This window comes from Hibiscus syriacus, unplaced genomic scaffold, assembly GCF_006381635.1.
Source record: "Hibiscus syriacus cultivar Baekdansim isolate YM2019G1 unplaced genomic scaffold, ASM638163v2 tig00116965_pilon, whole genome shotgun sequence".
NCBI classification, from domain to species: Eukaryota; Viridiplantae; Streptophyta; class Magnoliopsida; order Malvales; family Malvaceae; genus Hibiscus; species Hibiscus syriacus.
This window is the reverse complement of record NW_024063490.1, coordinates 4,066,629-4,138,717: the sequence shown is the minus strand read 5'-3', so window position 1 is coordinate 4,138,717 and position 72,089 is coordinate 4,066,629. Positions and strand designations below refer to the sequence as shown.

Genomic DNA, 72,089 nt, shown 5'->3' with positions numbered 1-72,089 from the left:
ATTATTACCTGTGTAAGCTGTACTAGAATTGAAGGCAGTTAAATCATTGGTAACATGATGTGTAGAAAGCATCTGGTGAAGATGACACCGAGGAGCCAAATGGGTTCTTTCCAGCAGAAGAACTAAAAGATGGATCACTCGAGGCTACACTCGTATAAGGCATTCCTACTGGATACGTAACCTGAGGAGTGAACAAGTGACCATTTTGATAGTATGGTACTGAACCAAGCGGTTGCATGCCAGGAAAGACTAAGTTAACACCTAGATGACACAAGAACACAGGAGTCTGAGCAAAACCAGAATTTACCAAATGATTATACGCTTGCATGCTAACAACAGGCTGTTGTTTATCACCCAAAAAGGCACGCGACTGTTTCTAGCCTTCATTTACCGATGTAGTAGAGTCAGGGACCCCAGAATAGTCTCGATCAAACCTATGGTAACACTTCTGTACAACATGGCCAAACTTTCCACACAGTTTACACTGAGGTCGATTAGAACCGTTGAAACGACCACGACCTCTGCCTCGGAAATTATCATTTTGTTGAACCCTTATGGAGTTTGGTTGTGACTGAGGTGCAGAAGTATTAGTGGGCTTCAATTCATCTTTATCACTAGAATTAACAACCATATTAGCTGAGGCACTTTCATATAGAAAAAGCTTTTATCGAGCTTCACAATCAAGAAGCATCTCAGTTAGAACGTCTAATAATAGGGAATCTCGAGAGGTTATAGCAATTATGGACTCAAACTCCATGGACAGGCCGGCCAAAAGAACACTGACATGTTCTTGCTCAGTCACTAAACTTCCTGTTGCGTTTAGCATATCACAAATGAACTTGACTTTTTCCAGATACTCACTTACTGTTAAACCAGCCTTTCTTTGTTAGTGAAGGCTATGTCTAAGGGCTGATATCTTCGCACTAGACCTTGCGCCAAAAAGTCGTGAAATGGAACTCCAAATAGAAAGAGTTATCGTGAGACCAGTGAGATGAGGGAGAACTTCTGTACTCATAGTGGTTAGGAGCCAAGATGCCAAGAGTTTGTCTTGCTGCCTATATACCACAAAGGTTGGGTTCTCTTCCTCTTACCCTGAGTCATTCGTGACAAACTCACTAGGAGAGGAAGTGTTAGTAGACACATATTTCAACAGACCATATCCATCAATAATCAACATTACTTGATGCTTCCACAAGAGATAAGTACTTTCTGACAACTTTACAATGTCATGTTTAGGAATGTGTTGAACATTCAAACTAACCGAAGAAGACGCCATGGAAATTAGTTAAGCAAGCACACTGATCAAGGAATCAAGAACGACTTTAGTACTACATGACCTTCAAGACTCGTAACTACCTTCAGCACCTAACTGTCACCGCAAATGAACGAACTGCATCGTGAAAGAGAAGCGAATAGCGAACAGCGAAGAAGGACTCCAGGATTTGGCGACTTATACCATGTTATAATATTAAACTAAGGACGATGAGCAGTGTAGAGTAAAAAAGAAAATGGAAAATAGTTGATACACAAACTTTATTCATCTCAACATATCACTCTCAATAATTGAGAGATGTATTTATACAATTGGCTAACATATATCAAGAAGCTTAACAGCTCATAACCACCTCAACTAACCCTTAACCATCCTAACAACATTTAACAGCCTAACAACACGTGAAGGATTAGTTGAAACTAACTCATCTCCGGCTCATACACCAACAAAAACGTGTAAAACATTGCATTCTATTTTTGAACTTTTCTATAGCATTTTAAAATACTTATCAATCTTAAGTTAATTCGTATTCTAATTTTAAGTTAGAGTAATATACTAGTCATACAATCTAACATAATAACATTCAAACTGGACATATTTATGTTGCTACAGTAGAAACTTAAAGTCATGGTTGAAATTTCATAAAATCCAGATCTAGGACAGGTATGACTAGGATTACTAGATCCGACTCAGATCTAAAAGCCGTCCATCAGCCATCACCATCAGAATCTATGCACTTGAGAGCTCGAGATGGATCAAAAGGATTATCAGACAGGGTGCTCAGCTCTTTGGGAAAAAATAGATCTTTTATGTTTTTAATTATATCTTTTAAAATTTTATAAATTTAATTATTAATATAAAATTTTAAAAACTGAATTTTTAATAAACCGGCATTATATGCACCAGACAAGGACAGAAAACATGTTGGACCAAAATAGTGTACGGCCAAGGATATGTGCCATGTACGATCCTACCGAATTAATGCATTCATTTAAATTAGACAAAATATAGAGAAGACAAAATGGTCAGCTTCTGTGATGAAAACAAATTATGGAAACAGATGGAGGGAGGGGGAGGAAATATTGCAGATTGTCCTCACCTCGGCGATGTCGCCTGTGGTGAGGTCGTTAATGGCTTGAGAGAACAAGAATGGTTGGTATTATCAGCTTTTCCGCATGATATTATTTCATCCAAATCAACAATCACTGCGCTTTGATTCAATCCGTTGCCCGATCGCTTGTCACTGCTCTTCACTGATCTATACATCTGCATCAACACGGAACGATTATGACAAGGAAAAAAGTTCAAAGAAATAAAGATTTTCGAACCCTTTGAGCGACCTCAATAGTAAAAGTAAGTATGGTTCTCTTTAGAGATTCTGGATTTGAGCCGCTTTGTTTACAATTTGAAGAGATACTACCTGCAAGTGACTCTTGACGTGAGCTAGGGTTAGATCCTTGACATTCATCAACTCTAACACTGACTTGGGTGTTGCTCCTGCGAAAGTAATTGTCAATGCAATTATACAAAGATGTAGAAACTTGTTATGACTTTGTCCCACAAAAAAGACACTATGTCCTAGGTTTCTTTAGTAGTACTACTTTCATGGCCACCGAGAAGCTGGACTGCATGAACAAAATGAGCATGGAGGGTGGTGGTCCATCTCATTCTTGGAGCTCTCATGCTTCTTTTCACCACTCCATTGATCACTCTTGCATTTCTCTTGCCATTGATTTGATGATGATGATGATGATTAAGATCCAAAACAGCCGTGTCGAACCCTAAGCTCAACGGGGCTGGATTGGTGTAGCCATTTTCATGGCTGAGATTGCTTGCACTGCAACATGAGGAATCAGTGGTGGAGCTCCAATCACTACTGATGGATTTTGACGATAACCCATCGTAGGCAATTCCTTGAGCCGTACGATCCGAAACGGAGGGTGGGAAAATAATCAAGGATAAACCAGGTAAAGGTGTGGTCCTTCTCATTATAGCTTTCGAGCATTAACAAAAGGTCAAGGTCTTAATAGAAAGGAAGGTAAAAGGAAGGGTTTGAGTGCTGTGAATTGTAAATCATGAATACCTCATGATATGCATAGCTGTTGTGGGAGAAGGAGCGAATGAGTAAAAAGAGTTTTTAGTAGAATGTAGGTTTAATGGAAAACATTAAAGGTTAAAAAGATCATTTCCGTCTTAAACCAACAAGAAAATGTTGCAGGAAAAGAGAACGTAACTGAGATTTTCTTTTGTGGTGAAGGAAACAGTTAGGAAAAAGGGCAACTTGTATATTTAAGGGTGCAGGGAAGGATCAGACACATTTTCCCCTTGAGAAAGACAAAGAATAAGAAAGGGTGAGAGAGATAGAGCATTTTCTCTCTTTGCCCATACAGGATGGGAATTAAAAACGTGAATTGATTGTACCATCTTGTACTTTTTGTGATTAAGAGAAATATTATTATTTTTAAAGGTTTTAGGTTCGAGAGAATATAGTATGAAAGGCTATTTGAACATTAATTGTTAAATGATTAAGAGTATTTCAAATAAATATTATTTTATAATCATTACAGATTAATAAAAGAAATTGAAAGGGTTATTTTTAATAGATATTTCGGTTAAACTAAATAGATGGAGTGCTTGTATTTTAGTCATTAAACTTTTAAAACTTGTAATATGGTCATTGTAATTTTAGCTCATTTTCATTACGATCACTATTCATTAAACTTTTAATCCATTAAAGTTATGATCACTAATCAGCTTTGGTTAACAAAATATTGGAGTGACCCATTAAATTATATTTTAATTCATTATTCAGGGAATGTATTGTAAGTTTTAAAATTCACTAACCAAAATGCAAGAACTTTAAAAGTACAATGATCATTTATATGATTTACCCTATATTGTTTTTTTTTTTAAAAATCCAGCTTCATTATTATTATACCGACAATAATATCTTCATTTATTGTCATATTCTCCAACACCAATTGCTTTTGATTACCCATATCCAACATGAATATAGTTTAATAACATATGTCATTTTATTAAAAAAAACATTTTAATATTTAAACTATATCAAATATTTATTAATGAATATCAAGAAAAATAATTTTATTCTTTTCATTGAATTGAGTTTCTAGAGGTAGACTATAAATTTGATTTACGAACAAATCTACTAAGAAGATAAACAATGAGAAACATTTTGGCCTTTCTCTGTTAATTTGATTATGGAATATTTATGTTTTGTGGCTTCCTTCTTGGATCAATGAATTAGTAAGTTTGCAATGGGATAATAATATCCGGTCAACATGTCTTTATGTTATCAAATGCTTTGGGTTATATTCTATATTACATGGGATTATCTAACGAGAACAAGTGAATGTATTTTCTATAATATTTTTTTGAATGATTATTTTTCTATTATATTATCTTGAAGTTTCGAGTATATTAAGCATCCAAAATTCAATGGAAAGGTGGGAAAATAATAGCAAGAGTTGTCGTCGGATATGATGAGTTTAATGCAGTTTGGAATTGAGCCAAAGGAGTGAAAACGAAAAGAGAAGGAGAGGAACCAATGAGACAGAAAGGATGCAACAAAAGAAAATGCCGTACAAGCTATACAAAAAAGTTTGTCTAAGAAACAATGCAGGAAGTGAGGGATGATTGGTTTTCTCATGTTGTAATACTAATAAGGTCATAGGTTCCCAGTTGTAGTAATTTGTTTTTTACTCTCCAGTTTCAACAGCGATATTTACATATTTGATCCTCATTAATTGCACATTTAACCAATTTGATCCTAATTTAAATTTAATTCGATAAATGTAATTCCCACATCAGAGAGTGACATGTGCCACCACTTGATTATAGATTTTTTTTTTAATTTTTAGTTTATTTGATTTAATAAAATTTCACTCCACTATTATGACATGTGTCACCTTATGAATTGAACAAACAATGTAACAACCCGGAAAATTGGAAAAAAAATAATTTGTAATTTAGCGAAATTTGCGGATTAAATTAAAAGTTTTCAAAACTTGTAGCTTATTTTAGAGTTTAAGAAAATTCAAGGACCAATTCTTGAATTTACCTAAATAGTGTCGGCAGGCACTCTATTAAATGTGTTTGAATCAGAATTACGAGGTATTTCATTAAGCAAAATAGCCAAATTTCCTTATCCAACGCCCAACTTCCAAACCCGATTCCGTCGTCGTTCGACCACCGATCGTCGATTTGAAACCACCATCGTGTTCGTCATCGAGCGATGAATAAACCCCTTAAAACAATTGAAGTGAAACGCTGTCAAACGCCGTGAATTTCGAGTCAAAGTATCGACATTTTTTTAGCACCACCGTCGAGAAAATCTTAAATTCATCTTCGATCGTTGCTCCGTTTTTGACACCTCCCGCACCATCGTGTTCCTTGTGCCGTTCCGAGTCTGTTGATGTCCTCCTTGTCTCCGTCGTCACCGGTGCGTGAGGGAGGTGAAGTGATCAAAGTTTCCAACGGGTTGAAATCGAGCTCTCCACCGTTCAAACTTGTGAACCGAGCTTTGTAAGTGCCTCGAAATCGCTTAAAATAATTTTAGGAATTTTTTTCAGAATTTTTAGGGACTCGTAGGGCATCTCATGCACCCCCACGCGTCGTCCCTACGCGCGGGGAAGGCTCTGCCGTGGCTTGAAACCGGTTTGACCTGTTTTGAACCGGTTTGACCAGTCTGACCCGTTGACCCGACCCGTTGACCGTTGACCACCGTTGATCGTTGACGTTTCCGTTGACCGCCATTGACTGTTGACTTTTCTGTCGACTGGCGTTGACCACCTTTGACCAGAACTTTGATCGGCGTTGACTGACCATTAAATGACCTTTGACTTTTTCCGGGTATACCTATTCTGATGTTTTTCGACGTATCAAATCCGTTTTTGGGGTCTGTTTTGCCAAATTCGAACCCGAAAGACTCCAAATCGTCAGTCAAACCTGTTGACTTTAACTTTGACCAAAAAGTCAATTTAAAAAAGTCATATTTTATGTTTTTCGACGTCTTGAATTTGATTCTGAAGTCCTTTTTGCCAAATTCTGACTCGAAATCCCTGAATCGAGCTCGTTAACCCAAAAATGCTTAGTATTTTAGCATTTTTAATTATTTATTTGAGATTTGGTTATGGAATTAATCCAATAAGATAATTTATAAAGGTACTCGTGTTTCACCTGAGTGAGGATCAGTTAGGTCCGGAGTTGTCCGTTTGTCAAATCAGTCCGAACCGCGTACTACGAGAATTACCTGTAGGTTTTCGTAAATTATTTAAACAAAGATTAAGATTTTCATATTAGGATTCAAATATGGATTTTCCGATTCGTAGGATTTAGCGTTGCAGCAGAGCTTGATCGACAGACCCAGTAGTAGGCTTCTCTATCCAATTATTCAAACTGTTACAGGTGTGTTTCCTTACAGTGTTATCTAACTGTTTTAAACTATTATATGAATTGTTTCAAATTGGTGATAATTTTGAATATTGTTACAACATGATACATGATTTCTGAATACTGGTTACCCGATATCTGATTTACCGGACATTACTAATTTGAATTATGATTTCCGCAATTTCTGTATATGATTTTTCAAGTATGAAACATTTTCATGTTTTAATGGATTAATCTTCATTTTCATTCGAATACATACATGTTTATTACTGTCATTGGGGGAATAATGTTAGAGGAAGTATACCTGGAGGCTCCTCTGCTTTGTGCTCAGGGCCCTATTAGACTTGACGGTGGGTGTATGGTTCTGGGGAACCTACACATTTTGGACTTGACGGATGGGGGTAGTGTTCATATTTTTTAAAAAAAACATGTTTGATAAACCGATTTTAACTGGAATATTTTATTAATATGTTTTATTACACTGTATGGAGCACACTGGGCATTTTAGCTCATTTTGAAATTTTTACTCTTTTCAGATAACATCATACTGTAATCTAGCAGATTTGGCATCAAAGGAGATCAACTACTTTTACTTTTGTATGAACTAATAACTCTACATGTTTTTCAGTTGTATTTGGTGACATTTATTTTACTATCGTTTTGTATATAACCATATTATCGATATTTTGTTCCGTATTACCTCTAATGTTTTATAAGTTGTTTTAAATATAAAAAGAATCTCTGAATGGGACATGTGACTGCTTAGGTTTGGGTCTAACGTTCAGGCCAGGTCTAGGGGTTATATTTGATGGTATCAGAGCTTTCGATTTTAAACACTCGAATTGTGGATGAGTCCTAAACTCTGGATTTTTAAGAATTTTGATATTTAAAAAGACACGTGTCACCTTAATTTATGAATTATTTTTATCCGAGATCCCTGATGCTAATTTGACTTATGTTTCAAATTCTTTATGTAGAATCTTATAGATCCAACAATGAGCGTTGCTAAAGGTCGTAGGACAGGAAGTGGCCGTGGTCAAGGGCGAGTCGCTCGACTTTATGTTACGATAGATGATCTGATGTCACCACGTGATCCTCTTATTCTGTATGTAGATCCAACCATTTCTCAGAATGATCCGATTACTCCTGTGAGAGACCCTCCCGTCACTGAAGATGAGGATACTGATATGAACGAAGATGCCATTAATAGAGTTGTCTTTCGTATGTTTCACAGAGTTGATAGAGTCCCTAGTAATATGACTGCAGTAGAGATTTCAAATTCTTTGGTCGCTACTGGTGTAGTTCCATTCGAGGGTATTACTGGTGGACCTCCGACTGATGCTGAGTACTAGTTGGAGGATACAGAGAGAATAATGGATGAGATAAATCTGAGGCCTGAGCAGAAGTTAAAGGGAGCTCTGACTATGCTAAAGAAAGAGAGTTTTAGATGGTGGCAATCAATTTCTGGTAGTATTCCGAGGAACCAGTTAACATGGGATCTTTTTAAGACACATTTCCAGAGTCGCTACATCGGAGAGATATATCTACAGGAGCGACGCCAGGAGTTTCAGAATCTGGAGCAAGGTAATATGACTATTATGGACTACGAGGTTGAGTTCATCCGATTGAGCCGCTATGCCCCTGGACTTGTTGGTATTGAGATAGATCGATGTTTGAGGTTCAAGAATTGACTCATATATGAGATCAAGAGTCGAGTTTCTACCCACAGAGAGAGGAATTTTGATGTCTTGGTTGAGATATCCAAGACTTTTGAGAAAATAGAGCAATTATGTATGGAGCGCAAGAGAGATAGTGATCGAGCTCAAAACCGATTCAGGAGGCCTTCTGGTTCTGTTTATTCTTCTGCACACCCCAACAAGAAAGGAAGGGGTGAGTCTTTTCAGAGAGGCAGTACGAGTGTCAGACCTGTTGCATCTGGTTCTTCAACATGTTATACATGTGGTTCTGGTGACCATCTCTTGAAGGACTGTCCAGAGCGAGATCATTCAGTTCAGACGCCAACTCATACTCCCGCTCATACTCAGAGTATTGTTCAGACTCCAGCAGGGAGTCGTAGTCAGGGAAAAGCACCAGGATCAGCTAGTAGAGGCCGAGCATCTCAGAGTATAGGTCCAGTCAGATCTGATGCCAGACAGCCTGCATTGGTTTACACTGCTAGACTTTGACAAGATCGCGATGGGCCTAATATGATTGCAGGTATTGTTACTATTCATTCAGTTCCCTACTTTGCATTCTTTGATAGTGGTTCTACCAATTTGTATGTATCATATTCCATTTCTGAGGGTCTGAATATTCCTGTTGAGAATACTGAGAATTCGGTAATTGTTCAAAGTCCCTTAGGCAAGTACATAGTGTTGGATCGTATTTTTAGAGAGTGCCCTATAGAGATCAATGGGGAGATTTTTTTGACCGACCTGATGGAGTTATCTTTGGAAGAGTTTGATTTGATTCTTGGCATAGATTGGTTGGATAAACATAGGGTTAATCTCGATTGTGAGACCAAGAAAGCTGTTTTGAAAACCCCAGATAACCGAAAGATTGTAATGATCGGGGAACGTCGTGGATTTCTGATGAATGTTGTGTCTATTTTAGTAGCTGAGAAGATGATCATGAAGGGTTCCGAGGTGTTTCTTGCTTATATTTTAGACACAAGGTGTTCTCAATCTGATATAGAAGGCATTCGGATTGTCAAGGAATTTCTCGATGTTTTTCCTGAGGAGTTGCCTGGATTACCGCCGGACAGAGAAGTTGAGTTTGAGATTGAAGTCTATTATGGTTCCACCCCGGTTTCAATGGATCCTTATCGTATGGCCCCAAATGAGCTTAAGAAACTGAAAGTCCAACTTCAGGAGTTGTTGGATAGGGGATTTATTCGACTTAATGTATCACCTTGGGGAGCTCTAGTTCTCTTTGTCAAGAAGAAAGATGGGACACTGAGACTCTGTATTAATTATAGGAAACTGAACAAGCTCACGGTTAAAAACAAATATCCTTTGCCCAGGATCGATGATCTATTTTACCAATTTCGAGGGGCTTATATCTTTTCAAAGATTGGCTTGAGATCTGGTTATTTCCAACTTAAAGTGAAAGATTATGATATTCCAAAGACTGCTTTTCGTACTCGGTATAGACATTAGGAGTTTCTAGTAATGTCATTCGGGTAACTAATGCCCCTGCTGCTTTTATGTATCTGATGCATCGGGTGTTCCGACTTGGACCAGTTTGTAGTTGTGTTCATCGATGATATACTGGTGTATTCTCGAACTGAAGCAGAATATGAGGATTTAAGGATTGTTTTATAGTCTCTAAGGGAAAATAAGTTATATGCTAAGTTGAGCAAGTGTGAGTTCTGGCTCAGTGAAGTGACTTTTCTTGGACATATCGTTTCTGCTGATGGTATTCGGGTGGATCTGAGAAAAGTTGAGGCTATTCTAAATTGGAAACAACCCAGGAATGTCTCATAGATCCGTAGTTTCTTTAGCTTAGCTGATTATTACCTTCGTTTCGTTGACGAGTTCTCCCTTATTGTAGCTCCTCTAACGAAACTCTTGAGAAAAGATGTTTCATTTGTCTGGTCTGAGAACCAACAAGCTAGCTTTGAGAAACTGAAGATTGTTCTAACTCAAGCCCCAGTGCTGATTCAGCCTGAGTCTGGGAAAGACTTTTGTGTCTATGGTGATGCTTCTCACTCTGGATTAGGATGTGTTTTGATGCAAGATGGGAAAGTTGTCACTTATGCGTCACGTCAGTTAAAGCCGCATGAGCGTAACTATGCTACTCACGATCTAGAGTTAGCTACTGTGGTTTTTGCTTTAAATATCTGGAGACACTACCTCTATGGAGAAAAATGTTATATATGTACTGGCCATAAGAGTCTGAAGTATCTGCTTACTCAGAAAGAATTGAATTTGAGATAACCTCACTGGTTGGAGCTTCTAAAGGACTATGATTTTGAGATAGAATATCATCCAGGGAAGGCTAATGTAGTGGCTGACGCCTTAAGCCATAAGGTGATATCATATCTGAGAGCCTTGTTCGCCAGCTTGAGTTTATTTGATGACAATAATATATTAGCAGAGTTGCACGTTAAACCCACTTTGGCCGAGGAGATTAAGGCCAAACATTTCCTTGATAGCTCATTTCTTCCCATTATTGAACAAGTTAGGCAAGGATCAAGTACAGAGTATACTTTGGATCAAGATGGTATTTTGTGCTTTCATGGTAGTTACTGCGTCCCTAAAGATGATAAGTTGAGGCGGGTTATTCTTCAAGAGGCTCATAGTAGTCCTTATGCTATGCATCCTGGCGGGGACAAAATGTACAATAATCTCAAAGAGCGCTGCTTTTGGACTGGTATGAAAAAGAATATTTCAGATTTTGTGGTGAGGTGTTTGACTTGTCAACAGGTTAAGGCAAAGCACTAGCATCCATCTGGATTATTACAGTTAATTAAGATTCCTAAGTGGAAATGGGAGCGCATTAGGATGGACTTCGTTACTGGTCTTCCTCTGACTCCTTCCAAAACAGATTATGTTTGGGTGATTGTAGCTGGATTATTACAGTTAATTAAGATTCCTAAGTGGAAATGGGAGCGTATTAGGATGGACTTCGTTACTGGTCTTCCTCTGACTCCTTGCAAAACAGATTATGTTTGGGTGATTGTAGATCGACTCACCAAGTCAGCGCACTTTATCCCTATTCGGGTTAATTATTATCTAGACAAACTAGATAGATTTTATATTTCTGAGATCGTTAGACTTCATGGTGTTCCATTGTCTATCATATCTGACTGAGATCCGAGGTTCACTTCCAGGTTCTGGAAGGCTTTGCATGAGGCTCTGGTTACTCGTTTGAATTTCAGTACAACTTTTCATCCTCAGACTGATGGACAGTCTGAGCGAGTTATTCAGGTGTTGGAGGATATGTTACGGGGTTGTGTGATTGATTTATGGGGTATTTGGGAAGATTTCTTACCATTAGCCGAGTTCGCTTACAATAATAGTTATCAGACAAGTATTCACATGGCACCATATGAGGCTCTGTATGGATGTAGATGTCGTACTCATATATGTTGGACAGAGTTACATGATAGAAAAAGTTTGGGTCTAGACTTGGTTCAAGAGACTGAAAATACTGTCAAATTGATCTGAGATCGCTTAAAAGATGCATTTGATAGGCAGAAATCATACGCAGATAAGAGACGGAAAGATATTGAGTTTGAGGTTGGAGATAAGGTTTTTCTCAAGGTATCACCATTGAAGAAAGTATTGAGATTTGGACGTAAGGGTAAACTGAGTCTGAGATTTATTGGGCCATATCGTGTTTTGAAGAAAGTTGGACCTGTTGCTTATCAGGTTGAGTTGCCTCCTCAACTCAGTCGTATTCATGATGTTTTTCATGTGTCTATATTGAGGTGATACCGTCTAGATCTAGATCATATCATTCAGGTTGATGAGGTAGAGCTGAGACCTGATTTGTCATATTAGGATGAGTCTGTTCAAATTTTAGAAAGGGAAGAAAGAGTTCTTCGGAATAGGCGTATTCTAATAGTTAAAGTTCAATGGAGCATCCGTGACCCCTCAGAAGCTACATGGGAGACATTGGAGTCAATGGTGGCTCAATTTCCTCATCTATTTTCATAAGGTAAATTTCGAGGACGAAATTTCTTGTAGAAGGGAGAATTGTAACAACCCAGAAATTTGAAAAAAAATAATTAAGTAATTTGGCGAAATTTGAGGATTAAATTAAAAGTTTCAAAACTTGTAGCCTATTTTAGAGTTTAAGGAAATTCATGGACCAAGCCTTGAATTTACCCAAATAGTTCGGCAGGCACTCTATTAAATGGGTTTGAATCAGAATTACGGGGTATTTCATTAAGCAAAATATCCAAATTTCCTCCTCCAACGCCCAACTTCCAAACCCGATTCCGACGCCGTCCGACCATTGATCGTTGATTTGAAACCACCATCGTGTTTGTCATTGAGCGATGAACAAACCCCTTAAAACAATTGAAGTGAAACGCTGTCAAACGCCGTAAATTTCGAGTCAAAGTCTCGATGTTTTTTTAGTACCACCGTCGAGAAAATCTTAAATTAATCTCCGATCGTTGCTCCGTTTTCGACACCTCCCGCACCATCGTGTTCCTTGTGTCGTTCCGAGTCTGCCAATTTCCTCCTTGTCTCCGTCATCACCGGTGCATGAGGGAGGTGAAGCGGTCAAAGTTTCCAACGTGTCGAAAACGAGCTCTCCACCGTTCAAAATTATGAACCGAGCTTTGTAAGTGCCTCAAAATCGCTTAAAATAATTTTAGGATATTTTTCAAAATTTTTAGGGACTCATAGGGCATCTCACGCGCACCCACACACTGCCCCTACGTGTGGGGAAGGCTTTGCCATGGCTTGAAACCGGTTTGACCGGTCTGAACCAGTCCGACCCGACCCGTTAACCGTTGACCGTCGTTGACCGTTGACTTTTCTGTTGATCGTCGTTGACTGTTGACTTTTTGTTGACTGTCGTTGACCACCTTTGACCAGAACTTTGACCGGCGTTGACCAACCATTAAACGACCGTTGACGTTTTCCGAGTATACCTATTCTGACGTTTTTCGACGTCTTAAATATGGTTTTGGGCTCTGTTTTGCCAAATTCGAACCTGAAAGCCTCCAAATCATCAATCAAACCCGTTGACTTTGACTTTGACCAAAAAGTCAATCTTTTGAAAAGTCATATTTTATGTTTTTCGGTGTCCTGAGTCTGATTCCGAAGTCCTTTTTGCCAAATTATAACTCAAAATCCCTGAATCGAGCTCGTTAACCCAAAAATGCTTAGTATTTTAGCATTTTTTATTATTTATTTGAGATATGGTTATGGAATTAATCCAATAAGATATTTTATAAAGGTACTCGTGTTTTACCTGAGCGAGGATCTGTTAGGTTCGGAGTTGTCAGTTTGTCAGATCAGTCTGAACTGCGTACTACGAGAATTACCCGTAGGTTTCCGTAAATTATTTAAATAAAGATTAATATTATTCATATTAGGATTCAAATATGGATTTTTCCGATTCGTAGGATCTAGCGCTGCAGCAGAGCGTGATCGACAGACCCAGTAGTAGGCTTCCCTATCTGATTACTCAGACTGTTACAGGTGTGTTTCCTAACGGTGTTATCTTACTGTTTTAAACTATTATTTGAATTGTTTCAAATTGGTGATAATTTTGAATATTGTTACGACATGATACCTGATTTCTGAATACTGGTTACCCGATATCTGATTTACCGGATATTACTGATTTGAATTATGGTTTCCGTAATTTCTGTATATGATTTTTCAAGCATGAAACATTTGCATGTTTTAATGGATTAATCTCCATTTTCACCCGAATACATACATGTTTATTATTGTCATTGGGGGAATAATGTTGGAGGAAGAATATCTGGAGGCTCCTCGGCTTTGTGCTCAGGGCCCTACTGGACTTGACGGTGGGTGTATGGTTCTGGGGAACCTACACATTTTGGACTTGACGGATGGGGGTAGTGTTCATAATTTTTTAAAAGGAACATGTTTGATAAACCGATTTTAACTGGAATATTTTATTAATATGTTTTATTACACTGTATGGAGCACATTGGGCTTTTTAGCTCATTTTGAAATTTTTACCCTTTTCAGATAACAACAGACTGTAATCTAGAAGATTTGGCATCAGAGGAGATCAACTATTTTTACTTTTGTATGAACGAATACCTCTACATATTTTTCAGTTGTATTTGGTGACATGTATTTTGCTATCGTTTTGGATATTACCGTATTATCGATATTTTGTTCCGTATTACCTCTAATGTTTTATAAGTTGTTTTAAATATAAAAAGAATATCTGAATGGAACATGCGACTGCTTAGGTTTGGGTCTAACGTTCACGCCGAGTCTAGGGGGTTACAAACAACATATAACATGGCTTGGGCGTGCCTCGACCACTGAGACAAACCCCATGTTTTGATATGTTTTACAATGTAAGTACTATGTTCTATTGTAATCAATTAAAGAAAAATAAGGAAACCAAATTGATTAAAATAGAATTTGAAATCATGAATTAGAAGATGATTTAGAGTGTCATCGCCATTAGACCAATTCTTATTTTTTACTAATTTACTATTACATTTCATATACATTCAATATTAATAATATAAAAAAGTAAAAATGGTTAAGGATACAAACCTAGATTAATTGGAGTATGAAAATATATAAAGTAATAAAATAAATTTATATTTGAATACATTTCATAAAAAATTAAATTAAAATTAAAATAAAATTTAAAATAAAAATGAATTTATTATATTTTTAAACTAAATTTATTATTTTTTCCACATTTATTTTCTCAATGATTATACATATAAAATGAATGGGAAAATGATAATAATTTTAATTTAAAAAATAAAAAAAATATTAAACTCTTCTTTAGTTTGAATATTGGATTAGCTATAGTTTATATTTTATATGAAATGTGTTATGTTTAAATCATTTATTAAATTTATTTTGGCGGTTTATATATTTTCATACCCAGTTAATATAGTTGTCTATGCTCATTTGGCCAGTTTCACATTTTTTATCTCTAACAATAATATCGGATATATATCTGTATATATCGATATATATAGATATATTAAATGTTGTAGTTTAATAGTAAACATAAGAATTGGTCTAATGGTGATGACACTCTAACTTATCTCCTAATTCATGGATTCAAGCTCCCATTTAACAAATTTTGTTTCCTTTTTTTCTTTAATTAATTACAATAGAACATATAAATTACACTGTAATATATATCATGCCATGAGGTTTGTCCCTGTGGCAGAGGGCGACCAAGCCCTGTTGTATGTTGTTTGAACGATTCCCAATTGTTGTAAAACATTTTGATGTATTTTAACCTTCAAAATTTATTAAATCAAATAATTTAAAAATTTTCTCTGACAGATGTCACCGTTTGATATGAGAATTAAATTTATTGAATTAAATTTAAATTAAAATCAAATTGATTGAAATTTTATTAAATTAAATAATTAAAAAATTATCTCTAACACATGTACTATTTGATATGAGAATTAAATTTCAATTAAGATCAATTTGGTTAAAGTGTAATTAATGAGGACCAAATATATAAATATATCAATTTATTTAACTGTCGTGTCATGTTACACCCCAAAATTCTTGGAATAGTTTTAGTAATTTTAATTATTTTTTCGAGGGACTAAATTACGAGAATTTGGAATCTTAGTATCTCTTTTGTGAGCTTCTTGTTAGTTTGAGGACTTGATTGAAATTTACCCTTAGACCTTTGACTTTGGAAAAAAATAAGAGAAGAAAATTTTGAGGTTCATAGGGTTTAAACTCATAACTTCTTGTTAGTCAGACCTAAGCCTTAACCAATAAACTAGGCTACTATAATTGATATTAAAATGATAGAAAATTATGTTAAGTGAATTTAGGTAGGATTTTTTTATAACCCTCTTTCTACCTAAAACACATTTTTCCCATTCGTGAAACACCCAAGCTTCCTGAAAAACTTCCAGTCGTCCGCTGCCCCCGTCGTTCACCGGTCTCTGATCAACGATGATGTATACTGCCACCACCTTCAGCACCGATGACACCCCATAACCTTAACCCCGACCACAGATCACGCAAACCTGTTTTCGTTTGTCATAAAATGGAGAAAAAAGATTCAAAAAACCCATCTTCGAGCACCACTCACTATTAAACAGTAAACATCACGCCCTCACCCGTTGACGTGCCTCCGTTGTCTGATTATAGCCCAACAACCCTCTCGTCGAGCCTTCTTGTCATTCGCCGTGGATAGTCCTCGAAAGCTTCATTAAAAAAACCCTTTTCTCTTCATTGTTTTTTTACGTTTGGGGTAAGTAATGAGTTCCTTGCTCATATCCGATCGAAACCCAAGTGACAGTGTCTCTACACCATCACTCTATCATATGTGTCATACATCCATCGTGTTAAGCATTTTGCTATCTTATTTCATTCGCTTTCTTCGTGTTTCGGCTAGAATTTGGAGTTGCTTTATACTGATTATTGTGTTTGGTTCCATTAGGAGTAATCGATCGCCCAGAAACGCCCTTGTTATCACCGCACACGTGTCTCCACCATGCGTGGGGTTGGTCATCTGATTGAAATTTTGAGAATTAATTCGAATTGGACTGAGTTAACTCCAATCAAACCGAGTTAGGCCGAACTAGCTGAGTTAACTTGAACTGGTCTGACCCATTGATATTGACCGAAATGTTGACTTCGACCTGGTCATTGACTTTAACCAGGATTGACTTTGACTTCGACCAGTATTGACTTTGACCAAAAAGTCAAATTTTCTGAAAAGTCATATTTCATGTTTTTCGACATCTCGATTACGAATCTGAATTATGTTTTTTCAAATTTGAACACGATAAAATTTTTTCAAGCGTTTTTTCGATTTATTTTTCTGATTAAGTTCTGTTTCTAACATAATTTCTTGTGCTAGTATCCGAGATATTTTGGGACATCAAATTCAAGTTTAAGGGCAATCAAATAAAGTTTAAATGATCAATCAGTGTAACTCAAAAATTGAGGTAATACTTTACTACCCTATGCATACTTTACATTACATGTTGGTAATTTATTGATGTATGAATTAAAATGTTTGGTCTAGTAAATTCCAAAGAATATTCTTAAATTCAAACTGAATACAATAGAAGGATATTAAATTGGTTAAGACTCAATCGAATTGTTTAGAAACTGAAATATGGATTAGAAATAATTTCAAGGTTGGTGGATTAAGTGATAAAGGAATTAACCTCAAGATTCAGAAATTCTGATAATTTTCGTTAAAGGTTAAATATCGGAAGCACGTGGATACAAAATTACAAAAATACCCTTGAGATGAAGGACATGGATCTCCCCTAATAGTGGAAATGACCTAGGAATTCATTCTTTACCTAATAGATATATGGATTCACTGATTAAATTCTTATTCTGTTTGGAAAATTCCTAATAAGCAATTTCTAACCTTTGAGAAGGAACAAGACCTAGAATTTTTTTATTCCTAAGCAAACACTCGAAGACTAAATTATCGGAACTACTCTTTACATCTGAATTGTTCGAAATGATAGAATCATATAAAAAGACTGAATCAAATAAAAGGATTTAAATATCTTTGAGTGTTGAAATGATCTAAATATCCTCAAGACCATGAATTAAGTGGATACCATTGGATAAATTCTCGAAACACCAATAAACCTAAGTGTTATATCGCCTCTTAAAGTTTGAAGCACGCCCCAAATATGTCGGTCTTTCTTGTATATTGTTGCAACGTAGAAACAAAATAAATACTGATGAAATACATGTTTGTCTCCTCAAGATGCCTTCAATGACAATCCTAAAGGTGAGCGATTTAACTTTATAGTGTAGTTAATATTAAGAAGTGAATATTCGTGACATATCTCGATCCAAATGAGCATTAAGTATCGCAGTGTTGGGATCTATTTAATATGTTTTATTCAAAATTCTAATAAATTAATATAAATCCTTAGTACTACAAGTCATCATTTTTTTCCTTATTGGATTAAATTACTAAGAGTTCTTCTGGAATCGTATTGTAAAAAAAATCCCCTGATTGCTTGAATAATGGAATCGCTTTTGTTATATCCGAATCTTTTATAATTCTGATGTTAAAGTTCCTCAATACCTTCCTGATGTACTCGAATCCTAAATGGTCCTAAAGTATCAAATTCTAAATGTTTGAATAGATTTGTTAATGAATGAACCCTTTTAATAGGGACCTTGATTCTGAAATCTGACCAATTTACAAAAATTCCACGTTTTCCCTTTCTGATAACTATCAAGTGCCACTGAAAAATGATTGGATCCTCTAGTGTGTTCCTTGTGTGCTATATAACTAATTTATCTATTTTGAAATATGATGGGTTACTTGAATTGATTTATAAATGTTTTATCTTATCAATATCCTAATTTCCTGATTTACCGATTATGAACTATGTTTTCAAGATGCATGCTCTCTAGTTACCTGTTTTTACTAGAAAATATAAATATGCCAGATTTATGGATCATGAAACTACTATTTACTATCTGAATTGTTTTATTGGGATACTGTTTGGGTATGATTTTGGAGTATGGAGGTTTAGCTCTAATCAAGCTGGTAAAACCATACGGACCTAAGGTGATCTTTGGGTAGGCTCTTAGGCCCCAAGGTACAATGCCTTAGGTTGGCTCCTACGCACAATAAGCCTAGGGTAAGAATCCTTATGAATGCAATTCTGGGGGACTGCATTTTGGTGTACGGGTAGAAGGCAATTATGTGATTTAAATAAATTTCTTTGTCACTTTTATGATATTATACTAGATCACTATTCTAATATTATGGTTTACTGCTCAATCTGATTTTATTAAGGTACTTCTTGGGTAGGATCTTGGAGTTACAGAGGTTTAGCTCTGACCAAGCTGGTAATTCCTTATGGACTTAAAGTGACTCTTGGGTAGGCCCACAAGCCCCAAGGCACTCCCCTAGGTTAGCTCCTACGCCCAATGGGCCTAGGGTAAGTCCTTATGGATACAGTTCTGGGGAACTGCTAGGGGTGCTTATCGAGCGAGTCGATCGTGAGTTTGGTAGTGCTCAACTCGTGCTCGTTAAAAAAATTTACTACTCGACTCAACTCGTTGGTCATTCAGCTCATTAAAATTTTTCTTGACTCGTGCTCGTTAAGAAAATTTGTTACTCAACTCGTTGCTCATTAAGCTCGTTGCTCGCCTCATTGCTCATTAAGCTCACTGAATTTTTATTTTATTTCTTTAACTATAAATAAAATCTACTAATACTATATAGAACTTAATATAAACATAAATTAATAAATAACCAAAAATTATCAAAAAAAGTGTATGAAACAAATTCAAAGTCTAGACACCAAAACAGCAATCCATAAATATATTATAATAATAAGGGTTTGATTTTTTGGTGTAGTAAAATAATAATTATTAATTTATTATTTTTAATTATTTATTAAAAAATTAATACACTAGTAATTTATTATCTTTTTTATTGTCAATTAGTAATTTTTTGAATGAAATATTTTTTTAAGATAATTATTGAAATGTTATAAAAAAAATTAATGGGTTAATCACGAACTTATCTAGTCGATTTGGACTTTGCTCGACTCAACTCGTTAAGGAATCGAGTCGAGCTCGAGATTGAGTTGAGTCAACCTGAGTCGAGCTTTTATCGAGTCAAGCTCGAGTTGCTCAACACATTAAGCAACAGGAACTGCATATCAGTGTACGAGTGGAGGGTACATTGTGATTTTCAAAATATGTTTTACTAAAATGGACTTCTACTATTTTTAGACTATTTGTACACTTATTTTATGGTTTTATCATAACACACTAGATTCCCCAAATCAATCTCATGAATCTGTCTATCTGAATGTTTCCACTGAATTGTAAGCTTCCTTTTAATGCTACCTAAAGAATCGTTTAGTGAAATTTCAACTCAGCACTATAACATGTGTAAGCCTGGGTCATCAAGAAAGTTTTATGCTTGCCACATATCTGCTTGTCCTTTAGCATCGTCGGGTAGTTTTGTATTTCTGAGCTTCTCAAAGCTCACTCTGTTACTCACCATTTTAGGTTAAAAGAATTGATCTTGTGTTGTATCAACATCAGCATGGAGTTCATTTGGTGTTGCTTGTAGAGTACGATACTCGTATAATTAGGGGGCATGAAGGTCACATTATTTTTATGTTAAGTATGTAACTTGTAGTAATATTTAACATTATTGAATTATGTTTTAATATATGAATATTTTTCTAAAATTGTACTCTATTTATAATAGTTTCGCGGTTTGAAATGGTTTAAAAAAAAACTTAATTTTTATCATGGATTTTGATTGTGGGTTGCTCTGGTGGCCTTAATGTGACACCTCGAATCGGATCGGGTCAAGTGTATCGGTTCGAGGGGTTACACGTAAGATATTCTATCAATTGTTAACGACAAGTGGTTTGATTAAGAATGTTTAAATAGTTATGTGATATGATTGACAAAATTAAAAAATCAATGATAAAATAAAAGGGCTAAACAGTTAATGGATCACTGTATAGTTTAACCTATAATAAAATCCTTAATGACTGCTATAATTTTCTTCACAATTTACGGAAGAGATTCAGTAGCCATAGGAAACATTATTATTTCTCTCCCTCCATCCAAATTACACAATCACATTCCATAAATCCAGGTAATAAGTTTCGAAAATGATTTCCCCTCCGAACGACTTTGGTAAACGACACTAAATTGCAAAAGGTCCACAAAATTTTCATCTCAAAATTAGTTGTCATAACCATTTTTTGATTTAATATTAAATATAAAATAATTATGAACTTATTTTGAAAATTTTGAATTTTGGTTTAATTTGAAATTTGGAGTCGCCATCGACCTTTGGGTTAGGTAGGCCGAATACCTAAAAAATCTCTTTTAAAATAATTTTAAGAAAAATCATTTTTAAGAAAAAATTAGTATGCATTTACCAAAGATTCATTCTTAAGGGTTCATAAGTTGATGGGAAATGGTAAGCACCCCTACAAAGCCCAAAATTAGTATCTCTCGATAATATGTTGTCTAAGTAGTGGAATTTTACAAAGTTAAATTCAAAAATTACGATCCTTTTATTTATATGATTTTTTAAAAGAATTAGTGAATTTATTTTAAAATGTTCACCTCATTGAAAATAATTTAACTCACTCGATTTTATTTAAAAAGGGTGTCCTCCTACTATTGGATTAATGGGAATTGGAATCCTGTCATGCCGAACATAATTTCATTGATCCATGATGCAAGAAAACATTTTCTTTGAATGATAAAAAACGAGAAAACAAGTACATGATATATGAATGCAACAGTAAAAAAAACATGTACAGGGTGAATGAAATATCAACATTAAATAAAGTTAAACAAAGATAAATAGATAAGACAATTAAGCAATGATAAATAAATACATGAAATAAATAAAGATGATTTATTTATTAAAATAAATGTATAAAAAATTATATATCTAATTAAAAATATATTCATGTTTTAAAAATATTTTATTTAAAATGAATAATATATATAAATTAACTTAATAAGAAACAAACAATAATGTTAAATATTTTATTCGAATAACCATTGTCAACATAACTTTTCGTCCGATTCAAACTCCTAAAAATAGGATAGAATTCTGCTAGGATTCAAACTCCTAAAAATATGATAGAGTTCTACTATGATTTAAACTCCTAAAGATAGGATCTACAAGCACTATAAATAGCCATTGTAACTCACTATTGTAACACACGATTTACAGACAAAATACAGAGGAAAACACGAAAAATACAAAGGCAAAGCTATTGTAAATGATTCGAAAAGGAAATAAAAAGTAGCATTTTTTTGATTCGTTCATTTCTCGCATGTGCACGTTATTTTTTTGAGATTTGGTTCGAATAACCCAAAACGTGGGTTGCGCCGATGACCAAAAATAGGTGGGGTTTTGAAGTTTCAAACCTAGATCTACCCCGAGGCGTGTTCATTTTTTATCCCCTAATGCGTAATATCAACGTTAATTGTCTTTCAAATTTGGCCCTAATCTTTATTTTTCTTTATATTAGTCCTTTTATTTATTGTATAGATATTTTTATTTATTTATTATTTATATTATTGTCATTATATAAATATATATACGTATGTTTCTTTAAATGATTTTTAATTGATTTTTTTACACTATATATTATTATTATTATATATACATATATATATTTATTTATTTATATTCATTTGGTTATTTTTTAATACTATATTTATTATATATATATATATATATACTTTTTTTTAAATATTTTACTTATAAGCGTATTATTACTATATATATATATTGTAATTATCTTTATTTAGGTTTTTTTACTTTATCATTATATGTATATATATATATATGCTTTTAATAGTTTATTTATAAGCCAATTATCATTATATGTATACTTTTATATTTGGTTTATATATTTATTTATTTTTGTTTTTGGTTTTTTATTTATATTATATTATATTTTCATATTACTATTATTATTGTTATGATTATTATTTTTCTATTTTACTCATATATATATATATATATATATATTAATATTTCATTTATTTATTTATTTATTTATTTATTTTTCCTTTTATTTTTTTACTTATTTTTATTCTTCATTTTTTCATTTATTTATTTTTTCCCTCTAACACATGTTATGACTTTTTAAGGGTATTTTCGTCAATTAATCAGAGGTAAGTAATTCATGATCAAATTTTACCTTTTAATTTAAAATTACAATTTTCATAATTAAGACAATTGGAAATTACGTAGTACCGAAAGGGCGGTTCAAGGGTGCTAATCCTTCCTTGACCGTAACCGACTCTCGAGCCCGACATATTTCTGGTAAGACGCAGATCAAGTAAGAAATAGGGTATCCGATCAACCCATTTATTTTTAAATAAATGATCGGTGGCGACTCCCAATCTACAATTTTCAAGTAAAAGCCCAATCCCGGGGCCCAACCGAAAGACGGTTGCGACAGCTTGGAGACTTCGCTGGGGACACAGGTAAGTGAGTCAGGCTAAGGTAATTTCCAGTTGTTTTTTTAACGAAAAGGGTAAGTTTAAATTTTAAGATAACCTTTCGATCCTTATTGCTTACTTTTGATTATATTTTTTCGAGTAAATAGTTGTACTAACCGTTTTCTCAATGATTTCAGCCCTTAAAGTCTTTTTTCATCTAAGGCTCTAAACCCGAGCTCCGAGCCCGTTTTAAGTGGGGGTGAAAGCGACGCATTCGTGTGAATTTATTCACCGCATATGCCTAGCAAGTAGCCTTCGGGATTCATATACCTTATGTATTCGTGTGAATTTATTCTCCGCATAGACATAAGGGAATGTGTCATCTCGAGTTTAACTTAGTCCACACAAGCCTGTGATGGGTTTAGGACTAAGGGTCTGGCAAGCCCAAGGGGGCATCAGCAAGAAGAACTCGGGTACCATTTTTTTAGAACCTAAACTGGGAGACTTTGAAGAATTAGAGCCTACCCCAAAACTTTATTTCAAACCCTAGGATGTCGGGATAATTTCATGCTTTACTTTATGTTCAAAGCATGCGAACTAGACAAATATGCGGTTAGGATTTGTTTGAAATTAGCATGCGGGATAGAGATCATGTCCGAGAAGGAATACTAAGCATGTTCGAGTAGATATCATGTGGGGTAGGATTTTTCATTTTATTATTTTGATTTACCTCACTAACTTTTTTATTTTGTCCTCTTTTATTTTGTTTTTGTCATTCGCATCATTTAAAAGAGGTATTGATCCACCAAAAACGTGTTTGTTAAACATGAATAATTTGCATTAATGGACAAAGGGGTTTTAATACTAGAGATGAAAATACAGAGGACAATCTACAGGGTGACTATGTGTCACATTCAATCAAGAAGACAGGGTACCCGCAATCGAAGAATATGTCACTTTGCTACATTGACTCCGAATGGACCAGAATTTACACTGAGCACACTAAAGTCAAATTTTTTAGAGGCAAAGGTTGCAGGGGCAAGACGAGGAAAAAGTTACTCACCCGGAGATTCCTTTCAAAAACTACGAGAACAAGATGAATTCCAGAAACAAGTCGATAAGCTTCGGATGGAGGGCTTCAATGGCACTTTCGTTAGAAACAAGCTCGACAGAGAGTGAAAGTCGGAGATGCAGTCCTTCGAGGCAAACAGCTTGTCACTTGCACATTTTAGCCAAAGGAGTATGAACGGTTCGACAGGGTTTTCAACTGGTGACAGACGAAGGCAGAAGACTAGTCAACATGTCAGAAGCTATCGAGATATTTTTGTCTCTTAAATGATAAAACATTTTTGTCCCAATAAAGATTATTTATAATAACATACATATTTTCGGATCAATGCCTCGAACATCTCATGCATTTTTGCATTTTGCATTTTTCATTTTACATATACATTCATTTTAAGCATTTTCATAAACATGAAATTTCTTCACGGAGGATTCGATGAAGTGGTCTTAACCACATGACACCACATGGAAGCAAGATTTTAGCAATTGAAGAAAAAACTAAAATCAGTACAATGGGAGCTTGATCAGTTGGTTATATGACTAAGCTTGCCAGGATGATCTGAGAAAAGAGTCCACATATCCTGAGGGCTACGATGTTGAAGTTGTTTGCAGTTGCCACATAAGATGCTCCAAACATTCCTCTGAGAACTATAAGGCACCGAAGCGCAAGATCCAAAACTGAATGAATTCAGGGGCACGGACAGCCGAAGAAGGGGGCATGGCATATACCAGTTGCATTTAGAGCATTGTTTTGTTTGAACATATCTTTGATCTTTCATGTTTGCTTAATCTTTTAGAGGATTGAATTTATGCTACTTTCTAAGGTGGAGCGATTGAACAAATTTTAATCTTTAGTTCTTCGAATATTAAATGAATTAAGGATTCTTTTAATTCTTCAAGAATTATAGATTTTTGACATATGGCAAGATTAGACCTTTCTTATCCTGTCTCAAACCCCAAAACAAAATACCTTGATTCTTCACCCAAAATAACTCATGGTCATTACCAAAAAGACCAAATTTTGACATTACCTCCCTTTGAAATTCTTGAACACTACCTTTATCTTTTTGATACACCCACACCTTTCTTTGAGTCAATAAGATCACACCATTGTCTTTTTAGACTCAAAGTTGACCTTTTTTTACCATTAAAACAAAGCCATTGAGTTTGTTCATTTGAACAGGAGCATTCTTCTAAATTGTGGCATTTCATAGATAGCCTGAACATTGAGACATCTGGGGAGCAAAAAAATCATTCGAAATAATTTTATCATGCATTAACTACACAGTTTTCATGTGAATAAAATTAATCCTGAAAATCTATCCCCATGGGGATACCTATTCTATGAAGACTTACATGTATGAGATGATGAACGGCTTTTTTTCTTTATCCCTTCACAACAGGAGAAAAAATATATACCTTGTGTCCCCTTTTGAGCCTATAGTGTTTTTCTTCTGATTCAACCCTAACCAAGGATCACCCTCCACACTGGTGGGCAAGGTGGAGCAAATATGCTCGTATGAGTGAATGTATTGATTCAGATGAGATACCGAAAGGTGAACCAAATGCCAAGTGCAAAGATACAATGAGAACAAAAAGAAAAAAAGAAGCAAAAAAGAAGAAAACAAAATAAAAAAGAAAGAACAAATATCAAAAAGAAAAAGGGAAAAAAAGCACATGCAAAGATTCCCTGAAGACAAATGGCGCATCAAGCTTCAAATTATGAGATTGATCAAGCACAAACAGTCCCGAATCACTGAATCACTTCACTCAAAGATCATAGAGCATCAAGAGAGAGACATTTTGAGCATGACATGATTGAAAGCATCAGAATGAATTGATCATTGGTTCAACACCCTGAAACACTTGTTTGAGCCTATTTATCCTTTTCTTTCATAACCATGAACCCTGGCCTACATTACGTGCCTTAAAAGTCTCTTCTAATCATACATGGATTTCTAAATAGAAGAGACTATCTTCAGATTTCATCCCGCCCATCAGGATTAATCTTTGTTTGCAATAAACAATGTAATTAATGCATGGTAGAGAAAAATAACAAAGGGGGGTTCAAGACGTAAATCCTGAATAACGTCTTGAAACCAAAGGAGGATTCGAATTGAAAACTTGAAAAGGTGGCTCGAATATAAAAATTATGCAACTGAGGCGATCACACAAATTCCTTGATAAGGCATCACACAATCCAAATGTGACCATGAAAGCTGGGAGTCGGAGAACACTTCCAATAGAGGAGCATGCAAGCTACCCCATCAAACCTTTGAGCATCAAATTCCAAACCTTTTAGCATCAAATGTCAAACCTTTGACCAAACACAATAACCTGAGACCTTTTTATCATTTCCTTACTTAACCATTTCCCAAAGATAGCTTTGATCTTGGCACGTGTCAAATAGCTATAATTTATTGAAGGATTAACATTGTAATTAAACATTTTATATCCAATGAACTCTAGTTTTATGATTCGTCTCAATTGTAAAACCGTGAAAGAGACAATATTTTCAAAACTTTTGATTAAACATTTTTCGAAACTCTTTATCGATATTTTCAGAACTTTGAAAATAAAAGAGAAAGAAAAACATTTTTTTTTCAAACAAGACAGTCTCTCTAGAGTAGATCTTGGTAAATGACATGTGACTCTTAGACACAAAACTCATGCTCAGAATCAAGGATGAAGCAAGAAATGGGGAACATTTGGGGCATCTTTGAAGATTCAACATCAAATATTGGGGTATTTTTGGATATTGAGGCATCTTTGGGGATTCAACATCCTAATGCGAATTATCAAACCTTTTTCAGGAGATAAAACATAACCAATTCATGTTATATGCATCTTATGCATACATTTTAGAACATCATATTTGTCATTTTTTTCCACATACATAATTTTTGCAGCTTTTAGAGTCAAGTTTTGACTTTAAGACGAAGAATACTCGATTCAAAAGCACCTTTAAAGAATGATATTGAACTCAAAGCTACACAATCAACTCGAGAGTAGATTTCAACTTCGCGACGGAGGATATCTAGCTCAAAGCCAAACTTCACAATACCTGGATTTCAACTTCACGATGAAGGATATTCAAGTCAAGGCTCAACTTCACAACGAAGGGGCCATCCGCGATTTCAACTCCACAACGGAGGATATCGTGCCACTCCCGACAACGCAATTTCAACTTCACAACGAAGGGACCGCTGGTTGTCAACAAACAACTTCTCAATTTCAGAGCCAATTTCAACTTCATAACGAAGGATATTGGACTCCAGACAACGCAAGTTCAACTTCACGAAGAAGGGACCGCTGGTTGTCAATAAATAATTTCCCAATTTCAGAGTCAATTCCAGCTTCATAGCGAAGGATATTGGACTCAAGACAACGCAAGTTCAACTTTACAATGAAGGGACTGCTGGTTTTCAATAAATAATTTCCCAATTTCAGAGCCAATTTCAACTTCACATCGAAGGATATTGGACTCCAGACAACGCAAGTTCAACTTTAGTACGAAGGGACCGCTGGTTGTCAATAAATAATTTCCCAATTTCAGAGCCAATTTCAACTTCACAGCGAAGGATATTGGACTCAAGACAACGCAAGGTCAACTTCACGACGAAGGGACCGCTGGTTGTCAATAAACAATTTCCCAATTTCAGAGCCAATTTCAACTTCACAGCGAAGGATATTGGACTCCAGACAACGCAAGTTAAACTTCACGACGAAGGGACTGCTGGTTGTCAATAAATAATTTCCCAATTTCAGAGCCAATTTCAACTTCACAGCGAAGGATATTGGACTCCAGACAAGGCAAGTTCAACTTCACAACGAAGGGACCGTTGGTTGTCAACAAATAACTTCTCAATTTCAGAGCCAATTTCAACTTCACAACGAAGGATATTGGACTCCAGACAACGCAAGTTCAACTTCACGACGAAGGGACCACTGGTTGTCAATAAACAATTTCCCAATTTCAGAGCCAATTTCAACTTCACAGCGAAGGATATTAGACTCCAGACAACGCAAGTTCAACTTCACGACGAAGGGACCGCTGGTTGTCAATAAACAATTTCCCAATTTCAGAGCCAATTTCAACTTCACAGCGAAGGATATTGGACTCCAGACAACGCAAGTTCAACTTCACGACGAAGGGACCGCTGGTTGTCAATAAACAACTTCCCAATTTCAGAGCCAATTTCAACTTCACAGCGAAGGATATTGGATTCCAGACAACGCAAGTCAACTTCACGACGAAGGGACCGCTAGTTGTCAATAAACAACTTCTCAATTTCAAAGCCAATTTTAACTTCACAGCGAAGGATATTGGACTTCAGACAACGCAAGTTCAACTTCACGACGAAGGGACCGCTGGTTGTCAATAAAAAATTTCCCAATTTCAGAGCCAATTTGAACTTCACAGCGAAGGATATTGTACTCGAGACAACACAAGTTCAACTTCACAACGAAGGGACGACTGGTTGTCAACCAACAATTTCCCGATTCCAGAGCCAATTTCAACTTCACAACGGAGGATATTGGACTCGGAACAATGCTACTTACTTGGATTTTAACTTCACGACGAAGGATATTCAATTCCAGGCTCAACTTCACGGCGAAGGGGCCACCCGCGGTTTCAAATTCACGACGAAGGGAATCATGCACACAAGCATCATCCATCTTTAGATTGGATTTAAACTTCACGATGAAGGATATCCAACTCAAAAAAGAAGTATCTGTCAACAAAGACCTTCGAGTTCGACTACGCTCAGCTCCAAGGCACATCATTTACAACATAACTCAAGGCTAGAAGGGTTATCTGCCATCAAAATTGTCGAGTTCAATTCCATTCAGCTCGATGACACATCAATCGCACTACTTCCCGGTTACAGTCGAGGTTTTCAAGTCGAGAAGAGAACCTGGGTTAACCGTGCCTTAGTGACAAGCAACCATTTTCAAGAAAAAGCTATTTGTCAATGAAGATTTCTGAGTTCGATTCCGATCCAAGGTCTTTAAACCGAGAAGAAGACCGAAGGGCAACGAGAAGCCACGTGCTGATTCAAATTCTGAACTACGGCTTTAATTTCATATCATTTCAAGATGAACTCGGCTTCACGATGAAGGAGTCATCCGTAACTCAATTCGACAGGGAGTTATTGAAACATCAGAGTCAATTTTCAACTCCACCGAACGAAAAGTGTGTCTTTTAATCTTTGCCCTATCCCCGTTACACGACTATGGGCAAAGAGGGGCAGCTCTCAACACACCTTTCCGTCCTATTAGGATTCAAACTCCTAAAAATATGATAGAATTTTGCAAGGATTCAAACTCCTAAAAATAGGATATAGTTCTACTATGATTTAAACTCCTAAAGATAGGATCCACAAGCACTATAAATAGCCATTGTAACTCACTATTGTAACACACGATTTACAGACAAAATACAGAGGAAAACACGGAAAATACAAAGGCAAATCTATTGTAAACGATTCGAAAAGGAAATAAAAGGTAGCATTTTTTTTATTCGTTCATTTCTCGCATGTGCACGTTATTGTTTTGAGATTTGGTTCGAATAACCCAAAACGTGGGTTGCGCCGATGACCAAAAATGGGTGGGGTTTCGAAGTTTCGAACCTAGATCTACCCCGAGGCGTATTCATTTTTTATCCCCCTAATGCGTAATATCAACGTTAATTGTCTTTCAAATTTGGCCCCAATCTTTATTTTTTTATTAGTCCTTTTATTTATTGTATAGATATTTTTATTTATTTATTATTTACATTATTGTCATTATATAAATATATATACGTATGTTTCTTTAAATGATTTTCAATTGATTTTTTTACACTATATATTATTATTATATATACATATATTTTTTTATTTTTTTATATTAATTTGGTTATTTTTAATACTATATTTATTATTTATATATATATATTATATATATATATATATATTGTAATTATCTTTATTTAGTTTTTTTTTACTTTATCATTATACGTATATATATGTATGTTTTTAATAGTTTATTTATAAGTCAATTATTATTATATGTATACTTTTATATTTTGTTTATATATTTATTTATTTTTGGTTTTGGTTTTTTTATTTATATTATATTATATTTTCATATTACTATTATTATTGTTATGATTATTATTTTTCTATTTTACTCATTTATATATATATATATATATATATATTAATATTTCATTTATTTATTTATTTATTTATTTTTTCTTTTATTTTTTTTCTTCATTTTTTCATTTATTCATTTTTTCCCTCTAACACATCTTATGACTTTTTAAGGGTATTTTTGTCAATTAATCAGAGGTAAGTAATTCATGATCAAATTTTACCTTTTAATTTAAAATTACAATTTTCTTAATTAAGACAACTGAAAATTACGTAGTACCGAAAGGGCGGTTCAAGGGTGCTAATCCTTCCTTGACCGTAACCGATTCCCGAGCCCGACATATTTCTGGTAAGACGCAGATCAAGTAAGAAATAGGGTATCCGATCAACCCATTTATTTTTAAATAAATGATCGGTGGCGACTCCCAATCCACATTTTTCAAGTCGAAGCCCAATCCCGGGGCCCAACCGAAAGACAGTTGCGACAACCATAAGAAGGGTACCCAGGTTTTTGGCGTTCTTCACTAGATTAGTCGAACAGTATGATAATTTATAATTTTCCAAAATATTGAAGAGATCCTCGTGTTAAAAATGTATTCCATATTCAAATATATAAAAATAAATTTTTATAACAAATAATATTTTATAACAATATATGTAAATATTATTTTTTAGAATAATAAAAAAGGGACCAATGAAATATATGAATGTATTAAATAATTTACACATGATTAAAAAATATTCTTTATATATATATATATTCAGGTAATTAGTAAATGAGAGAAAAGGAAATATAATAATTTTTTATATCATAATCATACGCATTTAAATTGTAAAAATGAATTCAAGACATAAACAAAATAAATAAAAAGTTTGGAGACCCAATGAATTATTAATCCATGTTATTTTCTAATGATTTATTAAAATTAGTGCCTAAAATGAACATACAATAAAGTTCCAGCACTCAAAAGCAATAATCATATTTTTTTCACATTAAATGAATGAAGGACTTACATGCAAGAATTTGTAGATTAATGGTCATGATTAACAATTTACCCAAATCAAAGTAGTTATATTCCTACGGACTAAAAATGAAATAACCACAAATTAACAAGGAAAATCAACAATTAATCCATAGCTCAACACTAAATAATTAAAAAACAAAATGTAACCGTAATAAACTTGAAAGCTTGAAATATAAAATAGTAAACTTATATACAGTGACTAAAACATGAATTTACAAAAATAGGAGCCCTTCTCACATGATTTACCCATGCGCAAACTCAGAAAACCTTAACTCTCAAAACTACGTCGTTTTGATTTTAATATATATATACCATTATAAGAAATTTTAAAACCCTAGCTCCATTTTTCATACCCAGTCGTTTTAATAGAGAGAGAGAGAGAGAGAGAGAGTTTAACCTTCATCGGCTCCTTGATTTGAAGAAATCGGTGGGCCACCGCCATACCGGCCGCCCATGAACGACGCCGGTCACCTCTCACCGACGACAGAAAATGGAACAACGACCACATTTGGAAAGCTCTTTACATCCTGAATATGGATCTGGTGTCTGATTAACTCTAAAGTGGCTAGATTAGCATAAATCGAATTGAGAAGTTTCGATTTTCTCACTCCAGCGAGCCTCCTCATTCTTTCCAGTGAGTCTCTATCTCCTTTTTTTATTTTTTTTTTTCATTTCTATTATCTTCTCCCTCTTTTCAAATCGAGACCCCATTTTTTTGGTTTTCATTCTCCTTTTCTTCGAAAGAAAACCAACCCCGAATAAATTTTAATCTTCTTTTTTTTATACGAGTCAAATGTTGCATGTTGTGCTTGGAATCCAAATATTTTGTCACGGAGGGAATATGTTATAATGTCCCTTATTTTGTTAATTGATACTTTGATTATGACTAGTTTTCTGATTGATTAATGCATGTTGTTGATATGATGAGGTGACGGTGGTCAACGGTGCAAAGTGAGCATTCGGCGGCGACAATGGTAGGCGTGGCAGGTTTTGACAGTGGCAGCGGTGGCAGGTGGCTAGGTCGGTAGTGGCTGGTAGCTAGGTTTAAGTTAGAGTTAGTTTGGTTTTGGGTTAGGGTTTAAGTTGGGCCTATTTCGGGTTTGGGTTAAAGGGTAACTGGGTTTCGACCGGTTGGGCTTGTAATTGGGTTGATTGGTGGTCTGTAAAAAAAGATGTAAATAAAATTAATATTTATTATTTAATATATAATAATAATTATAATCATAATAATATAATAAAAACTAAAATTAAAATCCGGACAAAAACGGGTCTCTACAGTTACCCCTCTTTGCTCATTCTTTTGTTAACAATAATAGGAAAAAGATGGAAATATAATGAGTTTTTGTCCGACTCCACCTTTTATTTTGAAACTTGAGGTTTATCTTAAGTGAGACTAAAACAATGATCTTTATCTTAAGATAGATTTTTAAAGTTCTGTTTCAAGGGAAACAATTTTAAAATGATTGAAATTTGTAATGATAAAAGTTACATTTTCAAGGGAAAGAAGTTTTTAAGCAAGACAGAATTTGCTTCAAGAGAGAAAAGTGTCGGTGTTTTAGGTTTGAAAGGAGATTGTCTTAAGCGAGACAAAATTAGTTTCAAAAGAAATTATCTCATGTGTGATTTTTTCTTTTGAGATAAACTGGCTCGAGTGAGGTAAAATTTGTTTAAGTTTATGTTTCAAGGGAAACTATGATAAGCAAAATGAAATTTTTTTGCTTCAAGAGAAGCAATCTCAAAGGATACAATCGATGTTTGTTCACGGTGCTATTCCATCAAGATGAGGACAACTAGACACATTTGAATGAATATGCATATGAAGACAACCTTGTTCCTTCTTGTTGAGGAAATCTGATTGCATGAAGACAATTTGATGCTAGAAACGACATGGCTCCTATGTGATGAGGAAAATCTGGTCATTTCTAATGACATTACTCCTTCATTTTAAGGATGACTAGTTAGTGGATGGTATTGTTCCTACTTGATGAGGACGTTTAGTTACATCTGAAGATAACACTGCTCCTTCTTGTTGATGCAATCTGATTACCTAGAGATAATTTGATGTTGGAAATGGCATTGCTCATCCACGATGAAGAGAATCTGACCGCTTATGATGACATTGCTCCTTCATGTTGAGGAGCTCTAGTCAGGGGATGACATTTTTACTAGTTGATGAGGATGTCTAGTCATATCTAAATACAGCATTGTTCCTTCTTGTTGAAGAAATCTGATTGCCTAGAGATAATTTGATGTCAGAAATGGTATTGTTCATCCACGATGAAGAGAATCTGGCTGCTTATGATGACATTGCTCCTCCATGTTTAGGAGGTCTAGTTGTCACCAATCTTTTCTTTCCTAAAAGGCTTAAAAAAAGGGTGTACATGTATGAATGCAACTATCTTAAGGGTTTTCATGAATGACAATATGAAATTCATTTTTGGTAAGATGTAATTTCAAGAGGAATTTTAAAGGCATATTCATGAGAGGGAAATCAAAGCTTCTTATTTATATGATGATGAATGTTTGATGCAAAGATGTAAATTTATGTAACATGTATGTCTACTATGGTAGCCTCAGTCACTGTACTATTTGACGCTTAGCTATGGTGGCCAATTTGCTTGGTGCTACATTTAATTTATCTTTTCTAAATTGATCAGAGAATTAAGTCTTTTGCAAAAGTCGAATCTTCTTGAAAAGAGTCGATTGAATGAGATCACACATGGGGTACCCCTTGAAATTATTGACTTGTGTCCATTTTTTCATCTTGCCCCAACAAATTTTGCCCCAAAAATTTTGATTTTTCTTTCCCCAATTCCGATAATGAGCTTCTATGTTTGATAGACATTTATCAATTGCCAAGTTATATTTCAGAGATGTTGTCTTGTTTGAAGATGTTTTTCTTCCTCTTTTTGTTTTTCAAAAGGTGAAAAAGTTTGATGAAGAAGTTTTGAAAATGCTTTATGATAGAATTTTAAATAATGTTTGATGAAAGAATTTTGAAAAATGTTTGATGAAGTTATTTGAAAAATAGCGCCCCTTGTTTTGGGTTTACAATTGAGACAAATTGCAAAAGAAGAGTTCATTAGTTATCAAAAGAATCAATTGTTCTTTTAATTTCTCTAATTTATGATTCATTAACAAGTGTCGAAAGTTGATGAGGTGATTTTATGTTGGCTTCCTAATTTTGATGTCTTCTTTCATTGATCTGCATTCTTTATCTCTGTCCATGTGAACCTTATGATGCGTCATTTTCTTCACAGCTTGGCATTTTGGTTGGATGCAGACAAAATGATGTAACTTGCATACTTAATTGCTAGACCTTTCAGAACACTTCTATTTCCGCTCTCTGAAATCTTCCATTTTTCAAGCTTCGTAGACTCTTTTAGTAAGGGTAGTGCATAAATATCGGTCTAAAAAAGAAAATTTATGAGTGCTTGTGTGAAGTTAACTATAACAGGTGTTTCTTAACTCCTTTAGTCCATCTTCTGCAACTCCTTATTCATTTAAACCTCAGACTTTTTTGTTTGCTTGAAGTTATTAATTTAAATTTCATTTGACTTGATTCGGTGAGCTAAAAGATTCATCTTGTCATGAAGTCTTTGTCTTGACAATTACAGTGGAGCAAACATCGAAATGTCAAGTCTCTGATCAATGTAACATTTTGAATGTAATATATTCATAAAGCCAGAGCTTTTAACCATTTACTTTAGCATAATAGCTCAGATAGTTAAAGGATTTATCTCATCACAAAGTCTTTGACTAGACAACCACAATAGAGCAAACACCAAATCGCCAAGTATCTAATCAATGTCATGGTTTGAATTGTAACTTATTCATAAAGCCAGTGCTTTTGTGTTACCTCTATAACCAATTACTTTAACGGAAAAGCTCAGATTTATAGCATATATAATTATATAATTACATTAACTTACTGGGTAGACGGATTCAATTTCTTAAGCTCATCGAGAAGAATCTGTTATAGTCTAAGTGTCATTAAAGGTCAGAAAATTTTATCCTTAGAATTCAATTCCCAAAAAACTAACTTAGACTAAATTTATCAATTCCACTATTCCATCTATAAAGATTATGATAATCATTGAACGTCCTCAATAAAAGCAGAGACCAATCAACTTTGCAACCTCATATACAAGATGCCCTATTTAGTTCGCTTCTATACATACATAAATGCCAAGCCCTTTGATTATCTCATTGTGAGAGGATAAGGCTATCTCGGCCCTACAAGATAAGGGTATGATGTTCTAGTGTATCTATTGGAGAATGATCAAGGGTCCTTGTTTTACGAGGGTTTAATCTGTCATTTGTCCAGAGGCCATAACTTTGATTCTCAAGAGAGCATCTAATTCAGTTGATATTTAAAGATTTTCAAGATTAAAAAATTTGTTCATTGTTCATAACCTCACAACGTAGCATTTTATTTAACATTTTCAAAAAGTACAATGACTTACAAACATGTAAACATATAAATAAAAACAAGTTCAAACAAGATGAAATGTCTCTTTCATGCAAGTACAAAAAGCTTCACAATAAATGCATATTACTTTTTCTTGGTCAGAATGCCCTATTACTTATCAAATGCCAATGCACCTGAATTAATCAGATTTTGGACCTTCCGCTTCAGTGCCCTGCAGTTCTTAGTTGTGTTTCCCGAGTTTCCTATGTGGTAGTTACACACTGCGTTGACACTGTAGCCTTCGGGATACGGGGGTTCTTTTGGCTTGGACTGAACCAGAGTCACGATATTCCTTTTAACGAGCGTTGTAAACAATTATTCATATGTCATTGGAATCAGGTCAATATTATTCCTGCCTCGAATCGCCCTATGTTCGTTTGAATAAGATACCACCGGATTGATTTCAGTTTCATTCTCAATATCATTATTGTCAGTGTTTCCTAGCTTGCCATTCTTGATATCTCTTTCAATCATCTCTCCACACATGTCGATATCAGAAAATTTCTTTGTGGCAACCCCTAGCATATGGTTGATATTTGGAGATCTCGGCGTGTCGATGAACATTGTAATGAACTCCCTTTCGGTCATTAGTGGATGCACTTAGGAAGCAACATCCCTTAATCGATGTGCATATTATCGGAAGCTCTCGTTATGCCTCATCTCCATGTTTTATAGCGTTGTTCGGTCAGGGGCCATTTCAATCATGTGTTTGTATTTACTCAAAAAAGCATAAGCTAGATCCTTTTAGGAGCATATTTGAGTATGGCTCAGTTGATTATACCACTTATATACGGGTCTGATTAAACTGTCTTGAAAGTAGTGGATTAACATTTGATCATTGATGGTGTATCTAGTCATCCTCTAAATGAACATTTTAAGATGAACAATAGGGAAACTTGTTCCATTTTACTTTTCAAATTCGGGCATTTTAAATTTGGGTGGGAATACTAGGTTAGGCACCAAGGCTAACTCACATGCATCCACTTCTTCTTAGGAGCTCGGTCTTTTCAACCCTTTGAGATAATCTTTGTACCAACTCTTCAAGCTCTCCAGAATCTCATTCCCATCATTCTTCATTTGATCAGAATCAGGCATACTATAATAAGTGGGGCTACATTGAGGATTTGTCATGGTTGCTTTGTGTCTTTGAAGTCTTTCGGGTGTAATGATCAGTTGTGGAACAAAATGTGGCATTACACCCTCAAGGGTCTCCACATTTGGGGAAACCTTTTCTTTTCCTTTCACCTTATTGATCCTAGCCAATTTCTCAATAATCTGGTCGATAATGTTGGCCTGGTTTTGCAAAATGGAATCCGTAACGGTCTTTTGTGATTGCTCTAATTTGGATTCCCAGTCTATTTGCATTTTCTATAGACTCTCTTGCAGTTCTTTCTTCAGTTGCTCAAACTTTGCTTTCTTTTTTAGTACTTTTTCGGGTGATCAGGACCACTGTCAGAGAATCTTCCAAGAATTAAACCCACATTTTCATGAATAATGCATGCTAAAATGCTTAAATAAATGCAATTTATATGCAAAATGTATATATGCAAATGTGAATGCAATATAAAAAGGTATTGATCCCAAAGATGAATATCACAAAACTAATTTCATTAGAGACAACAATCTTCACTATTCAAGATAATCCATTTTCATAGACATGATTTTTCTTGTATGATTGGTCTAAAGTAATTCGATACTTTTTCTATGAGTTTTGTCCTCGAAAAATATGCCTCTCAAGTGTTCTATGTCCACCAAGACTTGTGTAGAAGCTCTATTCAAAACATGGCCCATATTGGGTTATGCCCCTGTTGCGTTTGTGCATTAGGTCTTGATGATTAGAGGTATAACAGTTTTAGGCGGTATTCTGTAGTTGAATCATTGCTCGGATTAAGTAATCACCTCTCAGCTCTTAGGATATCATTCTATCGGTCAACTTTGATGTTGGTCTTCAGGAGAACTTCCTCCCCTTTTTCTCTAAGCTTCAGTTAGCAACAGTGTATATATATGTGTATGCAACTACTTGATTGATAAATATTTCTCTCTATTTATGGAAACTTTCTAGTTAGAGAGTCATCTGCGGATCAACACTTTCATATTATCCTATGATGATGCAATGTAAAAAGGCAAAAAATGATAAAGAAAAAAAGCAAACGAATTATTACATGTAAAATAATCAATAAAAAGTGATATTTAAAGATAAATATAGCACCTACCTAATCATGGTAACTACCCAAATGTGTTTTTATTAAAATAACAATCCTACCCGGACATACTTTCTACCCCACATGATTTATTTTAGAAAATTAGTCCTAACTGCATGGTATCATGTTTGCATGCTTTCATTCGGAAAGAAATTTATTCTATGAAGAAAGTTCAAAATCATTCCTCCTTTGTGTACTCCCATTAGGGTGACTACTATCGGACAGAACTTCGGCATGGCTCTATCTAATGTGATAATTTTATGGTCCACTATATGAATGGTTTTGGCTCTAGGGAAAAGGGTACTCGAGTTGTCCTTGATGTTGGTGCCTCCTTGGCTGCCAAACCCTCAATCCTCATCCATTATAGACTTAAATGGATCGAGTTTAATTAAAGGAAGATCATTCCTTATGTCTACACAAAGGGCTACTCATGAAGATTATAAGGGCATGTACTCCGGGAGTGATTCACTAGCATGTGCGGAGGGCTACTCATGAAGGCACTAGTGACTCACTCCCATTTAGCGAGACAAAACTCGAGTATGGAACTTAGGGCATGCAATTGCACGTCATGTGTGCGAGAAGGAACTCACAAACCTTTTGACAAAATAAAATAAAATAATCACGACTCATTTTTGAAAACCTTAACAAGTCTGAAAACAATGAAATCAAATATCAGTACAACTATTTACTAAAGTAAAAAAATGATGCATGATTATGAAAATTGAAATTAAAAGGATCGTAATTCAAGTAAAGGTTTATAGAATTCCAACCATTCGAACAAAGTATAATCAAATAAGGTTGACTCTCAAATGTCCCCAGCAGAGTCACCAAAATGTCATAACCATTTTTTGATTTAATATTAAATTTAAAATAATAATGACTTTGTTTTGAAAATTTTGATTTTTGGTTTAATTTGAAATTTGGAGTCGCCATCGACCTTTGGGTTAGGTAGGTCGAATACCTAAAAAACGTCTTTTAAAATAATTTTAAGAAAATTTGTTTTTAAGACAAAAATGTGTTTTCGTTTACCAAAGATTCTTTCTTAAAGGTTTGGGAGTCAATTACGCGTGGGGAAGGGTAAGCACCCCCACAATGCCTAAAATTGATACCTCTCGATTATAAGTTGTCTAAGTAGTGGAATTTTACAAAGTTAAATTTAAAATTTAAATTATGATCCTTTTATTTCTATGATTTTTTAAAAGAATGAGTGAATCTATTTTAAAATATTCGCCTGATTGAAAATAATTTAATTCACTCGATTTTATTTGAAAATGGTGTCCTCCTACGTGGATTAACGGGAATTGAAATTCAGTCATTTTCGACATAATTTTGTTGATCCACGACGCAAGCCAACATTACCTTTGAATGATAAAAACGAGAAAATAAGTGCATGCTTTATTAATGCAACAGTAATAAATAACATGTACAAGGTGAATGAAATATTAACATGAAATAAAATTTAGCAAAGATAAATAGATAAGATAATTAAGCAATGATAAATAAATAAAAATTATTTATTTATTAAAGTAAGTATATAAAAAATGATATATCGAATTAAAAAAATATTCATATTTTAAAAATATTTTATTTAAAATGAATAATATATATGTATAATTAACTTAATAAGAAATAAATAATAATATTAAAATATTGTATTCGAATAACCCTCATAAGGCCCCCGAGTTTTCCCCTAGATTAGCATAACAATCAGATAATTTATACTTTTCCAAAATATTGAAGAGATCCTCGTGTTAAAAATGTATTCCATATATTCAAATATATAAAAATTAAATTTTTTATAAAAATAATTTTTTATAACAATATATGTAAATATTATTTTTAGAATTAAAAAAGGGACGAATAAAATATATGAATGTATTAAAAAATTGACACATGCTTAAAAAGTATTCTATATGTATATATATATATACACGTAATTAGTAATTGAGAGAAAAGGAAATATAATAATTTTTTTATATCTTAAGCATACGCATTTAAAGAGTAAAAATGAATTCAAGACATAATCCAAATAAATAAAAAGTTTAGAGACCCAATGAGTTATTAATACGTGTTATTTTTAATGATTTATTAAAATTAGTGCCTAAAATGAACATTCATCAAAGTTTCAGCACTCAAATGCAATAATCATATATTTTTCACATTAAATGAATGAAGGAAGGACTAACATGCAAGAATTTGTAGATTACTGGTCACGATTAACAATTTACCCAAATCAGAAAAGTTAAATGCCTAGAGAATAAAAATGAAATAACCACAAATTAACAAGGAAAATCAACAATTAAACCATAATTCAACAGTAAATAAATAAAGACCAAAATGGAATCGTAATAAACTTGAAAGCTTGAAATATAAAATAGTAAAATTATATTCAGTGACTAAACGTGAATTTACAAAATAATAAGAGCCCTCCTCACATGATTCACCCATGCACAAACTCATAAAACCCTAACTCTCAAAACTATGTCATTTTGATTTTATTATATATATACCATCATAAGAAATTTTAAAACCCTAGCTCATTTTTCATACCTAGGTCGTTTTAATAGATAGAGAGATAGAGTTTTTTTAACCTTCGCGGCTCCTTGATTTTCAAAAATTGGTGGGCCTCCTCATCACCAGCTGTCGCTGATCGGCGTCGGCCACCTCTTGTCTGTGATGAAAAATGGAACAATGACCATCATTCGAAAACTCTTCACCTCCTAAATATGGATGTCCGATTAACTCCAAATTGACTAGATCGGCATAAATCTAGTGGAGAAGTCTCATTTTTCTCACTCCGACGAACCTCCTCATTCTTTCGAGTGAGTCTCTCTCTCCTTTTTTATTTTTTTGTTTCTATTCTCTTCTCCCTCTTTTCAAGCCAATAACCCAATTTTTTTTTTGCATGCCCTTCTCGTTTTCTTCTAAAGAAAAACCAACCCCAAATAAATCTTAATCTTCCCTTTTTATACGAGTCGAATACTGCATGTTGTGCCTGAATCCAAATATCTTGTCATGGAGGGAATAGGGTATATTTCCCCTTATTATGGTGATTGATACTTTAGAACTGACTAGTTCTGTTTGTTTGCAAGTAAAAAAAATTAAAAATCTTTAATATTTTTTTTTATTTTTCTGATTGATTAATGCTTTATTGTTGCTGTGATGAGGTAACAGCGGTCAGCGGTGCAGAGGGAGCAGTTGACGGTGGCAATGGCAGGCATGGCAGGTTTTGAAAGTGACCGTAGCAACAGGTGGTTAGGTCGGCGGCAGCTAGTAGCTAGGTTTAGGTTAGGTTAGTTTGGTTTTGAGCTAGGGCTTAAGTTGGGCCTATTTCAAGTTTGGGTTAAAGGGTAAATGGGTTTTGACCGGTTGAACTTGTAATTGGGTTGATTGGAGGTCTGTAAAAAAGGATGTAAATAAAATTAATATTTAGTATTAATATATTATTATTATTATTATTATGATAATAACAAATAATATAATAAAACCTAAAATACAAACAAAAATAGGTGTCTACTTTAGTAATAGAAAAGTATGGTGGTACAGTAATAATAAGACCAATTAGATCAAGCATATACTAACAAATATTAATAACAGATTTCAATTTTATGAAAGTGTTCCTAAAGCAATCACTCTTGCAAACCATTTTCTTTCACATAGTCAGAATCACAAAACAAAACGAAAGATATGGATTGAGAGATAAGCAAAGGATAAAAGGGTGCATCGATTTACATTATCACTTGGAGGTTAAAGCTTTGTTTTGCCTCACAAAAAATCGTGTTTGTAATCTAACCCTTTTCTTCTTGGCCGAGATATATGCACCTGTATTTCATAAAAATTGACAAGTTCAAATACGTAGATGTCACCCATCTTATGCCATTATCACGAAAAAAGGCCATCTATCCTCCAAAAGAATGTATGCACGGTTCGACCTTTTGAATCTGAAAAAGAATTTACAATCCAACATTTGTCTTGCAAATTACGAAGCACTACTTGTGTTTTGCAGCAGTGAAAATATGCCTCTGAAAACTTTTATGGTATTTTTTATATCATATGATCTCGTAGATTGGTGCAGATTACAGAAAATTAGGGAATTATATTCTCAAATATCTAGATGCTAACATATTTAGGGATTTAACAGATATTGTAGTTGTTGAATTTGTGTAATTAACTGATTTTATGTGATTTTTATATTAGAATCTCTTTGTAACCTATAAATAAGTGTCATTTTATCAATACAATATCAAGAAATACAAAGAAATATGATATTCTTCTCTACACATACCACTATTCTATATGGTATCAGAGGAGATTAGCCGATCTTTTAAACTCTAGCCAAATGACTACCAAAACATTCCTCGAGATTAGTAATTTCAATTTAGTTTTCACAGCCCATGAATATATTTGTTCCTTTTCCTCTATGATTAATAAAAATGGATTGGCAAGATGGATTGTCGACTCTGGGGCATCTAATCATATGACATGAGACATTATCCTATTCTAAAACTTTACAAAGTTACTTTCTCATTCTCATGTCAAGGTAGCAGATGGGTCATTATCACCAGTTGAGGGGAGTGGTTCAATCTGGATTAACTATAAATTTTACTTTAACTTTATCCTTTATGTTTCATCACTTGCTTGCAATCTTTTTTCGTTAGTAAAATCACTTATGAAATGAAGTGTGCAACTAAATTTTTTTATGAATGATTGTAAATTTCAGGCATTGGATTCAGGGAAAGTGGTTGACAATGCGAAGTTGTATGGTGGCTTCTACATCATTCAAGGACAATTACCTCCTATAAGACAAGTCAACTCAAGTTTACCTTTTCAATTCAACATTGGTAAATCTGATTTTTCTCCTATTGTTAGCCAAATTATGTTATGGCATTTTAGGTTAGGACACCCCAATTTTTCTATCTTGCAAGATTGTTCCCTCAGTTATTCATTAAGATAAAACCTGATTCTCTTACTTGTGATGTCTACCAACTTGCAAAACATACAAAACACACTTATCTTCCTTTAACTTACAATCATCTAAATCCTTTTTAGTTATCAATAGTGACATTTGGAACCCTTCACTAATTGAGAATATTAATGGTTGCATGTGGTTTGTTTCTTTTATAGATGATCATTCAAGAGCTACTTGGACCTTTTTAATGAAAGGGAAATATGGAAAAAAAAATAAGATATTCCATAGTATGGTTGAAAATCAATTTCAATGTAAAATAAAAATTCTTCATAGTGATAATGGGAGGGAGTATTTTGCCAAAACTGCAGGGGATTATTGTAAAGAAAAAAGGGATAATCTAGATTAGTTCCCGAGTAGATACCCCACAACAGAATAGGATTGTTGAGAGAAAAAATAGACATCTGTTAGAAGACACTAGGTCCTTACTTTTTTCTATTAACCTTCTTAAATATTTATGGGGAGAGGCATTTCTTACTACCACATACTTAATCAATAGGATGCCTAACAAAACTTTAAAGTTTTAGACACCTAGAGAAATATTCCTCGAGAACTTTCCTTATTTTCAGCCCATGTCTTCTATACTCCCTTTCATAGGGTTTGGATGTACTGTTTTTGTTCACAACCATCACCAATTCATGTCTAAATTAGATCATAAGTCTATCAAATGCATATTTTTAGGATATTTTTCAATTAAAAAGGGTTACAAATGTTACTCTTCTATCACACAAAAAAATTATATATCCATGGATGTTACATTTTTAAACATACTTCTTTTTCTGCTAAGACTGAAATTCAAGGGGAGAATTTGAGTGAATTGCATCCTGTGTTTCAACCTTTATTCTCACCAAATTTGTAGCCTATTTTTCAACTTCCAATAGTACCAGAAATACCTCCACCCGAACTGTATTCGTCTCTCCCAAAACTTGTTCTTCCAAACATTCCTTCAACACCTCCATCGAGCCAAAATTATCCGAGAACATCTCAAAGTAACCAAGTCCCACTTAAGAGAAAGGAACTCAATGTTTACATGAGAATGAAAAAGCATAAGTCCATCTCAAAGGTCGTTACATAAACTGGAATATGACAAGAGCTAGACTTAAGTCCAATTGCTACTAAAAAAGAAAGTAGAGGTAATTCACCATATTTTAGTGAAATTTTTGTTCCTTTCGAGGATAATATTAACTTACCTATTGCTTAGAGGAAAGGGGTAAGGAAATGAACAAACCATCCCATACAAAGGTTTGTTATATATGAGAATTTAATGTCTTCTTTTAAAGCATCTACAACCAGATTAGACAAATTTCAAGTTCCTGAAACAATGGAGGAGGCCTTGAAGGATCCTAGATGGAGGGAGGTTGTTAAGGAAGAAATTAAAGCACTAGAAAGCAACAAGACTTGGACCCTAATAGAGTTGCCACAAGCAAAAAAAAAACTTATTGTTTGTAAGTGGGTGTTTACTATGAATTACAATTCAAATGAAATTGTTGAAAGGTTCAAGTCAAGGCTTGTTGCTAAGGGCTTTACTCAGTCTTATGGCATTGAATTCCATGATACATTTGCTCTGGTAGCCAAACTTAATACAGTTAGGGTTCTGCTCATCTTAATTGTAAATGAAGATTGGGAACTACATCAACTAGATATCAAGAAAGTATTCTTGAATGGAAATCTGGAGGAAGAAGTGTATATAAGACTATATCTAGGAATGGAAGTAAACACAATAACTTAGATGGTGTGTAAGCTAGAGCAGTCTCTTTATGGCCTGAAACAATCTCATATGGCCTAGTTTGAGAGGTTCACCAAAGTTATAGTTAAAAATGACTATAAACAGTGTTAGACATATCATACATTGTTTGTAAATGTGACTTCAAGAAAGAAGAAATACATCCTCATTGTTTATGTAGATGATATCATCATCACTGGAGATGATTATGCCAAAAGTAATAATCTGAAGAAAATGTTGGCCAATGAATTTGAAACTAAAGATCTGGGAACTTATTAGGTATGGAAGTTGAGAGATAAAAGGCTGATATTGTCATCAACCAGAGAAAATACATTTTAGATTTATTGTCTGAAATGAGAATGTTATGATGTAAACCAACAAAAACTCCAATTGAAGCCAATCTAAAGTTGAGAAGAGAAAAAATGGGAAGTACAGTAAATAAGGAGCAATACCAAAGATTGGTGGGTAAATTAATTACCTTTATCTCACCAGACATGATATTGCATTCTAGGTAAGCATAGTGAGCCAGCATATGAAAAATCCAAGAGAAAAACATTTGAAGGCCATAAATAGGATTCTAATGTATCTAAAATTGACTCATGTTCATGGTTTAATTTTAAGAAAAACATAAGAAATATCAGTGAAAATTTTCATCGAGTCAAGTTGGGATGGGGAGCTGAATGATAGAAGGTCTACCAATGATTATTTTTCTCTGGTTTGTGGCAATTTAGTCACATGGGAAGCAAGAAATAATCGGTTTTTTCCAGAAGTATTGCATAAGCTAAGTATAGGGCCCTTGCACTTGAAATTTGTGTAGGTATATGGTTGAAGAGGTTGTTGGTTGAATTAGACCTAAGTCAAGTCAATAAGTTTGAGCTACTTAGTTAAAGTCAGTCTGCAATTAGTATAGTTAAAAATCTAGATCACCATGACAGAACTAAGCATGTTAAGATTGATCAACATTTTATCTCAAAAAAGGTTAATAGTGGGATAGTAAAGCTAAACTTTGTTTTTACGAAAAATCAGCTAGCTGATATCCTCACTAAACTACTACCAATAGTGATCTTTGATGAAATCACATTCAAGCTAGGAATCTGCAATGTACACTCACCAACTTGAGGGGGCATGTAGATTGGTGAAGATTGCAAAAAATTAGGAAATTATATTCCCAAATATCTAGCTACTAATATTTAGGGATTCAAAAAATATTACTGGTTTTTTGTAATTAGTTGATTTTAAGGTAAACTACATAAATGACCACCCAACTATGGGCTTCGTCTCGAAATGGCCACCATTTTCAAATTTACGTCAATATGAACACTGAATTATTTAAATGGATTCAATATAGCCATATGTCATTAACATTTAATGGAAGTTTTTACGTGGCAGTTAACGAAATTGGTATAATTAGGGTGCAAGTCCTTGTAAAGTTACGTATTCGCGGTGCTAGCGTCCTGCTTTTTTTTTTCTTCCATTTTAGCCACTACTTGCATATGATTTGTTTTCTTGGATTTTTCTTTAATGCAATCTGATCATGATTTTGTTTTAATTTTTCTAATGCCTTAATTTGAGCATTAATTTTAAAATCTATTTAATATATTTAAATAGTAAAAAAATAATACTTGATGAGTAAAATTAAGGCATTAGACAAATTAAAAACAGAGTTAGGATCAAATTGCATTAAATGAAAATACAAGGAATCAAATAATATACAAGTAGTGACCAAAATGGAAGAAAACAAAGTAGGGTGTCAACGTCGTGAATACGTAACTTTACAATGATCTATGTCGTAATTATACTAATTTTGTTAACTGTCACGTAAACACTTCTGTTAAATGTTAATGGAAGGTGGCTATATAGAAATTATTTAAATAGTTAAGTGGTCATATTGATTAAAATTTGAAAATTATTGTCATTTTGAGACCAAGCCCATAGTTAGGTGGTCAATTATGTATTTTACTCTTTATTTTATTTGATTTTTTCTTGGGCTAGAATCTCTTCGTAACCTATAAATAGGTTTCAGTTTTATCAATAAAATATCAAGAAATGTAGAGAAATATGATCATCTTCTCTGCACATACTACTCTTCTATGGATCCAAATAGTAAGTGAAAAAAATCCCAAAAATAATATGCATCCTATATATTTCTGCAACGATAATTGACAATAATTACTAATAGTTAAAAACAATTTCCAATAATTGTAAAGAACTATTTTACTTTGTTGCCAATATTCAGCATAGAAAACTGTCATCTATTTATAAGTTGTTTATTATTTCTTGATTTGGGCTTTCCATTGTTAAGCAAAGACAACAATAAATTCATCAAATTAGTTACAGAAGAGATCATGCTTCAGTCAAATTTCTGAAGGGAAGGGAATGAAAAGTAAATTGTTCACCAAAGTATATGAACCACATAACATTGAACTTTTTTCATAATTCTTATAAAATTAAGAAAGTCAGAAGAAAAATAACTGTAGCTTCTATTTTAGAAGCCAAATCAAGTTAGAATGAAAAGTTTACCAATAAGCATAGTAAATCAATATTCTACAGCTATTCCAAGGATTGCAATAACATAATGAATATATGTTGGCCATGGTCCAATAAACACGGATAATATCCCTGGAAGCTTAGAGAAACACACAAATTTTTCTCGATGGAGATATAGGTAACACTCATCATCAAGTGATCAGTTAAAAAATTTACCTTGCCTTCAATTGCATGACCTTGATAAAGAGCAGAGTACAACACTTGTAGATCTTTTTACTACCTTACCATATTTTCCTTTTTTAAGCATCTTAGACCCTTTTGTTATCACACATTTGAACTTTTTATAATTTTAAGTGGACCTTTGAAGCATTTTTTTTTTTTGCTAAATCCTCCAGTAAATTAGAATCAGAATTTTCAATGAACACATTAGCAGCAATTATTCCATTTTGGTGGTTCAGGTCTTCTTTTCCAACCTGAAGGATATGCACATGGAATTCAAATTTACGCACAATTCAAAAATACAGATGTCTTCAACCTTTATCTCGTTACCACAAATAAAGCTCAACCATCCACCACATAAAGTACGGCTTATGTGCATTCTTGTTGTAGGCACAAAATTCAGTCTAATAACATTCTTTCAGATTCCGAAGCACAGTCTCAATCATTCATTTTGGGAAATGTTTCATCGTAAAATGATATGGAATATTCTAGGTCACAAAAAATTAAAAGACAGTTGAATACATAAGCAGGTTTCATGATGTCTAAATAAGATATCTAAAAAATACTTTAACTAGTTGATTCAAGACTACACGAGGGAAGTTATTATATCTATATGTTTTCCCCTTATAAGCAGATAAAGTTGTTTCTAACTATAGCCAAAGGTAAAAACATGATCATCAATAAGTTAAGAAACTTGGTTGAAATCTTCAGCTGTTGAAGTATTGATATTGAGACAAGTTTCTAGCACGTAGAGTGATTTAAAACCCTATATTGATACCATATAACAAGATACACAACATATAGGCTTGTGCCAACAATGTCCTAAGTAAAAGATCTGGAGCAAAAAATGAGAGGAAATAACTTACCAATGTATATGAGCCATTGACGTTGAATCTTTTCATAATTCTAACAAAAAAGGGAAACGTGAATTAAAAGATTGAGCCACCTTTTTCTCTTTAAATTCTCCTTCTATTTGAATAAAGTAACTACCAAGTAGATTCAAGTCATCTTCTTTTACAGTTCCAGGGTGATTCCATCTGTTTCAAGAGATGAGTCTCTTTATAAAGAGGGATTCATGAGATCTAAACCATCATTGAAGTTCCAACATGAAACAGAATGTCCATACATGCAAACATAATTACAAAGTCATGAAATAGGTGGTACGAAGACCAACATTAAACAAGACTCCAGTTATATTGATACCATAGTTTTTTCTTAGCAAAAAAACAAGTTTTTGTTGCTGACTGGTTGTCATTGTTATTCCTTTATAGAAGAAATTTAGATGAAAAGCAATAAAATTCATACAACACAAATACAAATACTCTAAATCCAATGATAAAACAATATTTCACACAAATCCCAAAGAATGAGAGAGGTTCATTTTCTAACCATGATTTTATCACAGGAAGTTCTTGACAACTTTTAGTTGAAAAATCAGTTCATCCCCACAGCATTCTTTATCCCTATCGGATTCAAACGAGCTCTCACTAATTTTCTTTAACAATTCTTCGCAATCTTGATCCAATGAGACGCCTCCATCGTCTCTATATTCTGTCCCACGATCCCATTAAACTCGGTACTATCTTAGCTGCATTTACAATGAAAAGCAACTGCTTTCTCACAACTGCTTTGCTCAAACACTTTGACATCAAAAACCAAGTAACCATCATACCTAAAAACCAAAAAATCACCACATCCTAGGCGCTATGATCTTCAACAAAATCAGCCATCCTTTATCAAAGAGCAAGTTGTCATTCTTTTGAGCTAATTCAACAACTCAAGTATACCCACTTGGTCCTTTTAACAAAACCGAGCGAGAAAATTTTCCCTCCAAGTTTCTCTTAAATCCTAAAGGAATACTCTGTTAAAATATCAGCATCAGACAAAGTAAACATAATTAGCTAATATAAAATGGAATTCATAACAATAGTTTCAGTAAACTCCAATTTTTGCATGGAGGATAAAGAGTGAAATACCAGGCTGATAGCACTCGAAGTAAAGGAGAAGACGTTGAGAAAATGTGGTGTCCTGGGTTTTAACATCGTTGTTGTTGCTGCATTTGATTTGCTTTTTTCACTTTTTAAAGCTTTTTACTAAGTCAAAATAAAACACTGAAAGGTTGGAATCATAAGAATAAAAACAGCAAAAAGATCAATTAAAAAAAAACAACAATAAAAAGAGCAATTTGAAGAAGAAAGCAAAATCAAAATAAAAGTCAACAATGTTGATTCATATATTAAATTCATACCCATTTTTTGAACATTCAAGGTACGAATTCAGTACTTTTTTTAATAATTTTCAACTACGATTTTAAATAAATTTAAAATATTACACGAATCAAATTACCTCAGTGATTAAAGGAATTATTTTTATTTCTAAAAGTCTCAAGTTCGAGTACCAACGACTGCAGCATGGGTGATTAAGCGTTCATTATAAAATAGTTGAGAGTTTTCCTGAGTGTCCAACAAGCAGAAGAGTGAGTAAAACCCTAAAGTATCCTCCTCTCGCCGTTTTGGTCCCTTGCAGGAAGCGTCTCCGCCGGTCACTAACGTGACCAAGGTGGTGGAAGGGGAAGATAAAACGGAAAGAAATTATAAAAGAATCCGACCAACGGAAGGTGATGGTGTTTTAGAAGAGGGGGTACCAAAAAGATCATGGAAAGATGCAGTGATAAGCCCTACCTTTCTTCCCGGAAATTTCCAATTATCGACGGAAGTTGAAGATGAGGGTTCAGACGATGAAGCAGCTCCTGAAGGGGATGACATTCCGACAATCAGGATTCCTCAAGAATTAAAAGAAAAATTGAGGAAACCATGGAGAAAGGCACTCATTATCAAGATTTTGGGTAAAACAGTGGCATATAAAATCCTAATCAGTAGGATAACAAATCTGTGGAAATTGGAAGGTGAGTTTGATTGCATTGATCTTGGATATGGGTTTTATGCAATTAAATTTCAAAATATGCTGGATAGAGCTAAGGTCCTCATGGAAGGTCCTTGGAAGATCATGGATCACTACATCACGGTGCAGAGATGGCGTCCCAATTTTGTGGCAGCGAAAGCAAGTATTCCTTCTACGGCAGTTTGGATTCACATTCCTGGGCTCCCTATCGAGTACTTCGAGGAAAGTATCTTGTGTAATCTGGGTAAGCTTGTTGGCAAACCACTTAAGATTGACTACCATACAGCTTGGTCAACAAGAGGACGATTTGCTAGAATATGCGTAGAAATTGACCTAGACTCTCCCCTGTTGTCTAAAGTTCGTATAGAAAATAGGGTATACAATATTGAATATGAGGGTTTGCACTCTATTTGCTTCAAGTGTGGTATTGTGGGTCATAGAGTTTCTGATTATTTTGTAAATTAGAAAGAAGCTCCAATGAATAGAGAGGCCAACATGGAACCACAAGTGTCAGAACATCAAGGTAGGCAGGAAGTTGAGTAACAGGAGAAAATTCAACAAGAAGTGAAAGAATTAGCTAAGGACAGATATGGTCCCTGGATGCTAGTTCAAAGGAGAACACGTGGTATTAGAAGTAATCAGAGAAATCAAAGTAGCAGAATATTTGAGCCACGACAGAATAACAGATTTGATGGGTTGAACATTATGGATGAGGATAAGATATGTAAGGGAAAGGAGGAACATAGCCGTAAACAAGAGGTAAATGAAACTTCAAATAAGTTTGAAATGTCATCAAAGGACATGAAATCTAACCGAAGCGAAGAAGGTAACAGCAGAGCAAAAGACAATATCCCGGCAGACAGCTCATACGATGGGTCCTCTAGGAAAACCAAAGGTAATTTTCAATCTCCCAAGCTCTTTGTTAAGAGAGACAACCAGGGTAGTAATAACAGGGGTAAGAATATTGGGAAAATAGTCAAAGTTTTGCTATGGAACCAATAGTAGCGGCTGGAAAAAGATTGGATAATCAGGCGAATCCATAAATAGAGGTTGAAAATGTTACTAGTAGATCAGAAAATTTGGAGGATCAGGAAATGGAAATCGAATCAATTAGACCAGAAGAAGTAGTTATTACAAATGAAAAGATGGTCGTTGAGGCTAATATAATTTATAATCCCCCCAATGAAGTTTATTTCTTGGAATTGTCGTGGAGTAGGTAACAAAAATTTCATCAGGCATTGTAGAGAGTTAATTCGGGATGAAAACCCAACCATTATTTGTCTCCTTGAAACAAAAGCTAAGAAAGGTACTGGCCCTGTGTTATAGAAAAAATTGAATTTCGACAACCACTATGAGGTCCCCTCTCAAGGTTTCCGGCGAGGTTTGATCTTACTCTGGAATTCTAACTCGCAAAAGGTTTCCATTAGGTACCAAACAGATCAGGTTATCCATTGTGAAATTCAAGAGAACGATAAAATATGGTTGCTCTCCACTGTTTATATCCAACCTCATTCAACCAAAAAGGACGAAGCATGGGATAATATCTACGATTATTCTACAAGCGTTGATCTGCCTTGGATGATTATGGGTGATTTTAATGATTTTGCTTCACTTGATGAACGTGTTGGCAGCAGCTTCGATTGCATGGACCGTATCATCAAGTTTCACGAACTCTGGAATAGGTGCAATCTAATGGATGCTGGTTATGTTGGTAGTAAGTTTACATGGACTAGACACTCCCAGGGAAGAGTCACTCTTCAGGAAAGGCTCGACAGGTTACTGCACAATATTGAGTTGGTTAATTGTTTTCCTAATTTAAGAGTGGTTACCTTAACTAGAATGTATTCTGACCATAACCCGATTCTGGTTAACACGGATTTGGAACTGCCAGTCGATAAAGAGAAACGACCATTTAGATTAGAAGCAGCTTGGATGATGCATGATGATTTTAACAGGATTTTTAGTTCAGCATGGGATAAAAAGAAAAATTCTCTTGTGGATGCGGTGGAAGAGACTAAGAGAACTCTTATAGAATGGAAGGAGAGTACTTTTGGGAACATATTCAAACGTAAGAAAATTTTGATGAAACAACTTCAAGGCATCCAGAGATCCACAAATTATTTTCATTCGAATTACCTTCAGGAATTGGAGAAGACCCTGAAAGGTGACTATCAACAAGTGTTGGAGCAGGAGGAAATCTTTTGGCTTCAGAAATCAAGACTGGACTGGATTGTGAAAGGCGAAAGGAACACAAAGTTCTTTCATCTAACTACGATGATAAGGCGCAAATTTAATAAAATAGTTGGCCTGTACATTGAGAATGTTTGGGTTACGGGAAAACAAGACCTTTGTCAACATGTTTACAATTATTACAAGGAGTTGTTTGCTGGGAAAGAATACATACAATTGTCTAGAGATTACGATAGCTTCATACCAAGATTGATGGAAGAAGAAAAAATCGAGCTAACGAAGCAAGTCACTATGGAGGAAGTGAAAGAAACTTTGTTTTCCATGAAAGGTCTTAAAGCCCCGGGTTCGGACGGCATTCAACCAATCTTTTATAAACAAAATTGGGAGACTGTTAGAAATACTCTTCTTGATTTTGTGAATAAGACCTTGGAATCGAGGAAAATGGAGGGGAAAATATTAAGAACGTTCCTGGTGCTTATACCGAAAATTACTGTAGCAGATAATATCACTCAATTTCGGCCAATCAGCTTACTGAACACATCATACAAAATCTTCTCCAAAATCATTGCCCGTCGGTTGTGTCCTATGCTGCAAAGGTTGATAGGTCCTTATCAGAACAGTTTCCTTAAAGGTAGAAGTACCTCGGATAATATTTTGATCGTCCAGTAAGCAGTTCATTCGATGATGAAACTCAAAGGAAGGAAGGGTGCAGTGATTGCTAAAATAGACCTTCAGAACGCCTTTGATAATGTTAGCTGGGAATTTCTTAAGAAAACCCTCCAAGACTTTAATTTTCCTGAGAGTTTGGTTGAGACTATAATGTTTTGCATTACTTCCTGTACAATTGAACCGTTGTGGAATGGGGAAATCACCGAGAGTTTGAATCCAAAGCAAGGTCTACGTCAAGGCGATCCGCTATCACCGTACTTGTTCATATTAGTTATGGAAAGACTTTCCCACATTATCATGGAGAAAGAAGAAAGGGGTACATGGAAACCGTTTAAGAGTTCGAGGGGTGGAATTAAATTAAGCCATTTATTCTTTGCGGACAATCTCTTACTGTTTACAGAAGCAGATTCAAATCAAATGCAAAATATGAGAAGTTGCCTAAATGAATTTAGCCGTGCAGCTGGAGTTGAGGTAAATCTTCTGAAATCAAAATTATTTATCTCCCCAAATATTAACTCTAACATAGCTCATTACTTAAGTAATTTGTGTGGCATCCCTCTTACGGATAACTTGGGAACTTACTTGGGAGTTCCTATCATCCACAAAAGGGTTAATTCAGGAACCTATGGTCCTCTCATTGAGAAAATCATTAAAAGACTGGCAGGCTGGAAAGAAAGAGTTCTATCCATGGCGGGTAGAAGAACACTTATTCAATCCGTCTCCAGTGCTGTGCCATTACACACGATGCAGACATCCGTGCTTCCTATTTCGGTCTGTAAAAAGCTGGATAGCCTAAATTGTAACTTTTTGTGGGGAGGAGACACAGTGTATGCTCATAATCATCTGGTTAGCTGGGATAAAGTTTGTCGATCAAAAAAGATGGGAGGATTAGGAATTCGTAAAGCAAGATTAATGAACATCGCTCTTATGACAAAGAACAGTTGGAAACTCCTCACTAGACAAGAAAATCTCTGGTGTAAAGTGTTTACCGGGAAGTATCTTAAAAATAAGGAATTCTTGGAGGTAGACTCTAGTGGAAACAACTCTTCCACTTGGAGGGGCTTGCTACGAACTCGGAACTTAATTAAACAAGGGAGAAAATGGCAGATAAAATCAGGTATTCAAGCAAAATTCTGGCAGGACTGGTGGTTAGGAAAAGAACCACAGAAAAATTCATATCCTTTAATGGACAATCCAAGCAGAAATGAAGAGGTGGCCAGATATATTGATGAAGATAGAACTTGGAATATCCGAGAAATCCAGTATCAAATCTCTGAAGAAACAAGGAGGGAAATCCAAAGAGTTTCGATTCCAGTCCTAATCGATCCGCATGAACGAGATGAAATTACTTGGGGCTTCTCCAAGGATGGGCAATTTACGGTGAGTTCAGCTTAACACTCAATTTCTAATATGGAGATGGGTGGTCAACATGGGGAAAATCTTGAGTGGGTATGGAAAACTAAAACCACCGAACGAATCAGGTTCTTTATTTGGTTTTCATACCTAGACAAACTTAACACAAATGAGGTTAGGTGCAGGAAGAACATGACACAGTATGCGAACTGCAAAAGTTGTCGAAATGTAACAGAATCAATCGATCATATTTTCCGAAGGTGTAACATTGCTAAATTTGTTTGGGAAGAATTAAATGCTACGGAACAGGACAGCCGATTCACTTTGATGGATTTCAAGAATTGGCTGAAATCAAACTGTCTTTCTAAGAAAGTCGGGCTCGATGGATTAAAATGGGGACCTTTGTTCATGGCTACTATTTGGGGACTGTGGAAGAGCAGGAATGAAATGATCTTTAAATAAACATCAATGGATCCCTCTCAAGTGATTACCTATGCCAAACGACTTGCAATGGATGTAGATAAAGCCCTGTTAAACTCACATAGCAAAATGTTTAATGATCCTTGTTGGGTTAAATGGAAAAAACCTCCTGAAGGGGGTTGGATTCTAAATACTGATGGTGTGTATAAAATGAATTCTGGCCTGGCGGTTGCAGGTGGTCTGATCCGAGATAGCAATGGGGACTGGAAAGCGAGATTCATGCTTAGACTAGGGAGGGTTAATAGCTCGCTCGCTGAAATTTAGGGGGCTCAGCAGGGTCTCTTGTTAGCGAAAAGTCTAGGGCTTAGAAACCTAATCCTAGAGATGGATGCAAAATGGATTGTGGACCTCTTTAATGGAGACAAAATGGTTGACGCCTCTGAAAATGATTTGGTAAATGATTGTTTAGACATCCTTAAGAAAGGATGGGTGGTTGAAGTTCGGCACATCTGGCGTGAAGGAAACAAATTCGTCGATAAACTTGCGAATCTCGCACTTCTACAAGGAGATGATTCCGCTATTCTAAAGTTGCCTCCACCTGAAATTCAGGCGTTGTTGGGAGCAGATAAGAACGAGGAGCACCAGCTGAGACACTAGTTTACTGCTTTGTTCAAGTGTACAAAAAAAAATAATACTTTATAATCACCTTAGCTCAATCAAAAAATAAACTTAACAATTAAAATATAAAGATTTTATTATAAAAACTTATATTAAAAATTAAAATTTTACAAAATTATAAAGAAAAGGTAACGTATTGTATATATTTTTATAAATATATAGAAAATATGTTTGGCAAAATGGTTGAGAAAATATTATTGGAAAAAATAATTTTCAAAATAATATACCTAGTATTATTTCTCATGTTAGAGCGATTGCTATAGTAAAAGTAGAAGACGCATGGTGTTCTATGCATTTTCGAGGAAGACTGCAAGACTGTAATACGTCTTTGGTGAAGTCTCTAAATTTTCAATACGTCTTCACTTCAGCTCTCGCATCTTCGACTTCTTCATCCCATGCATACAGATGCAGTCATAAAATTCATTAATGTATTATTAGTAAACCAACATATCAATAATTCATGTATCATTTGTGAACAATAATCAAGGTGGATGCAACAGTAATTAGTGGTGAGAGGGGTAGAGGATTTAGAATATATATGAGAGGCAGGGCCGGCTCTGGGCCGGGACAGAAGGGGCGTCCGCTCAGGGTCCATAAAAGTTTTATAATTTTTATACTATATATTTTTTAAGCATAGGGCCCATAAAAGTTTTATAATTTTTATACTATATATTTTTTAAGCATAGACACATCAACATCGCCATTTGGGCCGGGGCAGAATGGTTGCTATTATTTGTTTATTTTAATAAAAAAATTAATATCAATTTTATACTATATATTTTTTATAATTTTCTAAAATTAGGGGTATATTTCTTTTATTTCGCCCACGACCAAAAGTTACCCAGGGCCGACCCTGATGAGAGGAAGTTGGCATGGATCATTCATTGGGAGGAGAAGAATAAAATAAGGATTGAGTCAAAAGAAAAGAAGAAATTAGTTTAAAGAAAAATGGGAAGGTAATTTTTTTTATTTAAATTAATTTATAGTATTTTTATTTGATCAATTATTTTACTATTAAATTGTTTTTCAAATTAATTTAGAATATTTTTTATTTTGTTCATTAATATCCAATTTAAAAAAATATTCAATATTTTTTCTACAAATTCTTTGAAGCATGACAACACAAAATTATCTTTTGACACTAGATGATCAATATATTTCTACTTATTTGGGAACATTAAACTATTATTTAATAATGTATTTTATTTGAGAATGATTATTATATGTCAAAAGTATATTTTATGGTTAATTTAATGAATTAATTAATTGCGAGAAGACGAACAGTGAATCCTTTGTAATCGAGTCAATGTTTGTGATAAGTCAAACTATTGTATTATCCATAATTTGCAATTGGAGGGATTTTACAATTTAATATTTTGTCAAGAGTACATATCGGTCCACGATTTGATCAGTGTGTTGATTAAACGATAGAGACGAGAAACACATACATTTCATTGGTCATGTGGAGAATGCATGATCACTCTTGAGGATGTGGCCTTAAAACTCGAGGTCTTGATAAATGGGATGACAATGGTGGGAAAATAAATACGAAGCCATTGTAAATTACGAGAAGTACCTTGAAAAGATGCCAACATAATCTTTTTAAAAGGGTCGCATTTGAGGCTATCATGGTTGGAGAAAACAAGAAGTTTGATACGCAACATGAGCATATATACTCCAACTAAATGGGTTAATTTTGAGGTCAAATAAATCTAGTAATCTAGTTCACAACTACTATCTCATATTTTTGGAATACATGTAACTATAGTTGGTGATCGACGATATTGGTGTTCTTGTACCACAAGATGTGCAAGGCGTCTTTACTCGTAAATAATACAATTATAGTGTAAACCAGTGGATGTATGATGTTACTACTCTCATGGGCTTGCACAGACTTCTATTTTTAACATTGGTTAGTCAAATTGCGGTTGACTTTCCTCTTATCAAAAAATACTATTTTGATTTATAATAGTAATTATAATTATTATTTTTATTTGAAATAAGGAAAGATATTTTTTATCTCAAAAGAATTAAAAAATATTATTTCGATTGGCATACAGATGGAGGAAAAAAATAGAAGAAACGGGGTTGATGTTTAATAATGTGATGGAGTTTATATTGAACATTAACATTAAAAGCAAAAATATGATATATAATATTTATGAAATTTTAGATTTTTATATTATTTATTTATTTAAATTTTATATATGTTTATGATTACATAATTTTGTTTTGCAGTTTATTTAGAAGTCGTACAAGAATGAAGAAATAATATTGTTTGTGCTAACATATTTGGGAGGGCTGTAAATATTGGTGTGTTGTTACACCGCTAACCCATTTTGCTTTTGTTGAGTTTCAATATACCGATAGAGTGTTGAGGTAGTTCGACTTCCACCAGCCTATTCCGTGAATTCCATATAATCATGTTGTTCTCCACATATTAGATAGACGTGGTAAACACACTAAGCATTGTGTTACAAAGCATACATACTACATCAATCTTTGGAACAACAAAGCTTCATACTTGTCTACTACTCTTATTCAAGATGATGACTTTGACTTTCAAAATTTAGATTACCTTATATTTAATTGGGATAATGAAAAGTCGTACTTGATAACGACATAGAAATGAGGAAATTTAAATAATATAAGAAAAAGTTGGTAAATATGAATAATATGGATCGAGTGGGAGTTCATCTAACCATGAAGCAAAAACAATGTTAGTGGATAATAGCTCATTACAACCTTCAGGAAAAATGAGATCAACATGGCCTATTTGGGATAAGGTTAATAATCCAACATCGAGTCTAGTGATATGGTAAATGGGTAATATGACAGTGGGTGATGACTCATCAATTCATCCAATGTTTGATGATTATGTTGTTAATGCTTACATACCCGAGTTTATTCCTCCTCAATCATCCATCTACTCTCTCGTGTTTGGACCAACATTTGATTTTGATGACATGGCATCTATGATGTCAAATAAGACTATTTGTCATCCTTAATTTCCATCATAGATGGAACAACAAAGTGGTGGGCATATATTTACAACACTAGAGAATATGCCCTCAGTGAATAAACAAGTTGGTTATGATGACCAAACTCTTGAACTACAACAACGACCACAACTTAATCAATGTGTGCCTCAATATTATTATTCAACAACACCCTAGCACCTTTTGAAGACACCATTTGTTCTTTTAGTCTCCTCGAATTATCTTTCTCTCTATTTACAATTCTTATCAATGTTAGGATGTTGTTGAATGATAATATCGATGGACACGTTGATTACGTTGTGGTTGTTTTAGCTGCTTAAGAGTCTGGTCATCATAACCAACTTACTCATTCACTGAGGGCATATGCTCTGGTGTTGTAAATAGATGTCCACCACTCTATTCTCTCATCTTTGATGGAAACATATGTTGACAAATAGTTGTATTTGACACCATAGATGTCATGTCATCAAAATCAAACGTCTGTCCAACATGGGAAAGTAGATGTCCAACATGGGAAAGTAGATGGATGATTAAGGAAGAATAAATTTAGGTATGTAAGTAGTAACGACAAAATCATCAAAATTAACGAGTCATTGTCTGTTTTCATATTACCCCTCTACCATAGGACCAGACTTGATGAAGGATTATTAACCTCGTCCCACGTAGGCCATGCTGATCTCATTTCGCCTAAAGGTTGTGATGAGCTATTATTCACTAGCATTGTTTCTGTTTCATGGTAAGATGAACTCTCACTCACACATGGTCTAGATTTTTTGCCTTTACTAATCCTTTTTCTTATATTATTTAAATTTCCTCATTTCCATGATTGTTGTCAAATATGTATTTCCATTATCCCAATAAGACATAAGATAATTTAAATTTTGAAAATTAAATTCTTCATCTTGAATGGGAGTAAGAGTCGACAAGTATGAAGCTTTGTTGTTCCAAAGATTGATATAGTAGGCATGTTTCATTACTGAATCCTCAGCGTGTCTGCCCCGTCTATTTAATTTATGGAGAGCATCATGATTGTTTGGAATTGTTAGAATAGGCTAGTAGAAGTTAAACTACCTCAACACTCTATAGCCCACTGAAACTCGACAAAAGCAAAATAGATCAACGGTGTAACAATACACCAATATTCATAACCCTCCTAAATATGTTGTGCATGTGATGGCACAAATGACATTATTTCTCCATCGGCCTCTAAATAAAATGTAAAAAAATTATATAATTATAAATAAATATAAATTCAAGTAAATAAATAAATATAAGAAGCTAAAATTCCATCAATATTATATACATCATTTTTGCTTTTAATGTCAATCTTCAATCTAAACTTATTTACATTATTATACAACAATCTCATTTGTTTTATTTTATTCCTTCATATATATACCAATCAAAATAATATTCGTTATTTTTTTAGATAAAAGAAATATTTGTTTATTTTAAATCAAAAATAAATAAATTCTAATTAATATTTTAAATCAAAATATTACCTTCTAGCAAAATAAAAGTCAAATGCAGTATCACTAATACAAGAACATCAATATCACTGATCCCCAGCTATATTTATGGGTATTCCAAAATAATTTAAAAAATGAGAGATATTGTGCGCTAACTATATTATCGGATTTATCCGACATCAAAATCCCCTTCCAATTAGTTAGAGTATATATGCTCAACTTGCATATAAAGCTTCTTGTTCGGTACTATAACGATCTAGCTTAAATTCATTCTTCAACAATGATAGCTTCAAACACGACCCTTTTTTTAAAATTGATGGTGGTGACGTCTTCCCAATGTACTTCTCGCAAATTACAATCATGTTGTATTCATTTTTTCCCACCGCTGCCATCTTATTTATCGGGACCCGGAGTTATAGGGCTACATCTTCGAGTGTGAACATGCATTCTCTACACTGTAACACCCCCAACCCTTATCCGACCCGGATCCGACTCTGAGGTTTCACATTGACTTTTCAAATCGTTTGCCTTTACAAAAAAAACTAAAAATGCAATTTATCATTTATAGTAAAACAAAATAATTTCTATTGTACAAAATATATGGTTTTACAAAACCTATCAGAGCATAATTGTTTCAAATCTTTATTTACATGCCAACTAAAGTCAGTATTATAAAATACATATGAGTCAATTATTTTATGATCTGATTCTAGGAAATGAGGTGCTGACCTGTCTTGCTTCTCTTAGCTTCTCTTCTCACTTTCGGGAACCTACGTATGAAACACTCAGACGCTAAGTCGGTGACTTAGTGAGGCATAAATAAACTTACTATAACATATCATTACTAATTCCTACTATGCATACTTCCTATAATCATAATACACTATATAATGTATTATGCATAAAAATACAAATACATACATATACATATCATTTCATTATTCTTATTATTAATCTTAGCATTATCAATAATCTCTTTCTATCATATGACCCTTTTCTTACCATGTATACACATCATAAAACACATATATCACTGCACAAAGCAACAAACAAATCATTATTCAAGTTTATTTATATTATCTCCTTATTAGCCCATGTACACATGTGAGAACTACATATATGTGAGTGTATAGAGGTTGTGCACATATGCTGTCACCACAGCTCGTATAAATGCACCGAAGTGCCACGTAGAATTGCACCGAAGTGCCGCGTAGAATTGCACCGTAGTGCCATATAAAATGTCCATAAGGACCACATAGAAATTCCTTAAGAATCATATACATATTCCAAGGATCAAGTATGTGTCTCTAAGGACATCATAAATGTTCCAAAGGATACATATATGTCTCGAAGGATCGCGTAAACCCTCGACTCTTGGCATGCCAACTATACCTTTAGCTCTCATTACACATGACATGGGCATTATCTCTCATATTTATCACATATTAACATATACACATAGATCACTTGCACGTATAACATTTTTATATAAATCACATATCACATAGCTTATAACTTGTTCTTATATCTTCTCATAAACATATGCTCTTATAACTTCTTGTCATATCATTCTCATCACTTAATTTCACCTAACTCATAGTCACGTGGCTTATCTTATATACATATATTCACATACTTTATAATTATATAGTTTACTTCATTTCACACATAGTCACATAGTCATGTAATTCACTTACACATAGTAGTCACATAGTCATGTAATTCACTTACACATAGATCATTTCCATATGTAAATCATATAACACTTAAGTCTTCCTCATAAAGTTATACTATATATTCATATAATTACATATTATTCTATAAGTAAATACTTATCTTGTCTCACTTTTCCATTTACTCACATAATTATTTATATCAAGTCATATGATTTATTACACTATTATGAATTTATACAGATCATGTAATCTATACCATAACATATAATTTATATCACTTATCTAATATTATTTATATACTAAGTTAATCTATTTATTTAGTTCAATTTCACATAACTCCTCTATCATGGTTTCCTTTAAATATATAATTCTTCTCTATAACACTTATCTTATAGTTTAGTATCTTCATTTATATTTATATCCCCTAATTTACATACTACTCTCATAAAGTCTCATAATCTTTCTTGTATATTCACTCATACCACATAATCTAACTTATACTTGATTATCTTATGTTCACATATATTTATATCAAATGATTCTTTAACTTATAGCTTATGTCATGTGTTCATTTCTTTCCTTATGTCCTTATTACATAGGTTATTTCATATTCTTATTACATAGGTTATTTCATATTCTTATATAATCCTTATGTCCTTATTAGATAGGTTATTTCACATGACTTATTACACTAACATGTACTTATACAAATCATGTAACATACATAATAACATGTCAACACATACATTCATGCACACATATAAATCATAACAAACACATACTTCTATCTATGAATTCATGCATTTTACTATTAGAAATAGACTTGTCACAAGTCTTATTTTCCATTAAACATCATATACTAAATAATGTGCACTCACCTTAGCCTCACTAGCCCAAGACATACGCTTATTTGTTCTTGCTCAATCTTATCTCGTTGACTCGTCAGAGGCTCGCTTCCGATTGATATCTTAGATATGGTGTCATGGTGGAGAGGAGAAGAAGATTGCATTTTCTCCACACTTTTCCTCTTTCATTTCCCATTTCCACGTGTTATATCCCTTAAAAAGAGAAAGAATAAAAATTTTCGGTTAGAAAAGACCATAATACCCTTATTACTTTCAAACTTTACTATTAAATCCAACATCAAAATTCTCCCATTAAATCCTTGAACTTTTAACTTATTTCCAAATTGAACACAAAGATTTCAAAATTCACATTTTAGTCACTAGCCCTGTTTTGGGATGTTTCATACACGGTAGATGAAATATATGTATTTGTTGTCTCCGTCGTTCAATCAACGAACTGATGAAATCGAAGACCATCTTGTACTCTCAAAAAAATGTTACATCGTAAAATCTCATCAATTGTAAATTATGGATAATACGGTAATGTCGATTATTAAAAACACTGACACAATTACGGAGGACTCGTTACTCCTCCTCCTGGAATTAATTAATTCATAAAATTAACCATAGTATACTTTTGATATTTAATAAGTCATTTTTAAATAAAATATATTATGAAATAATAATATCAGTGTTCCCAAATAGGTAAAAATATTTTGATCATCTAATCTGAAAAGATAATTTTTTACTGTCATACTTCAATGAACTATAGAAAAAACTTCAAATATTTTTTAAATTGAATATTAATCGAAAAATAAAAATAATCTAAATTAATTTGAAAAAAAATTAATCTTAAAATAATTAGCAAAATAGAATAATAATCAAAATTAATTTAAACAAAAAAATAATTTAAACAAAAAAATAATTTAAACAAAAAAATTACCTACTCCTTCTTTAAACTAACTTTTCCTTTCTTTCAACTCAATCCTTCATATTTTTTCTTCTCCAGGTAAATGAACCATGCCAACTCCCTCTCGTATACATTCTAAACCCTTCACTCCCACAATTAATTACTATTGCACTCACCTTGATTATTGTTCACCGATAATACATGAATTATTTGTATGTTGGTTCACCAATAATATACGAATGAATTTATGGCCCGCAGCTGCATGCATGAAAGGAGGGAGTTACAAACGAGGGAGCTGAAGTGAAGATGCATTGAAATCTTGAAGTCTTTACTAAAGACGTTTTGCAGTCTTGAGTCTTTGTCGAACACGCATAGAACCCCATGCATCTTGTACTTTAATTGTAACAACCCTTGTCTCAAAATAATGCTTGAGATATATCATTTTGAGAATTATTTATCCCAAGAACATTTTCTCAGCCATTTCACCAAATATATATATATATATATATATATATATGAGAAATATTCATTTTTCATTTCTCTTTCAGCCAAAAATATAAACTATATATATATATATATATATATATATAGATTTTGTGAGGACGCTAAGATTATCAATTTTTTTAATTCAAAGAGGTAGAACAAACAGCTTTACTATTGAGTTTGAATTTGATTTTAATTTTAAAGACAGTGTACATAGATTTAAGGGGTGACCAAAGCACCGATTTCATAACCAAAAGTCATGCTCACTAGCATTTAACGTTGCATAATCTAACTTGAACTCATATTCATAAGTTTTTTTTTAGAAGATGTCAAATCATAGTTTGAAGTTATAACTAAGGAAGTCAGACTTGATGTGTTCGGGAAGTAGTATAAATCATCTTGTTCTACTCCTTATATGAACATGTCACCAGACTTCTCATCCTTAACAAGTATTATACTAAAACTCAGAATACTCTGAATTGTCCTTGGTAAAATGAGAAACAAACATGGCGTCTTTAGTAATATTCGACACATGTAATAAATGATTCAAGAGTGGGAGTTTATGTGATGTCTTTACAAAAGAGAGTCCAATATGTGAAATAGACAAGGAAATACTATAGGTGTAAATGAGCAGAGTGTCCGGTGAATAGATCTTGAACCGTTCATAAAATGCATTTTATTAAACTAAATAAATGAGTATGATCAAAATTTTTATGTTCATTTAATAAAGGAACGAACACAAATAGAAGCGTATTCGGTTCGTTTATGTTCACAAACAAGCTCGTTTATGAGCTGGTTTATTTAAGTTCATGAACAAACTTGTTTAATGTCTCATTTATATGCTCGTTTACCTTTTATTTTTTACATTTTAAATATTGGTGAATGTAAGGACTAAATTGAAAACATGGTAAATTTTGAGCTTTAAAAATTATAGTTTGTTGTTGTTGTGGATGTTATATAAAATTTATTTAGTTGATTTTATTTAATTTCTGAATATATAAACGAACATATTCATGAATATATATACGAACACTAAATGAGCTTGTTCACAAACACCTTTAAAAATAAATAAACTAATAAGAACACAATATTAAAAATTAAACGAACATGAACCAAACATAAATACTTTTAAAAATAAACCAACAAATACGAATACAACCTTGTGACAAATCAAATGGTGGTTGGTTTATTTTTCGTGAGAAATTATTAGATAATCACGGCTCACTACTTCATCCGCGGTCTCAACCAATAATATTTATTAGATAATCACGGCTCACTACATTATCCGTGGTCTCAACCAATAATATTTCTCCATATCATTTTTTCCAAAGTGAATCTTCACCTCTTTCCTACATGTAAATAAGAAATGAATGGTCATTTGGAAGTTAATTTAAAATTTGTGATTGTCATTCATTAGGACCATGAATCACGTGGTGAGTCAGACCCATAAAATAATTTCTCATTTGTCACACGGTGAGTGACATCATAATCGAGATACCATGTGGTGGTCATTCTAGCAACATTTTGTTTAATGGTAGAAGTGGTTGTGGTAGTGCTGATCGAGTTTATAGAAGTGTTGTCCATGATCGGGGAGGTGGTGTTAGATAGAGTATAATAGGCCATTGGTGAAAATTCTTGGAAAACAATGTCTAATGGGTGAAGGTGAGGGTATTGTGGTGCTCGTGTTGACATTGAGTGGTGTTACATAAAGAATTTATACCCGTCATCACAGTACACCCGTACAGTTCAATATCAACATTACAACATTACATATATGCACTATGTTAGAACCAAAACATAATTGATATAAAATCAAGAACAGAAATAATCCAAGATCTACTCATCTCAAATCATCACGAATAAAATACTAGATGCGAAAGTGTACCTGAATTAATTAATAAATTGAAATCATTGAATCTTTATTTTGTCGTGATCTTCCAAGAAGATAGAGTTCTCTTAAGTATAAACGCTCTGACGGGATAAGAGTAAATACGAGATAATATATTTCTTGGGGACCATAATCCCTTTATATAGCTGATTTAAGAATAACATATTGTTTGTACTTATAACCATGTCTCTCGTTGAATTATAAATACAACTTTAATAGTATCTACACTTTTATTTCCATGATACTTCTAATATATTATGACTTTATAATATAATTGATCACTTAATTTATATCATATTTTATGATAACAATATACATTATAAATATGTGCTCATAAATATGAATTTTAATCTAACACACTAAATGATAAAGTATATATATAATGTATCCTTATTTTGAACTTATTAAGCGAATTCAGTAGTTAAGAAAATATTATTCTCTCCAGAAGTTATAGGTTAGAGCAGTTGTATATACAAAAAAGATATAAATTATTAATAACTAAAAAATTCTAAATAGATATTATTTTATAATCATAACTTACTGTTAAAAAATTATCCTTCTTCTAATAAAGGCCAACATCAGCTCTGGATTTGCAAGTCATTATTCATATCTGACCTGAAACCTGAGGTGGAAATATTGCTAGAGAAGTCATGACGATAAGAATGGTTATTGTTGAAAACATTTTGATATTTCAATATAAAAAATTAAGTGTTATTGAATTTTAAGATTTTATAAGTATATTCGATTAAATTATTCGAATATCTAATCCAATTTTTTCAAAGGTCAATTTCAATCCTTACTAAAGTGTAAAATTGTGTTTTAAACTTAAAATATTTTTGAAACAATTTTTACAAAGTATTTCGAACAATAATCGAGCCAAAAATTATTTTTACAAAGGGATATACCGATACACTCTTGGATGTATCAATGCACACCCAACATCGAATGTATTTTGTGTATCGATGCACAGACAATGCATCGGTACACTCCTGGCTCTTAAAACCATTGAATGCAATTAGTGTACCAATGCACTTGGAGTGTACCGATACACTAAGTCATATAACGGTCGAAATATTTGAATTTTACACGCAGTGTACCGATGCACCCTTGAGAGTGTACCGATACACTTACGCTCCCACCAGATTTTTAAATGATAATTACACCATAACGACTCAATTGACTTCACCAATGATCCCCAACGTTTAGAAGTGATTCAAGGTGTATTTAAACAAGCTCAAGAGCCATTGATCAACAATAATTGTGAGACAAAAAAAAAAGAAAGCCTTAAACATCAAGTTTGAGCAATTCAAGCCAATTTTCATTCAATATTCATTTTGCTTTCAAGAACACTACTTGTACTCAATTGTATTCATTCTTAAGTGTTATTTCTTTGTTCTATAATTGTGCAAACAATCTACCTTGTGAGGTTTTTCTGTAAGTTTACGAAATTTATAATCTTCTCTTTGGGAGAGAGTGTTCTCAAGAATTTGGGATATAATTCTTGAGGGAGATGTAAGGTTACTCTTTGTCCTCAAAAGAAAAAACAAATTAGTGAATTTGTTAGAAAATCCTTAGTGTGGATAGCTAAGGTAATGGACGTAGACTTTGGTTGAGAAAGTCGAACCACTCTAAATCGCATGTGCAAATATTTTCTATTTTCTGCAAAAGCTTCCACCAAAATTTTTATTGCCAATTCACCCCCTCTTGGCTATTTCGTCGATCGATTAACTCAACAATTGGTATCAGAGCTACACTCATTTGAAGGTTTAACCACCTCTTGAGTCGATTCGGGAAGAGTTATATCGATATTCAAGTCATCAATGGCCTCCACTTTAAACTTCGACTTCGGTCTTGATTCAATGCCTGTCAACAAGCCTCCTTTCTTCAATGGAGCAAATTATGCTTATTGAAAGAATAGAATGAGGTACTTCATTCAAGAAAGTGACATGAGAGCATAAAATATCGTGGAAGACGGATACACCATACCTTCCACTCATTCAAGATTGTGGAGTGAAGAAGAAACAAGAATGTTCCAGCTCAACTCAAAGGCTATCCATATCATATTTTGTTCTCTTGGACCAGATGAATATGGGAAAGTTTCATCTTGTACAACCGCCAATCAGATATGGGATAAACTACAAGTCATTCGTGAGGGAACAAACGAGGTAAAAGAATCTAAAATTAGTCTTCTAACTTATAACTATGAAAATTTCAGGATAAAACCGGATGAATATATCAAAGCTATGACGGATAGATTTTTCGTGATTGTCAATGGTCTCAAATCATATGGAGAGATCATTCCTAACGAGAAGCTTGTGAGAAAGTTAATTTATTATCTTCCTAAAGCTTGGCAATCAAAGAAGACATTGATCATCGAAGCTAAAAACCTAAAGTCTTTAACTGTTGATGAACTCATCGGTTCTCTCCTCAAGCATGAAATAATGATTCAAGATGAGGTAGACCTCAATAAAAAGGATGAGACAAAGAAGGAGACGGATAAGAAGAAGAATGTTGGAGTTGCTTTCAAATACACAAAAGATGAGAGTGATTCTGATGAAGATGACGATGAAGAGGAAATGACATTATTTGCCAAACGATTCAGAAAACTAATGAAGCCCAACAGATGAAGAAAATTAAAAAGAAATGAAGGTTTTAAAACTGAATCAAAGGAGAAGGACCCTATCATTTGCTATGAATGCAAAAAGTCAGGGCATGTCAAATACGATTGCCCACAATTGAAGAAGAATGGTCAATCCAAGAAGAATTATAAGGAAGACGTGGCTATGTGGAGTGATGATGAACAATCCGATGAAGAGGAACAAGAAGTAGCAAACTTGTGCTTCATGGCCATCGGGGAAAATTCTCAGGTAACCTCTAACTCATCCGATTTTGAAGATTATTCTTTTGATTAGTTAGTAGAGGAATATATTGGGTTGGCTTTGGATTATGAGAAATTATTTTCAAAATACAAGAAAGATACTTCAAAATTGAAAAACGAAAATAATCTCATATCCAAGACCAACAATGATCTTGAAAGTAAAATTAATGAATTGCAAATCAAACTAAATGAGTTTGAAAAGAAAATTTCTGATTTGCGTAATTTACTTTCAAAGGTCAACGATGATCATCAAAAAGAAATTGATGATCTTAAAGCTTTTTTTGATAAAGTTAGAACAAAACGTTTTGAAAATGGTGAAAGTTCAAAATCCAACTTGGTTAGAAAAAGTTTTAAAAACTACAATCATAGAGGTCCCCAAATAACCTCAAATAGAAAAACATTAGAAGTATATGGGTTCCTAAAGGACTCGTTACTACTAAAGATAAGGATATCCTACACAAGTGGATACCCAAGGGGACTAGAATTTTAGAAACTAATGAATATGGACCCAAAAGAATTTGGGTACCAAAAATAAAAAATTAATCTATGTTTGTAGGAAAAGAAGCATTGCTACAAGGCACGAGAAACAAGTTCAAACTCATGGTAACTTGATAGTGGATGCTCAAGACATATGACCGGAGACAAGAGCTGGTTCATTGAGCTTAACGAAATAAATGAAAGAGAGGTAACTTTTGGTGATAATTCAAAATGTCATATTAAAGGTATAGGTACTATAGGTAATACCTCTTCCATAAAAATTAAAAATGTGTTATATGTGAATGGGTTAAAGCATAATCTATTAAGTATTAGTCAATTATGTGATAAAGGATATAATGTCTTATTTGAAATAAATGGTTGTAAAATTGTTGACATTGCATCTAATCGGATTATGCTTATTGGTCATAGAATAGGAAACATATACATGGTGCATTTAGATTCAATAAATATGACTAATTTATACCTAGTTGCTAAAGATGAACATGATAGTTGGTTATGGCATAGGAGACTAGGGCATACAAGCATAAGTGTTTTACAAAGAATAATTCAAGGAGATTTAGTAAGACGGTTGTCAAAACTAAAATTTTATAAAGATAAAATTTGTGATCCATGTGCTAAAGGAAAACACAAAAGAGCTTCCTTTAAATCCATTAATGATGTATCAACTAGTAGAGTATTACAATTGATCCATATAGATCTTTTTGGGCCAATTAGGACCACTGGCTTGGATGGAAAACAATATTTCTTTGTATTAGTAGATGACTATTCTAAATATACTTGGGTTCTATTTTTAAGTACTAAAGATGAAGCATTAGAAAATTCATAACGTTTTCAAAAGTAATCCAAAACGAAAAAAGGTTACTCCATAACTAGTGTTAGGAGTGATCATGGTACTGAATTTGAAAATATTGGATTTACTGATTTTTGTAATTCTAATGGTATTATCCATAATTTTTCTGCACCAAGAACCCCTCAACAAAATGGAGTTATTGAGAGGAAAAATCGAACTTTAAAAGAAATTGTTAGAACCATGCTTTGTGAAAACAATTTGCCAAAATATTTTTGGGCGGAAGCTACAAATATCTCTTGTTATGTCATAAATCGAGTAATGATTAGGCCTATTTTAAAGAAAACTCCATATGAACTTTTCAAAAATAAAAAGCCTAACATTAGCTATTTTCATCCTTTTGGATGTAAATGTTTTGTTTTAAACAACGGTAAAGACAATCTTGGCAAATTTGATGATAAAAGTGATGAAGGAATTTTTCTGGGTTATTCCTTAAATTCTAAAGCTTATCGGGTATTTAATAAAAGAACTTTAGTGGTAGAAGAGTCTATACATGTTGTTTTCGATGATAATCCCCTTCCAAGGAAGGATTCTTGTGTGAAGGATGATATAGGTATTGTAAACACACATTATGTTAGACATGAAACCATCATCAAATGAAGAAGTAAAAGATGAGGAAACTCACGATGCTCTCGAGAATCTAACCATTGAAGAAAGGGAAGTCTCTTACCCAAGAGAATACAACTATGTCAATGATGGTGAGATAATAGGTGATTCGTCCAAAAGGGTAACAACTCAATCTTCTCTTAGAAATATATGTAATTATGTTGCATTTATTTCATGCATAGAGCCTAAGAATATCAAAAAAGCATTAGATGATGAAAATTGGATTATGGCTATGCAAGAAGAATTAAATCAATTTGAGAGAAGTAAAGTATGAATATTAGTGGAAAGGCCTAAAAATAAATCTACTGTAGGTACTAGATGGGTATTTAGGAATAAGCTTGATGAAAGTGATAATATAGTAAGGAACAAGGCTATACTCAAGAAGAAGACATAGACTATGATGAAACATACGCTCCCGTAGCTAGGATGGAAGCAATAAGAATGTTATTAGCATTTACATGTTTCAATGAATTTAAATTATATCAAATGGATGTTAAAAGTGTATTTTTAAATGGTTTTATAAAAGAATAAGTGTACATGGAACAACCTCCAGGTTTTGAAGATTCAAAATTTCCAGATCATGTTTTTAAATTTACAAAAGCACTTTATGGTTTAAAACAAGCTCCTAGAGCTTGGTATAAAAGATTGTCAAACTTTTTAATTGAAAAAGGTTTTTAAAAAGGAAATGTTGACACTACATTGTTTCTAAACCGAAAAGGTAAAGATTTATTAGTAGTTCAAATTTATGTTGATGATATAATATTTGGTTCTACTAATGATGCTCTTTACCAAGAATTTTCTAAGCTAATGCAGAGTGAATTCGAGATGAGCGTGATGAGGGAGCTCTCATTTTTCTTGGGACTCCAAATCAAGCAAAGAAAAGATGACATCTTCATCAATCAAGCAAAATAAGTTAAGGATATGCTCAAAAAGTTTGGATTAGAAGATGGAAAACCCCAAGCCACTCCAATGAGCTCATCTACAAAGCTTGACAAAGATGAATGAGGTAAATGTGTAGATGTTAAACTTTATAGGTCTATGATTGGCTCTTTGCTTTATCTAATCGCAAGTAGACCGGGCATTATGTTTAGTGTTTGCTTATGTGCTAGATTTCAATCATGTCCTAAATAATCACATCTAAAAGCCATTAAGAGAATCTTTAGATACCTTAAGGAAACTCC

The 72,089-nt window shown here is 33.7% G+C and overlaps 1 protein-coding gene across 1 annotated transcript; it reads left to right on the top strand.

The window, feature by feature from the left end:
• The first annotated feature begins 44,490 nt into the window (after positions 1 to 44,490).
• Positions 44,491 to 53,358, top strand: LOC120191304. The gene is made up of 5 exons (XM_039194277.1): positions 44,491 to 44,880; positions 50,125 to 50,874; positions 50,965 to 51,022; positions 51,107 to 51,454; positions 51,869 to 53,358. Exons 1-5 carry the CDS (start codon positions 44,491 to 44,493, stop codon positions 53,356 to 53,358), a joined length of 3,036 nt encoding a protein of 1,011 aa, XP_039050208.1.
• The last annotated feature ends 18,731 nt before the right edge of the window (positions 53,359 to 72,089 follow it).

Excerpts from the sequence above, each read along its gene's own strand:
- LOC120191304 (XM_039194277.1), top strand. The coding sequence starts at position 44,491 with ATGGAGGAGGCCTTGAAGGATCCTAGATGGAGGGAGGTTGTTAAGGAA. Across the intron at positions 44,881-50,124 it reads GACTATATCTAGGAATGGAA|GAAGCGTCTCCGCCGGTCAC; the intron begins GTAAACACAATA and ends GGTCCCTTGCAG. Across the intron at positions 50,875-50,964 it reads AAGTTCGTATAGAAAATAGG|AAAGAAGCTCCAATGAATAG; the intron begins GTATACAATATT and ends TTTGTAAATTAG.